The sequence below is a fragment of the Caenorhabditis remanei genome, chromosome II (genome assembly GCF_010183535.1).
Source record: "Caenorhabditis remanei strain PX506 chromosome II, whole genome shotgun sequence".
Taxonomy (NCBI): domain Eukaryota; kingdom Metazoa; phylum Nematoda; class Chromadorea; order Rhabditida; family Rhabditidae; genus Caenorhabditis; species Caenorhabditis remanei.
The window spans coordinates 18,228,976-18,294,695 of NC_071329.1; the positions used below are offsets into that span (position 1 = coordinate 18,228,976).

General features: G+C 39.4%; 9 protein-coding genes across 9 annotated transcripts in view; 4 read left to right on the plus strand and 5 right to left on the minus strand.

Moving 5' to 3' along the window:
- Positions 1-5,481: 5,481 nt before the first annotated feature.
- GCK72_007810 (uncharacterized protein) lies at positions 5,482-8,237 on the plus strand (the record flags this gene model as incomplete). The annotated part of the gene is made up of 2 exons (XM_053726465.1): positions 5,482-5,604; positions 7,905-8,237. 2 exons carry the CDS (start codon positions 5,482-5,484, stop codon positions 8,235-8,237), a joined length of 456 nt encoding a protein of 151 aa, XP_053590659.1.
- A 3,918-nt stretch (positions 8,238-12,155) lies between these two features.
- Positions 12,156-15,306, plus strand: GCK72_007811 (uncharacterized protein; the record flags this gene model as incomplete). The annotated part of the gene is made up of 4 exons (XM_053726466.1): positions 12,156-12,251; positions 14,181-14,353; positions 14,396-14,537; positions 15,061-15,306. The coding sequence occupies 4 exons, from the start codon at positions 12,156-12,158 to the stop codon at positions 15,304-15,306; spliced, it is 657 nt and encodes a 218-aa protein (XP_053590660.1).
- Positions 15,307-30,443: 15,137 nt separating this feature from the next.
- GCK72_007812 (uncharacterized protein) lies at positions 30,444-32,641 on the minus strand (the record flags this gene model as incomplete). The annotated part of the gene is made up of 4 exons (XM_003092760.2): positions 30,444-30,502; positions 30,560-30,836; positions 31,752-32,030; positions 32,438-32,641. The coding sequence occupies 4 exons, from the start codon at positions 32,639-32,641 to the stop codon at positions 30,444-30,446; spliced, it is 819 nt and encodes a 272-aa protein (XP_003092808.2).
- Positions 32,642-32,845: 204 nt separating this feature from the next.
- On the minus strand, positions 32,846-35,324 carry GCK72_007813 (uncharacterized protein; the record flags this gene model as incomplete). Its single annotated transcript, XM_053726467.1, has 4 exons — positions 32,846-32,976; positions 33,475-33,769; positions 34,345-34,680; positions 35,148-35,324. The coding sequence occupies 4 exons, from the start codon at positions 35,322-35,324 to the stop codon at positions 32,846-32,848; spliced, it is 939 nt and encodes a 312-aa protein (XP_053590661.1).
- Positions 35,325-36,601: 1,277 nt separating this feature from the next.
- On the minus strand, positions 36,602-38,019 carry GCK72_007814 (uncharacterized protein; the record flags this gene model as incomplete). Its single annotated transcript, XM_003092749.2, has 4 exons — positions 36,602-36,732; positions 36,780-37,062; positions 37,109-37,462; positions 37,834-38,019. The coding sequence occupies 4 exons, from the start codon at positions 38,017-38,019 to the stop codon at positions 36,602-36,604; spliced, it is 954 nt and encodes a 317-aa protein (XP_003092797.2).
- Positions 38,020-38,324: 305 nt separating this feature from the next.
- Positions 38,325-41,911, minus strand: GCK72_007815 (uncharacterized protein; the record flags this gene model as incomplete). The annotated part of the gene is made up of 6 exons (XM_053726468.1): positions 38,325-38,401; positions 38,454-39,111; positions 40,095-40,389; positions 40,992-41,036; positions 41,099-41,700; positions 41,750-41,911. 6 exons carry the CDS (start codon positions 41,909-41,911, stop codon positions 38,325-38,327), a joined length of 1,839 nt encoding a protein of 612 aa, XP_053590662.1.
- An 875-nt stretch (positions 41,912-42,786) lies between these two features.
- On the minus strand, positions 42,787-44,529 carry GCK72_007816 (uncharacterized protein; the record flags this gene model as incomplete). Its single annotated transcript, XM_003092751.2, has 4 exons — positions 42,787-42,863; positions 43,295-43,559; positions 43,606-43,926; positions 44,347-44,529. The coding sequence occupies 4 exons, from the start codon at positions 44,527-44,529 to the stop codon at positions 42,787-42,789; spliced, it is 846 nt and encodes a 281-aa protein (XP_003092799.2).
- Positions 44,530-55,749: 11,220 nt separating this feature from the next.
- GCK72_007817 (uncharacterized protein) lies at positions 55,750-58,915 on the plus strand (the record flags this gene model as incomplete). Its single annotated transcript, XM_053726469.1, has 6 exons — positions 55,750-55,811; positions 56,361-56,568; positions 57,190-57,309; positions 57,360-57,425; positions 58,250-58,330; positions 58,745-58,915. 6 exons carry the CDS (start codon positions 55,750-55,752, stop codon positions 58,913-58,915), a joined length of 708 nt encoding a protein of 235 aa, XP_053590663.1.
- A 4,888-nt stretch (positions 58,916-63,803) lies between these two features.
- GCK72_007818 (uncharacterized protein) overlaps positions 63,804-65,720 on the plus strand; it is a gene marked incomplete at both ends in the record, with an annotated part of 2,874 nt that continues 957 nt past the window's right edge. Inside the window, 2 exons of the mRNA XM_003092756.2 lie at positions 63,804-63,866; positions 65,085-65,303. Of these exons, the coding sequence (XP_003092804.2) occupies positions 63,804-63,866; positions 65,085-65,303 (282 nt within the window). The remainder of the gene's footprint in view (positions 63,867-65,084; positions 65,304-65,720) is intronic.

Below are 65,720 nucleotides of genomic sequence, written 5' to 3' on the forward strand. Positions count from 1 at the left end.
TTTTTTTGCAGTCAAAAATACTGATTTACCGGGCATCCGGATGCACAAACAGACAGGCAGACAGACTTATCGATTTACAAAAATCACAGCTTTTTTTTCATGGAAAATCGTCTAAATTTCAGATTTTTCACTCTGAAATCCCAAATTTTTGAAAATTTGCAGCTATCGGACATCCGGACATCCGGACAGACAGACAGACGCTTTTGACGCTTTTTTCTTGCCCGAAATCGCGAAAAATGGAGGCTGGGGCACCTCTGACGCGTTTCTAAGTGCAATTTCCGGAATTTGAAGGTCTGGGGCGCCTTTGACGCGTCTCTGAACTCTAGACGGTCTGTCTGAATGTCCGGATGTCCGATAGCTTCAAATTTTTTGGAAAAATCCGGGTTTTTAGACGTTTTAAGAACGAAAAATTTCCATTTTTGGCTTCAAAACGCTGATTTTTCATAAAAATTGAGTTATTTTAGACCAAAAATACTTTTTCGGTAGAAATAGGGCATTTTGAGCGAAAATTTGACATTTCAGAACTGTAAATGCGATTTTTCAAGACAAAATTCAATTTCTGAACGTTTTCATCTTAATAATCTGATTTTTGATAAAAATTGGGTCATTTTAGATCAAAAAATCTGAAATTTAGACCATTTTTCAAGAAAAAATTATACAAGTTTGTCTGTGTGTCTCTCCGATTAGTAGCGATACCTAAGTATCCATGTCAAGTATATTTACCACCAAACTCAAGATTTCATCCCGGATTACTATAATTTTCATTAATTATCTCTTAATTACCCTGAATAATTAGGCCAGGTATATAAAGATGATGATTGACCACCATATCCCCCTCGTGTTTTCATTGCTTTTCCTTCTTCTTTTTCATCGTTTTTCTGGATTCGAAGAAATGAAATTCAGATTCATCTCATAGATTTCTCTCCAGATGTATACAACAAAGTTATCTTTACGATGAATCTCATTTCGTTTTGAAAATTGAAATAAGGGGCGAATAGAACAGTGTCGTAGTCGAATCTGGATTACGACAGCGCTTAGCCGGGGCGGCCGACCGACGACGGTGTGTTTGTTTCGGGAAAAAAGGGAAAAGGGGGGGGGGTAGGAGGAGGTGGCTGAGAGAGGCTAGTTAGCATTCGATTTCGAAATTTTAGGTTGGGTTACTGTAGGTTACTACAGTTAAGAATCGCATTTTTTAGGTGAAAAACCCAAAAAACTCTAAATTTATAGGTTATTTGACATGTAGAACCCGAAAAAAACAAGCAAAAAAAATTCAAAAAGTTTCGACCACCACCGGGGATCGAACCCCCGACCTGTTGAACGATAGTGCCATTCTACCTTAACCACTCGGCCAGATCCAAAAATTTTCAAAAACCGCATTTTTTTAATTTAAAAAGCTCAAAAACTTCAGATTTAGAGGTTATTTGACATGTAGAACCCGAAAAAAACAAGCAAAAAGAGATTCAAAAAGTTTCGACCACCATGGGGATCGAACCCCTGACCTGTTGAACGATAGAGGCATTCTACCTTAACCACTCGGCCAGATCCAAAAATTTTCGGAAAATTACGATTTTTGGAGTAAAAACCCAAAAAAATGAAAGAAATTCAATGATTTTTTGAATTCTAATTCGTTTTTGGCTTGATTCGACAATGTTAGATTTGGGTTACTGTAGGAAAGGAGGGGTACTGTAGGTTATTACAGTTAAGAAGGGCTACTGTGGATATGAAGGGAAAATTTGCCATTTTTGCACTAAAACACTGTTTTTTGTAAGTTTTGAAGCTGAAAAACGTTAAAAAACACTATTTTCCGGTCCAGAAACCCTATTTTTTCTATTTTTTTTAACTCAACATTTGTGGAATTCAATGTTTTAATGCTAGATCTTGTTGGACTGCCGAGAAAGAGCGGTTCCGACTGGATATTGAGAATTTTTGGCTGAAAATGTCAATATTTGAGCGTTTTTAGGCTAAAAAAACGCTGGAAAGAGCAATTTTTACTCCAGAAAGATCAATTTTCTGACATTTCGATCAAAATTTTGAAAAAAATTGAAAAAATTCCAGTTTTTTACTGCTCAAAATAGTGTTTCCAGACTATTTTTGACAAATTAACTTATATTATTTTTGTTGATCAAACTTAGGTCTAGATTTTTTTAATTGACAACTTTTTAATAGCTCCGCCCACTTTCGAGATATGCGCCTTTAAACACAGCCTCCCCAGAAGGAAGGGCGCGACAGTATTTTAAAGGCGCATATCTCAAAAGTGGGCGGAGCTATTAAAAAGTTGTCAACTACAAAAATGAAGAACTAGTTTTGATCTACAAACTGGTATAAAATTTTTATATGAAACATTTGATCTACACGTGACATTGTCTCTTGGTCACTTCCTTCCTTCTGACGGTGTTAAAACAAACAACTAAACTTGTATACACCAATAGTTTTGCGGAGAAATCTCAAAAGTTCAGATAAAAATCTTTGAGCTTTGATCAGTCAGTCAGTTGTTTGTTTCTTGTTGCAAACATGAATGAAGGGAGATGTTTGTCATACAAGACAACAGGAACGGTTCATCATTTTTTTTAAATTTGTTTTTAAAGTTTTAGTCTAGTCTTTGCTCAGTTGGGAGGTGGTCAGGATTATGAAGATCGAAGGAAAAATCTGTATTTCAGAAACCAATTTTTCAGCTTCGGTCTCTTTTCTATGGAAATCCGGACAGACAGACAGACAGACACACTTTCAGCTTTTTTTTTCTCGGAAAATGTCTAAATTTGATGGATTTCGCTCAAAAACCGCAAAAAAAACCAGGATTTTAAAAATTTTCAGTTTCCGGACATTCGGACAGACAGATAGACAGACAGATAGACAGACAGACAGACAGAGCCATCGATTTCCAGAAATCACTGCTTTTTTTTCTCGAAAAGTGGTCTAAATTTGAGATGTTTTGCTTTTAAAAACCGCTAATAACCCGGAATTTGAAAATTTTGCAGCTATCGGACATCCGGACAGACAGACAGACGCTTTTAAGGCTTTTTTTTCGCTCAAAACGCCAAGAAATCGAATCAGGGGCACCTCCGACGCGTTTCTAAGTGCAATATCCGGAGTTTGAACGCCTGGGGCGCCTTTGACGCGTCTCTAAACTTTAGACTGTCTGTCTGTCTGTCTGTCTGTCCGAATGTCCGGAAATTGCAAAATTTTTTGAAAAATTCGGGTTTTTTGTGAAAAAATTCAATTTTTTGTGAAAAATCGGCCATTTTGAGCGAAAATTTGACTTTTAAACACTGAAAATGCAATTTTTTAAGACAAAATGAGCTTCAATCATAAAAATTCGATTTTTCATAAAAATTTGGTTATTTTAGAACAAAAAATGCGATGGAAGGCTAGAGGGATAGAGGACAGCGATTTTTAGAGCGAAAAATCTGAAATTTATATCATTTTTCGAGTCCAGATGTCCGGATGTCCAATAATTGCCAAGAATCCTTGGGAAGACATAAAACTACGTGCGTCGCGACTAAGATTCTAATCCCATTTCCAATTTTCTTCGATTTCCAATTCAAAAACTCCAGAAATCTCTTATATCATCCGTCCGCCTCTCTTCCTTATTAGCCATCCTGAAAAGATACGGATCCCCCCCCCCCCTCTATCCATGCTAGATACATATCCGGTGTCCCCCCAATAGGTTTCAGGAGAAATCTTACTGATTCTTATCTGAAATTCTCATCCCCCATCCCGTTTTCTTTCTCCCCATCCATCCATCCCCCCCATCGGTTGTTTGTTAGTGAAAAGGGGGAGGAGCCGCGGCTCCGCCCACCCTTTTCTTCTTTTTTATAGATTCCGATCGTTACGGATGGATTTAAAGGCGCCCCCCGATTGCCACCGCCGACACACAGTCTGCTTGCTTGCCATTGCAATCTTTTGTTTTTCGTTTTTTTTTTCAAAAAATTGTTTTTGGAGCATTTTTTGTCATTTTTTTAAGATTTGGAGCCTACATGTAGCCACTGACGTTTTGCGAATGGTTGCAAACACAGCTCCAAACATGACAAAAAACGATTAGAATTCAAAAAATTATTTAAAATCTCTCATTTTTAATACTTTTCCCCCAAAAATCGAAATTTTTAGAAAATTTTTGGATCTGGCCGAGTGGTTAAGGTAGAATGCCTGTATCGTTCAACAGGTCGCGGGTTCGATCCCCGTGGTGGTCGAAACTTTTGGAATCTTTTTTTGCTTGTTTTTTTCGGGTTCTACATGTCAAATAACCTCTAAATCTGGAGTTTTTGAGTTTTTCATACAAAGTGTCCCAGTTTTCAGAACGTTCCCAGTTTCAAAACGTGCCGGTTTTGAAATGTTCTCTCAATTTTGTCTTTTTCGTTAAATTTTCTCAAAAATCACTTTTTTTCATTTTTCTCGCGCTTTCTCAACATTGCAAACGCTCATTCTGCAACTGGGGACGTTTCGCAACCACATGGTTAAAAAAAAATGTTTCTTCTTTTTTTAAATCGCTTTTTTTCTCCAGACAAACTTTAGATTTAGAGGTTAATTGACATGTAGAACCCGAAAAAAACAAGCAAAAAGAGATTGAAAAAGTTTTGACCACCACGGGAATCGAGCCCTCGACCTGTTGAGTGATAGGCATTCTACCTTAACCACTAGGCCAGAACCAAAAATTTTCGAAAAATTACGATTTTTGGGTTAAAAACTCAAAAACTCCAGATTTAGAGGTGATTTGACGTGTAGAACCCGAAAAAAACAAGAAAAAAGAGATTCAAAAAGTTTCGACCACCATGGGGATCGAACCCCCGACCTTTTGAACGATAGAGGCATTCTACCTTTACTACTCGGCCAGATCCAAAAAGTTTCGAAAATTTTCGATTTTTGGGGGAAAAATATTAAAAATGACAGATTTGAAGTGATTTTTTGAACTCTAATCGTTTGGGAAGTGTCATTTCTTAGTATTTTTACCCAAAAAATCGCAATTTTTCGAAAAATTTTGATTCCGGCCGAGTGGTGCAGGTAGAATGCCTATCGTTCAACAGGTCGGGGGTTCGATCCCCGCGGTGGTCGAAACTTTTTGAATCTCTTTTTTCTTGTTTTTTTCGGTTTCTACATGTCAAACAACCTCTAAATCTTGAGTTTTTGAGATTTTCACCCAAAAAATTAGGTACCCCGGTTCCGAAACGTCCCATGTATCAAACTATATGTAACTAGTAGCTTCTTTTCCCTTTTCTATCGGATCCTGATTTTTTATTTCCTCTTTTTCCTCAAGGATGTTTCTTTTCACTTGCATATACAAATAGTGAAATATGTACAAAATAAACATCTGGGTCACCTCCATCCCCTCTCTAATCCGTCTTTAACTATATATATTGAATTGTAATCCCCCTTCTTTTCCCTACCGATTTAACCCTCTACAAACGACTGAACATTTCCTTTTTTCTTTATTTCAAAAAAAAATCAAAAAATTTCAGATTATCAATTTCAATTTGAATTCTTTTCAAAATGCAAATCTGGCACATGGAACCATTCCCATGCGGTGACCGTCGTCTCCCACACCATGTGTTCCCACCGAAGAAGATCACCACCACTCAATTGGGACAACTCGCCGGTGTACAGTATTATAAGGTAAGGAATACTGTAGGTGATATCGATGATATCAATAATATCGGCTCCAAACATGCCAAAAAACGAATAGAATTTAAAAAATCATTAAAAATCGGACATTTTTAAGTATATTTTTCCCAAAAAATGCGATTTTTTGAAAATTTTTAGATCTGGCCGAGTGGTTCAGGTAGAATGCCACTATCGTTCAACAGGTCGGGGGTTCGATCCCCGCGGTGGTCGAAACTTTTGGAATTTCTTTTTTCTTGTTTTTTTCGGGTTCTACATGTGAAATAATCTCTAAATCTGGAGTTTTTTTGTATTTTTCCCCCAAAAATCGAAAACTTTCGGATCTGGCCGAGTGGTTAAGGTAGACTGCCTATCACTCAACAGGTCGGGGGTTCGATCCCCGTGGTGGTCGAAACTTTTGAAACATTTTTTTGCTTGTTTTTTTCTGGTTCTACATGCCAAATAACCTAAAAATCCGTAATTTCTTAGTATTTTTACCCCAAAAATCGTAATTTTCGAAAATTTTTGGATCTGGCCGAGTGGTTAAGGTAGAATACCTCTATCGTTCAACAGGTCGGGGGTTTGATCCCCGCGGTGGTCAAAACTTTTGGAATCTCTTTTTGCTTGTTTTTTTCGGGTTCTACATGTCAAATAACCTAAAATCCGTCATTTTTCAGTATTTTTCCCCCAAAAATGAAATTTTTCGAGAATTTTTGATTCTGGCCGAGTGGTTAAGGTAGAATGCCTCTATCGTTCAACAGGTCGGGGTTCGATCCCCGCGGTGGTCGAAACTTTTAAAATCTTTTTTTGCTTGTTTTTTTCGGGTTCTACATGTCGAATAACCTCTGAATTTAGAGTTTTTGAGGCCAAAAAATGCGATTTTTCATTTTCATCGATATCATCAATATCACTGATATCGAAACACGTATTTTTCTCTATAAACAACGATTTTTGCACGCTTTTTAAAACTTCCCGCGCTTTTTTTGTTCTTTATTTGTTCTTTAGTCTTCTTAACACCTCAATTTGATTATTTTTACTTTCAGTCCCTCCAGACATTCCTCAAATTCAATTTTCGTCTTAAAATCGAAAAAATAAAAAACCAGAAATGTTCAAACACCAAAAATGTTGTTATTGTGGTCTTCGTCATTCTACATACGATTCGCAACACACCGGCTAATTGTTTTGTACGGAAACGAGGGAGGCCATCATCCCCCACTCACTTTTTTCTCACTTTTTTTTTGAAAACCAGATTTCAAGAGAAATGGAAAACGGTCTCCTGTGGGGGGCTGTGGAAGCTACAATGCTAGAAATATAATATAAGAATGTGATTGTGTTTTGCGTGGGGAGACAGATAGCTATGAGTCAAAAAAAATAATGAAATGAACTTTGGTAAGAGAGGGAAATTGTTTTGTTTTGAGTGCTAGATGGGGACGGAAGGAGACTAGAAGGCTAGAAATCGAATGGTTTCGTTTTTGAAAAAAAAAAATCGAACAAGAGGAATGTCTGAAAGGGGGTCTGAAGTTTTGAAAAATGTGCAAAAATCGTTATCAATGATATCTATTGATATAGTTTCAAAACCAGGACGCTTCAAAACTGCGACACTTTGGAACCAAGGAGTGTTGCTTGGTTTTGAAACGTCCCTGAGGAAGACGTTTGAAAACTGAGGCGCGGAGCAAAGTTTTATCAAAAAATCGCATTGAAAAACTCAAAAACCCCAGATTCAGAGGTTATTTGACATGTAGAACCCGAAAAAAACAAGTAAAAAAAGATTCAAAAAGTTTCGACACCACCGGGGATCGAACCCCCGACCTGTTGAACGATGGGCATTCTACCTGAACCACTCGGCCAGATCAAAAATTTTCGAAAAATACAAAAAATTGATGGATTTTTAGGTTATTCGACATGTAGAACCCGAAAAGATTAAGCAAAAAAAGATTCAAAAAGTTTCAACCACCACGGGAATCGAACCCCCGACCTGTTGAACGATAGAGGCATTCTACCTTAACCACTCGGCCAGATCCGAAAATTTTCGAAAAATCGCATTTTTTGTATAAAAATACTAAGAAATGACGGAATTTTAGGTTATTTGACATGCAGAACCCGAAAAAAACAAGCAAAAAAAGATTCAAAAAGTTTCGACCATTTCGGGGATCGAACCCCCGACCTTTTGAACGATGGGCATTCCACCTGAACCACTCGGCCCGATCCAAAATTTTTCGAAAATTTCGATTTTTTGGGGGAAAAATACTAAAAAATGACAGATTTTTAATGATTTTTTGAATTATAATCACCGCTATCATCTCTATCATTTCCAGGTCGATCTCGACGACACCGCCTCAATGAAGAAGCGTCTCTCCGCAGTGAAGACGGAGAAGAACGTCACATTCACCGACGTGTTCACCGTCAGCCAGACAATGCTCGACTTCGATGACAAGATGGAGCAATTCTACGAGCCACAGACACAGAAGGAGGACGTCATCAGTCTGGTCGTCGAGGGCACATGCTATTATGATGTGGAGCCAGAGGACGACTCGTGGATTCGTGTTCAGTTGGAGAAGGGAGACTTGATTGTCATTCCAAAAGGGTTGTCCCATCGATTCACTACTACTCCACAGGTACGACGCGTCACAGGCGCGCCAGCTTCATAGAGTTTCTTTGAGATCGGTTGAGATCGGTTGAGATCGACTAACTGACTTTGAGATCCCGTCACGGTTTTATGGGTTACTGTAGAATATTTTATGTAACATGGTTGTGTAGATCAAATCTAAGGCTACATTTTTGATGTTGACCTCTTTTTGATAGCTCCGCCCACTTTTGAGATATGCGCCTTTAAAGTAGTCATTTTCAACGAAAAAATGTGATTTTTACATCAAAATGACCGGATAGTTCCATTTCTGACGGTAAAAACTATACAAAACCTAGTTTTCCACGTCGGAAACCATATTTTTAGCAAAAATTTGGCCGAGAAGATTTTGGTCAAGGTGCACCAATGGGTACTAGGGTTCGATCCCGCATGCGATCAATTTTTTGAGATTTCGATTTTTTCGTTTTTTGTTTATATTTTCTTGTAGATCAAATCTAGGACTACATTTTTGTAGTTGGCAGTTTTCAGGTAGCTCCACCCACTTTTGAGATATGCGCCGTTAAAGACGCTTGCTCAGAGCCTTCACTCTCATAGGCTATCTTTAAAGGCGCATATCTTAAAAGTGGGCGGAGCTATCAAAAAGTTGTCAACTATGAAAATGAAGCCCTATTTTTGATCTACATAACCATGTTACAATAATATTTCTACAGTAACCCAGAAAGTCGTGACGGGATCTCAACCGTTCTCAACCCCCTCCAATTTTCAAATTAAACTGTTTTTTTTTGCAGAACTTTGTCAAAATCCAACGTTTCTTCTCTCGCAAGGTCGAGGGAACTCAAGGATAAGCGTCTTTTCACCTCTCGAAACACCTCCATCATCATTCATAAAATTCTATGGTTCCACCCCGAGACCCGTCTTCTTCCTTTTCTTCTTCTTCTATTATTTACATATACTTGTCTTCATTCTTTTTTCCGCCCCCACCCATTCAACTTATTAGTAATAATCAAAACAAGTTTAACCGCGTTTTCTGTATTTTCATTTTCGCTTTTCATATCGATTTTTCTGTAAATTTTAGTTCATTCTTGCTTCAATAAATTTGGTTTTTTCTGGAAAGATTTCATCCGGATATTTGGATGAACAGACAGACATTCAGACAGACAGTCTAGAGTTTAGAGACGCGTCAAAGGCGCCCCAGCCGTTCAAATTCCGCAGATTGCACTTGGAATAGCGTAGGAGGTGCCCCTGATTCGATTTTTTGGCGTTTTGGGCAAGAAAAAATGCCTCAAAAGCGCCCCAACTCCCATTTTTAGATTCAGTATTACATTTCTGTCCATCTGTCTGTCTGTCTGTCTGTCCGGATGTCCGGTAGCTGCAAATTTTTAAATATCCGTGTTTTTAGCAGTTTTTTAAACTGAAAAATCTCAAATTTAGACAATTTTTCGAGAAAATCCCTGATTTTTAGAAATGGTTGAAAATTTTTTGAGATATTTTACTTTTAAAAACCGCGAAAATGACGGATTTATAAAAATTTGCAGGACATCCGGACAGACAGACAGAAATGTAATATTGCATCTAAAAATAGGGATTGGGGGCGCTTTTGACGCTTTTTTTGCCCAAAACGCCAAAAATGGAAGCTGGGGCGCCACTGACACGTTTCTAAGTGCAATTTGCGGAATTTGAAGGTCTGGGGCGCCTTTGACGCGTCTCTAGACTGTCTGTCTGTCTGAATGTCCGATAGCTGCGATTTTTTAAAAATTTGGGTTTTTAGGGGTTTTTAAGATCAAAAATTACCATTTTTTAATTCCAAAAACATTGATTTCCAAAAATTATTGCTATTTTTTTCAAAAAATAGTCTTAATTTGAGATTTTTCGCTCTAAAAACCGCTAAAAACCCGGGTTTTTCAAAAATAACAAATCGCATGCTACCGGACATCCGGACAGATCGAAAGACAGACGGACAGACAGACGGACAGACAGGTCATCATCAGCACAAACTACAGTACTGCTACATCTATAGACACATCTCACCTGATATTTGGAAACCGGTTTATCAATAAGATGAAGAAAAAATTGAATGTAGAAAAAATATCTTTTTTCTTTCTTTTTTTGTACATTCTTTTATCTCTCGTTGTCAAGTTTTTTGGGCTAATTTTAGATTTTTCATTCAAAATTCCAAAAGCAAAAACTCACTAAAAATTTAGCAATTTTCAAGTTTTGAGGTTTCTGAACTGAAAAATTTCAGAAAAATCATGAGCCATTGAGTCTGGCGCATCATTGACGCGTTAAAAAAAGATTTTGGCCAAATTTTGGAGACATGGTTTGTTTCACGGATCTGGCGCACGTCTGGGATGTGTTTTTTCCTAATTTGAGCGTCTGGATTTCGGAAAAACGCGTCGAAGGTACGCCAGCGTCTCTCTAAAATGCGCTACAGACGCGCCAGACAGTTTAAATGATGAATCTGGCGCTCCGTTGACGCGATCTATATAAAACGTGAAGCGCGTCAAAGATGCGGCAGGCCTTGAATTTCCAAAAATTACCTGATTCAATTAAGACTGGCGTGTTTTTGACGCGTTTTCTTCGTTTTCTTCTGAATCGCTCTGAAAGACGTGTATATATAAGTGGAATGGGGTTTTTGTCTATTTTTGGGTTTTTGGCACTTTGTCCCAGCCTTAACAAATAGTCATCTTTTTTGTATTATATCAAAGACATAGAACTCGCCGAGATCTACATTTAGAAATATTTTTCATTTTATAATATTGAGCTTTGAGCGAGTTACGTGGGAATTGGTGAAAACAGTTGGAATTCAATGATTTTGGATAATTTCAGCATGGAAAATTGAATTTTCATAGTCAGAATAGTCGAAAATCGGCAAAATTCAGCGAAAATTGCCTTTTAGGCAAGTTGGTCCGTCGGATTGACTAGTTTCCAGACGTCAGTCGGTTTCAAATTGTCTTGTATCGAAATCTCAAAAGATACAGTACCGGACAAAGAGGTATCAACTTTGGCTGTTTTCAGTTGAAAAGGTCCGATTTTGAGAGTGTGTCATGGTTGTACTTATTGCCCCATCAAGTAGATTTTTAATGGATCGAACAGACCAAAAATAGAGGTTCATTTTTGTAGTTGACAACTTTTTTGTGCGGACACTCCCTAGAGAGTTGTGGTCATTTGAAGGGGACAGCAAAAAATCGCACTATTTTGCACTGAAAAGAGTCGATTTGAGGAAAAAATTACTTTGTCGATATGTGACTCTCTAAGGAGTGTCCCTACAAAAAAGTTGTCAACTACAAAAATGGAGTTCTACGTTCAATCTATATGATCCATTAAAAATTTTCATGGTGTGACATTCAGAATTACTATGGCACACTCTCAAAATTGGTCATTTTCCACCGAAAACAACCAAAGTTGATACCTTTTTGTCCGGTTCTGTATGTACATATCAAAAAACCTAAAGTTTTCTTTTGAAAATCAAAAAAAGAGAAAAGAAAACCAGTTCAATCTCTCTGCGAAAAGTTAACCTTTAGCCATATCACGAAAAAAAGAAAAAAGGTTTCATTCTTCGAAAATCTAAACTTGGAAACACATCTCTCTCTTTTCTCAATTCATTAATGATCGAATGATATAAGATCCGGTCTTTTCTTTTTCTTTTTTCGTCTTCCCATCCATCACCACCACCAAAAAACTTTCCCCTTTTTCTCCCGTTTTGCTTCTCTCTCAAAAAGAAGAAGTCGGGTGATGATTCCTTGTGTTGCGTAATTGATATATACATCATTTATACTTTTTTCTATTTTGTACCTTCTTTTTGATTTTTAAAGGTTTCATTAGCTCGGCACAGTTCTTACATCTGCGCTCCACCGATATGCCCTTGAAAAATGTCTCGTTATCTCTGAGTCTCTCAATTTCGCACACTATTTTCGTTGGTTTCGGTAGAGCGCGGTTGTAAGAAGAGTGTCGTGCCAAGAATTGAATTTTGTGATTTCCAGAGATGCGGCGGTTACTACTAGTTTCGTTTTTTGTGTTGATGATGGTTGGAGAAGTGGTTGGAAGGGAGACGAGAGAGGTGGAAAAGAAACAGGACACGGTGAGTATCAAAAATGATTTAATTTGAATTATTTTTATAGTATAATGTAATCCATACCTAGACCTCCATTTTTATAATTGACAACTTTTTGTTAGCTCCGCCCACTTTTGAGATATGCACCTTTAATGAAGCTATCGAGTTTTTCAAGGGGCATACCTCAAAAGTGGGCGGAGTTAGCGTTGAAGTTTCGATTACAAAAATAGAAAGGTACATTTGGTCTGCCTGAGCAATATATTAATGAAATTATAAACTTTGAAATTAAACGAAAATCGAGCAAAAGTTTGACAGTGATATTTTAATAATAAGTTATTTTTCAAATTGCTAGTCTAAGTATAGAATAAATAAAAAGCTTTTGGAAAATGAATCGGATTGACAGCTCTCCACATTGAGCAACAGGTGAGCTCTGCGTCTCGTAAGCTCATGCACTCTCTCTGACGCGATGGGTGGTCCAAAAATGGTTGGAGTGGGGAAGGAGACAGAAGGCGGATGGATAGAAATAAAGAGATCCATATCAACTTCTATTCACATTTTTGCAATCTGAGCTGACCTCTGTCTGTGAAGAGCTAAAATTGCAGTGCTTTGATCGTTTACCTATTATCCCGTTGTCGTTAATTACGTTATGTAATTAATCCACCAGGCAACAATTAGTGCGGGGCGGGACCTCTCATTTGCCCTTTTTTATCTACTGGGTGGTCCGAAAGGGGGGGGGGGCAGAAGGTTCTACGCGGCTAGAATTCTAAGACCTTATGTATACCAATTGTCCGCTATTTCTTAAAAATAAGCTATTCCCTGTATAATAATGGTGTGGCTATGGCTATCAGGGTCCGGTAACAGAGAGTATTCATCAATGGTAACGATAAAGCAGGACCGTTTCATAACATATCTTATCAGATTGCCATTGTCGATATATAGTTACAGTAAAAAGGGGTCAATACTGGTAAGACGTCTGATACCACAAAATACCCTAAAACTACCTCAAAAATACCCCGAAATAGCCCAAAAATACCCCCAAAAAGCGGTGGGTAGTCCCTAATACAGGGAAAAATAGTCCATAAACGGGCGGTACATGATTCAAAAACGCTTTGTGAGGTGACATACATATAGAAGGACTGACACCAGTTTAAAAAATCAGAATTGAAAAGCGCTCCCAGAAAAGGTCCCCCCTTTTTCAGCTGCCGTAGGCCAGGGGAAGAGTGTGCTCTCTCGTTATGCGGCTCTGATTCTGATTGGGGGACGGATAAGGTATACGGTGGGACAGAGAGATATGGAGAGTGAAGAGAGGGTGTGGGGTGGAGAAAGAAATGCGGAGCCATTTTTGGACCACCCAGTGCGTCAGTGAGAGAGTGCACGAACTTAAGAGACGCAGAGTTCACCTGTTCCTCAGCTTCAGGTCATTTTATTTATATTTAAAGTGAAAAATGGAGGTCCGGCGCGTTTTTCTGATAAAAAAGTGTCTAAAAACGGATTTTCCAATTTTCCGAGACTCACTGAAAGTCTGGCGCACCTGGGACGCATTCAGCTCGTTTTTTAGTGAAAAACTACTCAAAGACATCCGGATACCTAGACACACGAGCTTACGAGAGACAGAATCCACCTGTTACTGATAATAGGGGACAGAGTTGCGCGGAAGTGGTTTTTTCTAAAACGGAAGTCGGAAGTAAAATTTCTAATCCGAAAGTCGGAAGCCGGAAGCCGGAAGTAAAACTTTCAAAACGGAAGTCGGAATTCCGCGCAACTCTGATAGGGGATATCGACTTAGTTTTGGTTGAGAGATAAGCTTCTGGAGCGTTAAAAGAAACATGGTTTCCGCTATTTTCGCTATCACCATTGCTATTCCTATCCCTATCGCTATCTAGAATGCAGGAATTCTCACTGTTTTCGTTTCAAAAAACTCATTTTAAGGAATTCTAATCCAAATTTCTCTTCCAGGTCGCGTGTGGAGAACTCCGAGAAGAGTACGTACGCGTGTGCACCGGTCAGAACACAAAACGACGGGAACAAAAGGACAAAGACTTTTGTAACGCGTTCGAGAACATTTGCTTTTCGATTTCAGAGGGAGAGCCGGATAAGGAAAAGGAAAAGCCACAGGATTCAGAAACCCAGTAGGTTTTATCTGAAAATCTTCGAAAGATTTTTTTTTGTAGCAATCATCGAACCGCAGCGATATCTCCGGAGGCAGCTGCTGGGCCCCAGAACCACAAAAAGAAAAATTTTGCGAGATTCTGCAAGGAATTCAAAAATCGATATCTCTACGTGTGCCCGGACCCGTTCCGGTTTGGAGAGAAGGTACGGTGGACATCCGGGCACACAGACAGACAGACCGATCCGAGAAGATTGTGAATCTGTTTTCAGAATTTTAAAAATATCAAAATTGACTGATTTACAGTGATTTTTAGTCTGAAAGTTGCAATTTTTAGGTGAAAATCGCTAAATTTTCACATTTTTCAAATTCTGAGCCCAGATTCAGAATCCTCACGTCTTCAGCTTTCTTTTCAAGGACATCCGGACATTCTGGACATACAGACAGACAGATCTCAAGGTCTCCCGGTGTAAAATTGTCTGTCTGTGTGTCCAAACTGTCCGGATGTCCTGGAATTTGATATGAGTGGTGAACTAAAAACGTGAGGATTCTGAATCAGTTTTCAGAATTTGAAAAGTATCGAAATTGACCGATTTACAGTGATTTTTAGTCTGAAAATTGCAATTTTTAGGTGAAAATCGCTAAATTTTTATATTTTCCAAATTCTGAAAACAGATTCAGAATTCTCACGGCTTCAGGATTCTGAATCTGACTCCGCCCCCTTTACAGGCTATCGTCTTCTGCCCGGTATACTCTGAAAAGTGTCAAGTGCCCCTCCCGGATAAACCAGTGGTCCCACAACGAAAGTCATCTCGAAAGCGTAATGGAGGAGGCGCTGTCAACCAGTTGTGCAGGAGTTATCAGGGATTCGCAATGAATTACTGTAATAATCCGTTGCTCACCGCTCAGGGACAGTACCGCGCGGCGTGTGATAAGTACTGGAGGTATTGTGGAAAGTTTCATCAGCAGGGATAATTATTTTTTAGATTTGTTTTGATAATTATGTGAATAAATGATCGGTCTGAGTAGTTTTTCACTAAAAAACGCGCTGAACGCGTCCCAGATGCTCCAGAAGTTCAGTGAGTCTCTTTATTTTAGAAAAACGCGCCAGACCCCCATTTTTACTCCTATTTTCACTTTAAATATGAATAAAATGACCTGAAGCTGAGCAACAGGTGGATTCTGCGTCTCGTAAGCTCGTGCACTCTCTCCGACGCACTGGGTGGTCCAAAAATGGTTGGATGGGGGGGAAGGAGACAAAAGGCGGATGGATAGAGGATACGCAGGGTACACAAGCCTCTGTCTCAGGTTTTGAGTTGTTTGAACTGAAAAATTCTTGGAAAATCGAGATCTATTGAGTCTGGCGCATCCTTGACTCGATTTTGGTGCTGCTTCACAAATCTGGGGCGCGCATGGGACGCGTTTTTTTCCAAAATTGAGCGTCAGCGTCTCTATTTGCCTCTACCTTCTTATCCTCTTATGATGATAATGTCTTCTTCAAAAAATGACTATATTTCAAAAATTATTTTTTTTCTAAACAAAACCCCCGCATTGCAATACCCCCAAGTCGATATTCTAGACCCGTCTCCATCCAACACACCCTCTTCACTCTCCATTTCTCTCTAATCCACCGTATACCTTATCCGCCCAATCAGAGAGCCGCATAACGAGAGAGCACACTCTTCCACTGCCCCCTGGCCACCCAAGAAGAAAATGTAGAGAGCATGGAGCGAGGGGAGAGTCGCTTTTCGCGGTCTCAGACTCTTATCAGAACGCATAAAGGAGGGCTGTTAATTATGGAAGGACCATTGAAGAGTCCTTATGTGCATTTTACTGTAACTACATACATCTGACTTATTGATGTAGATTTCCTTACCCTGCTAACCATAGCCAGACTATTATAATATAATGAATTTCATATTTAAGAAATAACAGACAATTTGTTTGCATTAGGTCTTTGAATTCCAGTCGCGTAGAAGACTAGACCCCTTTTAGTATTGCTCTTCGAAAATAAGTACGGGACCACCCAGTAGATAAAAAGAGGCAAATGAGAGGGCCCCCTGGCCACCCAAGAAGAAAATGTAGATAGCAGGCGGCTCGTGGAGAGGGGAGAATCTTTTCCAGTGAGCTCTTATCGATTCTGAACTTTTTTGGGTATTTTGGGGGTGATTAGGGGTATTTTTGGAGTATTTTTGGAGTATTTTTGGTATGAACACGGTTTTTGTACGTATAGTTAGGAACAGAGGTTCAAAAGACAAAATGATCCTGACGAAGATCAAAACTTTGTGACTTTTGGACAATGTACGACTATACACTTTACATCTTCGTGTCATCGTTATCATCGATATCTTCTTTATCATCGATTTCATCTTCTTTACAGGGAAATTATGTATCTGGTCTAATTTTTTGTGTGCCAACATTCCTGAGCTCTCCTTATTCTAGCACTTTCCTGCTCGCTATCGCTATCATCGGTTCATTTAGCTCCAAATTTGGGGAAAATGAGCTCAAGAGGTGAGTTCTGCGTCTCGTAAGCTCGTGAACTCTCTCTGCCCACTGGGTGGTCCAAAAATGGTTGGAGTGGGGGGGGAAGGAGACAGAAGGTGAATGTATAGACGCCTCAAAAATGTAGCCCCTGATACTTTCGAGTGTGTAGATTCCGAATCTGAAATTAAATTCTGACAAATCCTTCTGCGCGCCGAGTTATGACACGTCAAACGTTTCCTATGGATGAGTTTTACTTTACACCACTAATGGTTAGACATTTCGGCCAAAAATACCTCAAAAACGCCCCAAATATACCCCAAATATTCCAAAATACCCCAAAAATACAAAGCGCTCATGTTAAGCTTAATTATAGGAAAAGTTTGAAAGCAAATAACTCGATTCACAGAAGGATTTATCAGAATTTTATTTCAGATTCGGAATCTACGGACTCGAAAGTATCAGGAACCAAATTCTTGAGGCGTTTGAAAGATTTCACTGAAGCTTAGGCTTAAATGTTTCTTAGACCGTTTGTCTCAAAAAACGAGCAACCTTTTTAAGATGTACAAAACGCTTTGAGGTCCCCACATCTGGGCTTTATTGGCCTCGATAGATACCCCTTCTAGAGAGTTTTTTTCTTGTATTACCATATTTTTCTCAAAATCCCCAACACCCCCAAGTCGATATTCTAGACCCGCATTTCTTTCTCCATCCAACACCCTCTTCACTCCATCTTTCTGCCCACCGTATACCTTATCCGCCCAATCAGAGAGCCGCATAACGACAGAGCACACTCTTTCACAGAAAATTTCCTAGAACTCTGTTCAGTATTCCCCCTTTTGCTCCAACCTTTTTCGGACCACCCAGTAGATAAAAGAAGGAAAATTAGAGATCCCGCTTAAGAAGAAGAGATGTTTCAAGACAAAAAGATAATCAAATATTTGTGATCTTTGTACTTTCCAACCACAACATTCCTGGGCTTACCTTCTTTTCATCGGTTCATTTTTCTTCAAATTTAAATAAAATGAGCGCGACAGGTGGATTCTGCGTCTCGTAAGCTCGTGCACTCTCTCCGACGCACTGGGTGGTCCAAAAATGGTTGGAGTGGGGGGAAGGAGACAGAAGGCCTCAGGAGTTCGGCCCATGTTACTTTCTAGATTCCGAATCTGAAATAAAATTCTGACAAATCCTTCTGTGAGGCGAGTTATGGCTCGTCAAACTTTTTATGTGGTTAAAAAAACGTTTCGTATATGGTTTTTTGCTTTTACACCACCGTCGATTGGACATTTCGGCCAGAAAACCCCCAAAAATACCACAAATATCCAAAATACTTTAAAAACACCCAGCGCTGATGTTAAGCATAACCATAGGGTCAGTTTGACGTGCCATAACTCGGCTAACAGAGGAATTTATTGAAATTTTATGTCAGATTCTGAGCTTAATTGGCCTCGATATTACCATATTTTTCTCAAAATCAAAACCCCTAAGTCAATATTCTAGCCCCGCATTTCTTTCTCCACCCAACATCCTCTTCACTCTCCATATATCTGCCCACCGTATACCTTATCCGCCCAATCAGAGAGCCGCATAACGAGAGAGCACACTCTTTGAAAATACAGAGAAATTTCTAGAACTCTGTTTAGTATTCCCCCTTTTGCTCCAACTTTTTGGAGATGTTTCAAGACAAAAAGATAATAAAATATTTGTGACCTTTGTACTTTCCAACCACAACATTCCTGGGCTTACCTTATTTTCATCGGTTCATTTTTCTTCAAATTGAAATAAAATGAGCTCAACAGGTGAGTTCTGCGTCTCTTAAGCTCGTGCACTCTCTCCGACGCACTGGGTGGTCCAAAAATGGTTGGAGTGAGGGGAGACATGTATAGAAAACGCCAAATGCCTCAGGAATTTGGCTCATGTTACTTTCGAGCGCGTAGATTCCGAATCTCAAATGAAATTCTGCTAAAAACAAGTCAAATTTTTTATATGGTTTTGCTTTTACACCACCGTCGGTTAGACATTTCGGCTAGAAATTCCCCAAAAATACCACAAATACTCCAAATACACCATAAATACCCAGCGCTGATGTTAAGCATAACCATAGGGTCAGTTTGAGGTGCCATAACTCGGTTAACAGAAGGATTTAGCAGGAATTTTATGCCACATTCGGAATTTACGGACTCGAAAGTGTCAGGGGCCGAATTCTTGAGGCGTTTGAGAGAAGATACTGGGGCTTAGGCTTAAATGTTTCTTTGCGTCAAAAAGATGAGCAACCTTTTTAAGATGTTGTGAACACTTTGAGGTCCCCACATTCAACCAGGTATCTGGCTTAAATGTTCCTTAATTCTAAGCCGCGAGCTAATTGGGCTCGGATCTATAGATCGTGATTGACACCATTCTCCTCAAAATTCCCAAAACCCCCATGTCGATATTCTAGACCCGTCTCCATCCAACACCCTCTTCACTCCATCTCTCTGCCCACCGTATACCTTATCCGTCCCCCAATCAGAGAGCCGCATAACGAGAGAGCACACTCTTCCACTGGCCTAGCCCCCTGGCCACCCACGAAGAAAATGTAGAGAGCGGGCAGCGAGTGGAGGGGGGAGAATCTTTTCCAGTGAGCGCTTATCGATTCTGAACTTTTTTGAACAAGTGTCGCACTTCTTCTTTATGATATTGATATGTATGTCACCACCAGGCTTGGTCGAGGTCGGGAAATCGGGATACTCGATTTCCCGATTTTCCCGACTTTTTTCGGGAAAATTTCCCGACGGGAAATTTCCCGAAATAATATTCGGGAATTTTTTCCCGACGGGAAATTTCCCGAAAAAAAAAGTCGGGAATTTTTTCCCGACGAGAAATTTCCCGAAATATTCCGGGAAAATCGGGAACAATTTTTTTTATCGCTTGTTGCTAAAATTTTCAGCATTTCTGTCCCTTTCCCGTATTTATCATGAGTATTTGAGCTCTCCAGCAACGAATTCAGAAGCAGAACGTTTGTTCTCGTCCCCAAAAACTGTTTTGATGATAGAAAGTTATTGAGAGCTGAGAGATGTTTCTTCAGCGAAACGGGAAATTGATGGGGTTCCAACCTCAACAAACGAACTTTTTGTTATTGAATAAGTTTTTATTGCTAGTATTGATGATGAAAATAAAAAATGTGGAAAAATACGCATTTTTGAGTCATTAAATGTTCGTTTTCAAAAATTCTCGAATTTCTCGAAAAATTCCCGATTTTCCCGAAAAAAAAAGTCGGGAAAAAAACCGGGAACCCGATTTCCCGAAAATATTTTTCGGGAAATTTTTCGGGTTCCCGATTTCCCGAACTAAAAGTGTTTTTGGACCATGTACCGCCCATTTATAGACTATTTTCCGTAGTATTTGGACCACCTAGTAGCCTTTTTCTCTTGCTTCAGCTCGAATCGTTTTTGGACCATCCAGTGGGCCAGAAAGAGAGTGATTGAGCTCAAGAAACGCAGAATCAACTTTTTGAGTTCATCGGCCATCCCGTTTTTTTCTCACGCCGGCCAAGACGGTGCTCTGATTATTTGTAGTCTGACAGCTCTTGAATATTAACAAAATAAAAAGGTTCCGACATTTTTTGCGAAAAACAATGTCGGAACTTTTTTACTTCGACAATACAGTATCCAGATCATACGGTAGCTCAGATCAAAGACCTCCAAAATCAGCACAGCCAGTTTTAGGGACTATAAACATGTCCTTCTTTGAAGTTTGACAATTTTTCGTTGTGAGACCCATATCTTTAGAACTATCGAATATCTCTGAAGTCCATTTTGTATTGAGACCCATGAAACTTATATTCTAAGAATCAGTGAGGCAAGACGGCATTATTAGTGTCCAACTTTTTTCTCATTTCAAAAGTTTCCATCTTATGAGGAATGATCGCACACAAGCTACTGGTATCGTAACTCTTTTTGTTACCTTTCGTTATCTTTCTTAGTGAATTTTTAACTGCTTTTTGGATAAATCCCATTTTTGTTTTCGTGGTTTTTGTAATTTTCCATATGGTAAAAGACTATCCAGTTACGAACTGCATCATTTTTTATCCTTGAGTGCAACCTGCCCTCCTGATCCCCTCTCCATGTACACGTGTACATATTCCTACTGTAGAAAATGCTCGTGAGCTCAAGTTCTTCTGGCTCCACCCTTGAGTCTAGCCAGACAAAGTGAGGCATGTCTAGAAACTTCTACCGTACTCCATTGCATTGCTCTGCAGAGCCCGCTATGTTTTTGTCGGAACTATGCTATCTCCATTTTTGTCTGATTCTCTGTCTCTATACTCTCCAAGTCCGTCATGGTTCTCATTCTCCCTGACAACAGAAACCGCAGGTTAAAAATGGTTGCTATACACGATCGCTATCTTCCCCTGTCCAACTCACAGGCGGCTCTCAGCCTTATCTAACCGCATCGGCTCTCCATAAGAAGCCTTCAACTCGTTGTTATTCAAAAAATGTGTACCTTGGGCGTGAAATATATGGGCAGGGAAGAATCTCACCTGCTTTTGTTCAGCCCATACCAAATTTCAGTTGAGCATAAACTAAATCAGTGCAGAGGTGTGTTCAGACGTCCTGTGCCCTATGGGACCGACCCTAAGACTATGTCAGCTCCCAAACCAACACATCTGACTCAACTCGGATTCCAATATAGCATACTTGCAAACCGGGCCGGCCCGTAACTCGCTTAAAACTCAATATTATGAGCTCAAAAATATACCAAAATGTAGATCTCAGCGAGTTCTATGTCCGTGACCTACTACGGACCGGATGGCTATTTGTTAATGTGCCGCGGGCCGGGCTAGAATAGCTTTTTTGGCCATTTTCGCGTTTTTTGGCACTTTTTCCCGGCCCGCTGCACATTTACGAATAGCCATCCGGTCCGTAGTAGGTCACGGACATAGAACTCGCTGAGATCTACATTTTGGTATATTTTTGAGCTCATAATATTGAGTTGAACGCAAGTTACGCACCGGCCCGTGCCGGCCTGTGTCGGCCCGGTTTGCAAATATGCAATATAGACCAAAGAGAGTCTGATATAGCATATACCAGAATTCCTCAAATACAACTTTTCCTTGGATCATGATAATTCCCTAACCACCAAAAAACACTTAGTTATCATCTTTATTTTAGAAACTGCTCCAATTCTTAAAAGAGAGTTAAATGCGTTACCGTAGCCCCCCTCCCCCTTTAATTCGTTATCAAGCTGACATAGCATACTAGAGGGGATTTTCTACCGTAGTCTGATTCTCAATGATTAGCGCGCGCTGAGTTCAGAGCCAGCCCCCTTTTTGTTTTTGAACTTGTCTGACCGATTTTCTAATTATTCCATTCTCTTCCCCTTGCCTGCTTTTATAAGATTCTTTTTCATTTTTTTAGTAGACAATTTCATTTTCAGATTTGTAGGGTCTCGTGAGGGACATTATCAGACCTCCGCTCAATTTTCTGTACAACTAAATTGAAGAGTGCTAGAATCAGGGTAATACAAGTTTTTCGCATACTTGTCAAGGGCCGGGCCCCGCTTTTTTTTCAAAACTTCAGGCCCGTCTTTTTGGAGAGAGTTAAAAAAAAATTTTCCAATTTTTTTTCCAAATTTGATTAAAGGTGTACTAAGATGAATTCAGAACGCCAGATTCATATATAAACTGTGTCTGGCGCACCTGTGGCGCATTTCGTTCACCAGATTTTGTCTTTTGTGTGAACAAAAACTTTAATCATACCTGAATACCTGGAAAAAGTGCCCAGTTTTAAGCTAGCGCGTTTTTGAGAATCCGAAACGCGCCCAAGACGCGCCAGACTTGTTACCGTAGCCTCCTTCCCTCTATAATTTCTTTGAGAAAGAGTGACTCGAACTAGACAAGCTGAAATTGCATGCTAGATGAGGAGAGACACATTTTTCAGTTGGGCGGAATTTTGCTACCGTAGTCCGATGCTCATTGATTTTCGCGTGCTGGGTGCTAGAGCCCCCGGAGCTCCCCCCGAGCTCAACACACCTCATTTAAAAAAACTTTTTTAAAGAAAGCGCGTCAAACGCGCGCCTGACTCAGAGCACTGAGTGGGCGCGTCTAGGGTGCGTTCCAAACATTTAAAATTTTCAAAAACGCGCCAGACGCACGCCAGTCTTGCCTGAAGACCTGGCGCACCTTTGACGCGTTTCATGTGTTATAAAGATTGCGTCAATGGAGTGCCAGATTCATAGTGTCTGGTGCACCTGTGGCGCATTCATTAGTCTATAAAAGCGTCCAAAGGCACGCCAGACAATTTTTGTTTTTTTAAACCGGAAAACGCGCCGGAAGTGCGCCAGACAGGTTTTTGGGGTTCATTTTCAGTCAATTTTGTCATTTTCAGTTCTTTCCTGTCTGAAAATTCCGATTTTTATTATCAATTTGTGTTTATTCTGACAGTATGACACCCACCATGCCCGTATCCTTCTCAAAATCAGACTTTCCCTCTTTTTTATCCAATTTTTCACTAAAAATACCGTAACCCCTGTTCAAATTAACCTGTTACACAACTAATAGGTCCTTTATATCGGTAATTAGTGGCCCTCCACCCGTCGGCGAGTGAAAAAGAGAGAGAGACGATCCGCTTGTCGGCAAATATTGCGGGGAGGGCTCATCCATTTAGCAGCAACAGCCGGCTAATACGGTAATTATCTTCATTTTTTAAATGGTTATAGAAGATTCGAGAAGAATTGCGTAAATTCTGCACATTTTCCACTAAAAATCAACGAGATACCTCTAAAAATGACAAAGTTACAGATTTTCGAAACTTTTCGAAAATATGGTTTTCACAAAAAGTACTGTAACTTGGTCAGTTTTTATCAAACCGAAATAAAAGTTGAATTTTTGAAATCAGCGCTTTCAGACGGTTCAAATGAGTATAATCAAGCCATGGTTCTGAAAATTTTTAATAATTTCAGTTTTTGGAGTTTTCTGGCTATGCGCCTTTAAATTTGGTCGTTTCTCAATTTAGACATAAAATAGTCTTGATTATACTCTTTCAAACCGTCTGGAAGCGCTGATTTCAAAAATATTAATTTCATCGCGATGACATCAAATCCGACAAAGTTACAGTACCTTTTATAAAAACCAGATTTTCGAAATGTTTCGAAAATCTGTAACTTTGTCATTTTCAGAGGTATCTGGTTGGTTTTTGGTGGAATATATAGGAAATTGATGGAATTTTCTAGAAAAAACAATAGTTGCTTATTGTTTTACTGTTAGAACTGCTATTTCTGGCGCTAATTTACAATTCATATCAAACCGAAATGAAAATTGAAATTTTGAAATCAGCAAAGTTAGACGATCCGAATATGTAATGTTGGTTAATTTTTTGGCTATGCACCAGAGTTGCGCGGAATTCCGACTTCCGACTTCCGTCTTCCGGGCTTTTTTTCACTTCCGACTTCCGTCTTCCGACTTCCATTTTGAAAACGTTTACTTCCGACTTCCGACTTCCGACTTCCGTTTTTAGATGTTTACTTCCGACTTCCGTCATTCCATAATTGTGGAATTTCCGAAAAGTAAATTTCGCAGAAATACATGGAAAAATGGTCTAAAAGGACAGAAAATAGACTTTTCTTCAGCCAAAAACTAATTTTACACTGATTTTCGCGAATTTTATGAACTTTTTCTAAGAGTTTTTGAATCTTTGCGAAAAAATCTACTTCCGACTTCCGACTTCCGGGCGTTTTTTCACATCCGACTTCCGGCTTCCGACTTCCATTTTCAAAATTTTACTTCCGGCTTCCGACTTCCGACTTCCGGATTAGAAATTTTACTTCCGACTTCCGACTTCCGTTTTGAAAATTTTACTTCCGACTTCCGTTTTAGAAAAAACCACTTCCGCACAACTCTGCTATGCACCTTTGTTTCCATTTCAATATTTCGCAAGCTCTAGATTTGTTCTTGATTATGTCCCATGTGTCTTACCATATCCATCCAGATCTCAGAATTCGAAAACACGACCACGCTGCTTTTTTGTCAAAATAATCTCTTGGCCCCGCCTCTTTATTGACTTTACCCCATTCTGCTTCATTTTAAACAACTAGTCTCTCGAACTGCAATCTATAAACCGCTGTCTGTGTGTCTGTCATACCGGATGTCCAAAAATTACTATTTCTTTATCTTTTATCTTTATCTTTATCTTAAGGCCCCAATTTTTTTTGTATTTTTTCTTACTTTTCTAGATTTTTACGTCAAAATCCCACTTATTTTTCAATGATTATTTTGTCAATAGTCAACTACAGTATTCACGGTACCTCTGTTAGTTGGAAATCTGAAAAATTGTGTATTACCGTATAGCTTATCTCATTTCCGTGAGAACTCTTCTTCACCTTCTTTCCAGTCTTGTATTGATTTCAGCCGTTCTCGTCATATCCAATTTTTTGCTATCCAGTTGTTGAATTCATTTTGATTTTAAGCGTTTTGCTTCCAGATACCGGATCGCCCCCTAACGACACGCAGAATCTATCAGTCAGCGAAAATTTTAGTGCCCCTTTGAAAACGAAAGGTGAGTCATCCTCCCCCCCCGTAGCCAAATGTTTCGTCTATTTTTGCATTTTTGACACTTTTTGTTGCCGGCCCTATCACTTTAATTTCTTCTGGGCTCTCATTTGACATCATACTTGCAACGGGCCGGGCCGTGACGAGAATTTCCACGGCCCGGCCCTGTCCGAAGGCCCGGCTGAAAAATGTGAACAGAAATTTTGAACAAAAATTTGAATTTTTTGAATTTTTTCCCAAAAATGTCGAATTTTCGACTATACTTCAGAATTCAATCAAACGATAGTTATGCATCAAAAAATTGAAATTTTTAAAGTAAAATTTCGAAAAAAATTCAAAAAATTTGGTAAAAAATAGGTACCTTTTTTTGAAGCCGGGGCCTTCGAGCCGGGCCTTGAAAATTCTCTACCGGCCCGGGCCGTAAATTTGCAAGTATGTTTGACACTTAACCACAGTAGTCTACAGTAGTCATTTATGTTTGGAATTTTAGGAATCGTAGAGCTGCAACTTGGTCCAGTTTTGACCTATCGAAAAATTTTGTCACATTTTCCCGGCCCGCGGCACATTTTTTTAAAAATTTAATTTATTTATTGACTAGAATATAAATCATTAACTCAGAATAACTCGGAAAAAGTCGCAAAAAACCCGAAATTGGCAAATTAACGAACAGCCACCGGCCAGTATTATATCACAGAAATAGAACTCGCTGAGATCTACATTTTGGTTAATTTTTCAGCTCATAATATTGAGTTTCAAGCGAGTTCGCACGCATGATAGTTATAGATTGATGAGACCCAGCTCGATGGAAAGTATGAAAAAGTGGTAAACTACAAAAATGGAGGTCTATTTCTGATCTTTCTAAAGAGGTCTTGCCAGGCGTCCAGGTCCAAACATTGACCTCATTTTTCTCGAATACCAGACGTCGAGACTAAAAACTGAATATATATTCGAAATCAGCGTAATTTCAGTTTTCCAATGATATAAGTTTATTTCCCATTATCACTGGCCTTCACCGTTTTAAGACCATTTTAAGACATCCTTAGCTCACCGCTACCGTATACCCCTTTTCCTTCCTTGAGCTGCCGCCTCCTACCTAAGCTCAGAATCCCCGTAGTTTCGTCCTAAAAACCTTCCAAAAGGTCCTTTCAAGAAATAGTACTCGTCGAGCTCTACATTTTGGTATATTTTTCAGCTCATAATAATCAGTTTCAAGCGAGTTGCGCGGTTCGGAAGCATGATAGTTATAGATTGATGAGACCCAGCTCGACGGAAAGTATGAAAAAGTGGTAAACTATAAAAATGGAGCTCTATGTTTCCACTATCATAAGCCTTCTCCTTTCAAAAACGTTCTAAGACATCTTTTACTCACCACTACCGTATACCCTATTCATTCCCTTGTGCGCTATACTCCGCTCTTGCTAATCTAATCCCCCCCGCTTCTGATCTGATGTTACACCAAAATGTCTTCGTGATTCTTCAACATTTTCCAAGTAATTGAATCATGTGAATGAGCAAATAATATTTTCTCTTTTCATCTTCCCATATTCCATAAATACCAGAAAAAGATGTTGTTGTTGATTGACAAAGGAATTGTTTATTGGAAGAGCCTCCGTTGGAGAGGAGACAACAGGTACCGGGTTTTTATTTATTTGGAATAGCTGTAGCTTTTATATATTCTTCATATTATGATGGCTACTATAGCTTATTCCAGTCCCCCCTCCTGTTCTAAGCCATTTGAATCCCCCTCTTTTGGACTGATAGATTATGAGCTCTTGCTGTGTCCTGTCTGAGCACTTTCTTTGTGCTCCAAAAGTTCTTGTGGACTATTACGCACAGAGAAATCAATTCTTGCAACTCATTGTAAAATATATAATTATTTAGAAGTCAATTTCGGAAATTAGTGGTTTGACCATTTCAAATGTCAAGATTTCAAAATTCGATACTTTTCAAGTTGAAATTTGTTAAGATTTCGGTTTTTTAATTCCGGAATGTTATATAACTAGAAATCTGAGGCCACGCGGATTCTGAATACGTTTTCAGTTGTGGTGTAGGTTGAACATGAAGCGAGCTGTCTGTGTCCAGACGTTCCAAAGCCCAAACTCTCTGGAACAGACGTAAGCGATTTAGAATCCTTACAATTTCAGATTTTGAGCAATTAACAATGAGACTCCATGCTCCCTGGCCACTAAACGAATGAAGTTAGAGCTTTAGAAATTTGTATGACTATAAAGTTAGGATTTTCAGAATTCTGAAACAATTTTTAAATGTTTGGTAGGTCAACACTGGCGCAAGTTACGACGTTCTGATTCCTGACATCGTTAGAAAACGAAAAATGTTGTAACTTCGCCAGTAGATTGAAATTAAAAACGGATTCAGAGTTCCATTACGTCAAACAACCAAACCACTAAACGAATCACAAGATCGCACATGACACCGCAAGTTGCGTAAAGATTTCCGCCCACTCACCATGTTTTCTCGAGGTACTCGAAATAATAATAAACTTTATATGTCAGGCAGAGGTTATAAGCACTTCTGAATTTTTATAACCGTACGTTTTAAGCCATACAAGTTTCAAGTCAGCCGCTGTACGCACAGTAAAAATGAGTATAGAATCGAGTAGGGGTCACAGAGATCTACAATTTGACCGGTTGATCGACTCTTAATTATCATTTTGAAGCAAGTTATCTCAAGGCCCGGATCCGGCCCAACTATGTACAGTCCACAGTTCCAAGACCATTCTAAGAAGGTTATGACTTCCAAGTCCAAACTTTGACCTCATTTTTCTCGAATACCAGACGTCGAGACTAAAAACTGAGTATATATTAAAAATCAGCGTGATTTCAGCTTTCCAACGATATTAGTTCATTTCCCATCCCACACCGTTTCAAGACCATTTTAAGACATCCTCACCTCACCGCTACCGTATACCCCCATTTCCTTCCTTGAGCTGCCGTCCCCCTAGCTCAGAATCCCCGTATTTTCGTCCTAAAAACCTTCCAAAAGGCCCTTTCAAAAGGTAGTAAGTACCACATGATCCATCCCCCTCTCCGACCAGCTCTAAATGTTTTCCTCGAGCTCTTTCCCTCATTTCCATAATAAGAGAGAAAGTGCAAAAGAAAGGTGGTGGGGAGGGGGGCGGAGTCTCGACGGAGTAGTCTTTTGAATAATTATAGATACAGCAGATGTCTTAAGAGCTCTTTGTTTTCTGAGAAAGAGAAATTGTACTTTTCATGCACTTTTTGCCTTAATGAACACTCTTTTTTTCAGCCAAAGTATCAAATCATGTCTTGGCTCAACGTCTTGGCTTCTGGTCATCAGATTCAGAATTTTCAAGAACTTTGGATGACGGGGACCGAAAAAAAGTTCTCGAATTCTTGGTAAGTACACAGAGAATTCAGACATTGAGACACCCTTACCCCCAGAATGTTCCAGATTTGCCTGAAAAACTTAAAACTACCGTACCACCAGGAGACACAGAAATACAGAGGATACCTACAGTAACCCAGGTTAGTTTCTTCCTTCTTTTTTCTTCCAAAGATCATAAATGGCTTACTGTAGTAGATTGGGGGTTACGGTAAGTTCTGTGACTAAAGAAAGGGTTACTGTAGTTCTTGTCTGGCGCGCCTTCCGCGCGTTTCTTATGCTGATCATCATCACTATCACTATGTTAATACTATGGATTTTATGAATAGTTTCGTCTGGCGTGCCGTTGGTGCGTTCACGATTATGCCAATTTTTCGATAAATAACAATCTGGCGCGCTTTTGACGCCTTTCTCTCTTGTTGATCAGCATATCTTGTTGATCAGCATACCCATCACTATTTAAATACGCGGTGTCTGAACAAACTTTCTGGCTGGCGTGTCGTTGACGCGGTTTTCGTATTTCCCCAGTTTTTTTGCCCTTCTCTCAACCGTCTCTATCCCTTTTTCTCAGCCTTCAATAGCAAAGAACGATATCATTATCAGTGTCAATTACATCGTTCCCATCGTTATCTTCTTCATCATTTCCCTTCTCTCCGTCTCATTTCGTCGATCTTTTATCAATCACACTGTGTGTGTGACCGACTTATTCGTTCATTCTTCCCTTCTCTCTATTTCTATTTTGTTCCGATACAGTAGCGAGCATAAGTGAGTATAGAATTAGTTTTTTCATGTGCTACTCTACTGAATCGTGTCCGTTTTGCATAAACTTTTTTTGACAGGTACCTGAAACATTCAGCAATAATTCTGTTGCTGATTTTCTCGATAATTGTTTCTTCCTGATCCTGATTTGAAAATTCGAAAAAATACTTTTTATTTTTCTCTTGGAGTCATTAAGTTTGTCATAATTTGGAGCTATTTTTGATGAGTTATGAAGATGTTTAGCAATCACAACAGTGTTTTCCAACATTTTGAAACAAAAAGTAATTCCATAAAGCGTTTTTTTTTTCAAATTTTCAAATCACGAGCAGGAGTTGTTTCAAAAAACAGATTTTCTTATCGCTGAATATTTCAGCTACCCGTCGAAAAAAAGTTTATTCAAAATGGACACGATTCAGCAGAATTACACAAGAAAGTATAAAAGAGTACTCACTTATTAGCTTGGCACAGTTCTTACAACTGCGCTCCACCGAAATGTCTCTTTTTCTCTGACTCTCTCAATTTTGCACACTATTTTCTCCGGTTTCGGTAGAGCGCGGTTGTAAGAAGTGTTTCGTGCTAATATATTTGCAATTGAATATCTTTTCTAGTTTCTAGTACTATTATGATTCCACTCCTGATGCTCCTGCTCCTCCCAATAATATCCATGGCTCAACCATCATCTCAAGTCAGCGACGCGTTCCCCGCCAGCGACATCATCGAACTCCCAGTCGGCAGGTGTGAGTCTTATTATTATGGACCGGACTCGTGGGGAGGGCGGGGCTATAATTAATACGTTACCTTTGCGTGTGGTGCACCAGGCTACACACCCATTTTGTTTACCGGATGTGTGCTCTCCAGAATTTTCTTCTCATGTTTATTTCGGGAAAAAATTGGGAAAAGGGGGTGTAGATTATTTAGAAAAAATAGTATTTCGAAGTGATAGAGAAGATATTATTTATCTAGACAGGCTGGGGTGCCTTTGAAGGGTTTAGAAGCGGCTTTCTCGATTTTCCCCAATTGGCCGACCATTGTAAATTGGGCGGGATGCTGAAAAAGCAATTAAATATATAAATAATTATATAAATATCTCATTGACACCCTTACCTTCTTTATAAGCCAGTACTCCTAGCCAACCGACCATCAGGATTACTGTAGCCTGACTGGAATAAGTCAGGTAATAATTCCAGATGATAGTGGTCGAGGGTTTTCCGAAATAAACGGCGAGAAGTGGGAGGTAGAAGAATGAGGAGATCACGACTTCTCCGAGTTTCCCATAGCAGCGATATTTGATGTATTGGGTGTCGGATTTGATCAGGGTCCGATTGGCTTGTAGTTTGGCGGAGATACGGTAGAATGGGATGCAGGTGAGGAAGAGGGAGGTCTTAAAGAATACTATTAATTTTTTAAAAACAAATTTTGTTTTTGAGGTGACTGGGGTGCCTTCACCGAGTTCAAGATTGGTGCTATTTCTGGGGAATCTGGGGTGCCTCGGACGCGTTTTGAGCCAAGTTTTCGGCTTTTCGGTGTGGCTGGGGTGCCTTTAGCGCGTTCAAAAGTTATGAGAACACTTGTCCGAGAGGAGTACACGGTTTTTAGCAAATTTTTCATAAATTTTGAGCATTTTCATAGCGATTTAACAATTTAGATACTAAAACACCAAAATTTCAGAAATTGTCATTTTTTTGAGATTTGGTACTCCTCGTGGACAAGATCGATTTTTTCCTGATTTTTACCACTTTCCGTTATTTTCTACTTATCTAATACTAAAATATGGGAAATTTCAAAAATTTTCCACCTTTTCTTGATATTGTATGTAGTCCTCGCGGAGAAGTTTGATTTTTTTGGGTTTTGACCATTTCTAACTGTTTTTTTTTTTTTAATTTCGAGCATTTTAAGCGATTCTCAACAATTTAGATACTATATAAACCAAAATTTCATCATTTTCCACCTTTTCGAGTTTCCGTGCATTCCTCATGGACAAGACCGAATTTTTTTCTGATTTTCACCATTTTTAACCGATTTTTACCAAATTTTGAGCATTTTTGAGCCATTTTTGACAATTTACATACTATAAAAACCGTCCCTGTTCTTTTGACTCAAAATGAGCTTAGGTCGGAGCAAAAATCTTGTCCGAAAGGACTACACAGTCGCGCGCTGAAAAATGCTTCCACCAAAGCTCATTTTGAGTCAGAAGAACGGTTTTTAAATTGCTAGCATATTCGTCAATTATAAAAGTTTCCTAGAATTTCCCAAAGTTTCGAAATTGTTTAAATTAGTAAATAATTAAATTCTGTACCTCCACAAGAGCCAGAAGAATCATTGGCACGATGTCTGCGGCAATAAATAGGAAATTGACGGCACACAGTAGAATATGGATCACAACCATTATCACCCGAATTCTTGAAGTGCTCAACAAATTGAATCGCCAAAGCATTTTCATCAAAATCGCGCTGGCGTTTTCCAAGAGAAACATCTGGTAACTGATTTTGATCCATTTCATAGAACCATCTGGTAGGAAGACAGCCTTCGAGTTGTCGACAGTTACAGTAATCCGGTCTTGTTCCAATTGGTATTCCTGAAATTTTATTAGTTTGCTATAGAAAAAAGAAACGTTTTAGAACTGGATAAGTCGCAACGGAGACACAAAATGGCGCGCCTACGGCGCGTTTCTCAGAGTTTTTTGTGAATGCGGTAGGGTAAGGATGTCTATGAAAAACCTGGTGCGCCTTCGACGCGTTTTTGTCATTTTTATACCTGTGTACTGATTGCTATAACGATTGCTTGAAAATTCTCAATTTTCCCGTCTTTGACGCGATTCTACTGATGTTCTCTGTGATATTCCACTCATATTTTGTAACTGAGTCTGGCTGGCGTGCCTTTGGCGCATTTAGAAGCGGTAGGCCTATTTTTTAGTTTATAATAACTTTTTTGAAGCTATTTTTGGCATTTTTTTTTGGAAAAAATAGTATTGATTCAACTAACCGGAGCCATCAAACCAACTAGATGGGCCAATACAAGTCCACGAACCATCACGCCAGGCATCAGATTTTCGACCAGTTTATGTTTTCGATACCTCAATAGGACGAGAGCGGCGAAGAGGATGACCAATGTGACGAGACCGGCTAGAGCTCTGGGGAGAAATGGGCTGTGCTCCTTGAGCCATTCCATCAGTTTGGCGGAGTTCATTTTGTTACCTGAAAATTATTTATTTAATTAATTGTATTAATTAGATAATTACGAGAGATTAAAAAACGAAAAGAGAGAGCGAAAGAGAGCGAGAGAGTTAGAGAACGGTGAGAGAGAGAGAGAGCGGGACGTTTTGAAACCGGTACGGACAGTTGGAAACCGAAAACGGGAAAAAATATTTTAAAAAAATCTCCAAAAAAGAAGTCATCCTCGATGAATATACACATGCCGACGTGCCATCATAGTGGTTATTATAAAACCAATCACTTTCTTGAACCATCCATTTTCTCCTTCCTCTCTTTCCCCAATTATGGTGACTTTGGCGATATTTGATCCTGAAAATAACTACATGATTGAAAAGTTGAGATTCTGAGGATTCAGGATCCGTTTGAAATTTTGATCTACCATCAATACTACCCGAGTTACAACGATTTGAAGCTAGACACCCTAAATTATGTGGTCTGTCTGTGTGTCCTTGTACCCGGATGTCCAAATTATATATTTTTGAAAAGCTGAGATAATGAGGATTCCAAAACTATTTTCAACATTTCTTTAAATCAAAAATGAGCCGAGTTACATAGATTTTTGTCTGAAAATCAGCAATTTTTACCTTTAATCCTTCTAACTCCCTTCATTATTGACCTACTTTAAATCTAAAACTTGATTAATATATAATCGGAATATCCGGACACACAGACACCCGGACAATCACACAGAATTTAAACTTTCCAATTGAAATCGGTGTAACTCGGCAAATTTTGATGGAAAATAGTTTTTCTAAACGGTTTTCGAATCTCCGTGACGTCAGCTTTCTGAAAAACACCCTGACTCACTGCTATCCTTCCGTCCAATCCACATAACCACTATCTCCTCGAAAAGCGGTGCTAAAACCACCGAAAATGTCATCAATGACTTGAGATTCTCCGTGTAATTATTTCCATCCAAGTTAAATGCATGCAGCACACCTGGGATTCCAAGTGACACACATACTGATAGAGTTGTAATATAGTTTTGCCACTTGAGAGCATTGAAATAGGCGTTGAGGGTCGCCACTTCAGAAGGTTGTATGTTTTGACGGTAGGTTGAGTCAATGGGGGAATCCAAGAGAGAAATGGAGAGGTGGACGATCTGCAAATGGACGTTTTTAAACCGGACACCCGATTTCCTTATCCTTTTCCTTAACCATGTCAGACATGGTCTCTTAAGACATGTGTATGATATTTAGGTGCTAACCATACTTGTCAACCGGGCCAAAACGGGCCGACACGGGCCGGCTCGTAACTCGCGTCAAAATGAATATTATGAGCTGAAAAATATACCAAATTGTAGATATCAACGAGTTCTATGTCCGTGACCTACTACAGGCCGGATGTCTATTCGTTAATGTGCCGCGGGCCGGGAAAAAGTGCCAAAAAACGCGAAAATGGGCAAAAAAACCATTCTAGCCCTGTCCGCGGCATATTAACGACTAGACATCCGGCTCGTAGTGGGTCACGGACATAGAACTCGTCGAGATCTATATTTTGGTATATTTTTCAGCTCATAATATTCATTTTGACGCGAGTTACGAGCCGGCCCGTGTCGGCCCGGTTGACAAGTATGGTGCTAACAATAGTCATTTCGTAACCAGGATTTTTTTAAACTAGGACATTTTGAAACTAGACAGTTTTAGATCCTTATCCTTATCCCCTCTAACGACTTACCATCGCTACGACCGTCAAAAAGATCTGGATCCCTTCCGCCACTTTAATTTTCGCCACCGAGATCACTCCAGACTCTTCATAATCCCAATCAGCATAAGCAATCCCCGCTTGAGTCAAAAGTATTCCAGTCATTAGCGAAATTTCGATCAGTGTCCACAAAAACTTGGCATCATGGTGTTTTTTGTGCTTTAAATAGTTGACGAGATTTGTGACTGGACGGATAGCAATGATAGCGAAATAGGTGCACAGTAGAAGATGGAGGAGTTGAGGAGGCATAGGGATCCAAGTGTTGGGGGAGGAGGTGATGGAGAAGTGGAAGACGGAGAAGTATATTTGCTGAAATTGGGGCGTTACAGAACAGAGACATTTCAAAACTTGATAGTTTCAAAACCAGCTGTTTTAGAACCGGGACGTTTCACTAAGATTGCCATTACCATTTTCATTACCATTACCACTATCGCTATTACTATTACTATCACTATCACCAGGCCTATTACCAAGACCATACTGAACCACATCTCATGAGATTTCCAAATTTTTGTTTGTTTTCTAGACGCTTCATAACCAAGATATTTTGAAATTAGGCAGTTTTATAACTGCAGATTTCATCAAAACTATACATAAAAACTTAAAAGTCTAGGTCCGGACACTTTAGAAACTCTCACAGAATGTTAGAGACCGCGGAACACTGTATTAGCAAGTTTTCTTAGTTTTGAACCGTTCTAGTTGCCCAGAGTCTTAGTTTCCAAGCGTCTCGGTTTCAAAACGTCCTCGCTGGTTCCCAACCGTCCCGGCAAACTCACCGGTCGCAAGAGGAGCCCCAACGTGAACTGAACTCCATTATGAACCGCATTTCGGATTACCAAACTCCTCAGTGGCTCTCTCAGCGCGTATTTTTTATGGATTCGGAATTGAATCCCTTTTAGGGCCACGTAGATACAGATTGCAACCACATTGATGATGAGCACAACAGTGTCCATATCTGGAATTTGGAATAAGGATTTCAGTTTTTTTTTGGTATACTGTAACTGGGAAGCGGAAACTATAGCGGAAGTGAGAAATACGTGAGAGATAAGAGGGAGCAGGTAGTCAAAGAAAAGTCTCAAAGAACAAAATTATATTATAATTAGAGGTTTAGAAGAAGAAAAGGAGGAGAGCGAGGGAAGGGAGTGATATTAGAGAGCAGTGGCATTTGGACATTTCGAATCCGGGGGGATTGGTGGAAAATGGGGAGATACTTAACGACAAAATATTCAAAGAGGGGATGGGCAGGATTTTTGGATATGTATTGAAGATAGAACGTTAAAACATAGAGAAAAAAAGAGAAAAATTGTTGTCGTCATCGATCTTTTCCAACTTGTTATTGTGAAATTCTCTCTTACTGATTGGTACATATTATTTAAAGGCGTATTGTGATGTTTTCATATCATAATGTATGCACTTGGGCGATTTCATTTTCATACTTCATGAGTTTTTTAATTCGGAGCACAATCCGCTGAGAAATGGGGACCGTGGCCTAGAAATTCGACTTCATCGCGTTGATTTTTTGAATTTTGACGGTATTTTCGATTACCGTAAATACTGTATTATAACAGCATGCTGTTATATTTTTCAACTGCCCCCGAGAGAAATTTTGTAAAAATTGAACGAAAAAACTTTTTTGGACGTTCAATGGACGCCCATTCAGCCGCCCTATTCGTAAGAACATCGGAAAAAAATTTACGTTGATTTACGCCCGTAAATCCACACTGAAATCGGTTTTTACGAGTATTGACGAGTATAGGTGCCGTTCTATTACATAGTACAGTATTTTCGGTATCGTTGTTGTATTTCTTCAATAAATTCGATAGAATACGGCAAATATTGATAGAAAAACACTAAAAACTATCGAAAATAACGGCAGAAATAGCAGAATACTGAAAAACAAACGGAAAATTTGGTCAGCGTTCTAGAAATTTCACTTCGGTAAAGTTGTTCTCCTATTTCTGCCGTTATTTTCAATAGTTTTTAGTGTTTTTCTATCAATATTTGCCGTTTTCTATCGAAATTATTGAAGAAATACCGCCAAACTTTAAAACATCAACGCGGCCGAAGTGGAATTTCACGGCCTCCAGTTGTGCACCGAATTAAAAAAATCTTGAAGTATGAAAATGAGCCCGCCGAAACTCATACATTATGATATGAAAACATCACAACAGACCTCTTTAAATTATCATATTCATTTTGGACGAAAACAGAAATATCTCCAAAAAATAAATTATCGTTCGCGATGAGTATATATATGTCGACGACCCAATAGAGTATTAACTATAAAACGAATCACTTTTTTAAACCATCCTCTTGATTCTTCCTCTCTTCCAATTACCGAGACTCTTGCTATGCTTCTTCCTGCAAAAATTCATATTTTAAACGATTTTTTTTCACAAATGACCCACCTTTCTGTTTTTTGAGAAAATAGATAAGAGGAATCGACTCGACCACCGTAGCACCACCGATTGAATAGTTTAAATAAAAGCTTCCCATTTCCTCGTGTCCCAGACCAAGCATAGCGAGGATATAGACGCCTATAATTGGCAGATACCCGAAAATAACGGCGACAATCATTTCAGCAATTATTGATCGATAATAGACAGCTTTTGTTGAGCTCGGAATGAAGCCGGCGAATTCTTTATTGATTTTCGCCAGGCGAAGGCGATATAATTCGTATGGAAGGAATGCCTGTTAATTTAATTGGTTTTTAATTAACTTGGAAAGACACAATTACCATAGTAATCACGATTGGTGTCAGGGGAAGCATTGTAGTCCAGTTTTGAGATGTGTTGATTGCTCCAATAGTACCCGCAATATCGGTTTTCGCCGGCTGCCAGAAACACGAAGCAAATATTCCGTTGATAATAAGAGTTAGGGCGGTGAGTACTCCGAAGATAATGAAAAGTCGATATCCTTTAGGAGACATAGTGATCAAAATCTCTAGGGCGATAATTTTGAGGAGCAGAATAGTGAATTTGGTGGAGACTAGGGACCAATGTTGGATAGTGAAGAATGTGGGGATGCTATCGGTCGGGAGAAGAATTGATGAGAAGCTGATAAAGAAGGCATTGCCCTTGATATGATAACTCTGAAAATGATAGATACAGTAACCTATGTAGTCGTTATAATGTTTTATCCATACTTGTCAACCGGGCCGAGCTCAAAAATATACCAAAATGTAGATCTCGACGAGTTCTATGTCCGTGAGCTACTACGCGCCAGATGTCTATTCGTTAATATGTCGCGGGCCGGGCTAGAATGGCTTTTTTCGCCATTTTCGCGTTTTTGGCACTTTTTCCCGGCCCGTGGCACGTTTAACTCGTCGAGATCTACATTTTGGTATATTTTTGAGCTCATAATATTCATTTTGACGCGAGTTACGAGTCGGTTGACAAGTATGGTTTTATCGATATCGCCATCACTATCACTATCACAACCACCTTCCCCCTTTCGACTTACCGGGCTCAACACGAAAGTTTCCATCATCAGAAATAGATTGTAGGCAGTGGTCAGGTGCATTATGATCTTGTATTGAGGTATAGTCTTGGGCTTCTCAGAGTTGAACAGGATCCACCAAATGACTAAGTAGCCAACTATTCCTGCAGAGCATGCCAATGAAGGGATAATGGTTGCCAGGTCGAACATGATCTGAAATTTTATTTATTTATTATTACTATTATTTTTTAATAAGATATAAAAAGAGATTACGATAACGAGAGAACAGAAGAGAGTTGGGTGAATAGGGGATAATCAGGGGGTAATTAGATGGTGGTAAAGCAAAAAATTGAAAAAAAAAGAAAAAGTCCAGTCGGGGTAGTGTAGGTTCGTACGGAGTATTTTTGTTGTAGCACATCCCATTTCCTGAAAAAAGTAATGACTTCAGCCTGTTATTCAAAAAGTGCTTCATATCCACTTTACCATTATCTCCTCTAGAAAAACCACCAATCAGTCTACAACACAGTTTCGCTCCACCGCGAAGATGGCGTTGCCCACATTTCCATTTGTGGATTGACCTGACCTTTTTTTTCTGGAAATTACATTTTGTTGACGAGTGTCCCCTCCCTTGCTATGAAACTTACTTAAAACCTTCCACACCACCAAAAACGATCCAACTGCCTCCAAGGCACTTATCACAACAATCCAAACACCAAAAGCCTCTCTGATCTTGATTTCCATACCAGAATAGACGGATAGCGGGACCAACACCACGACTGGAGCCAAAACGGTGATCCCATGAAAGACAATCTCGAAGAGCCCACCGGCGATGAGGGCTTGCCGTGACTTCTTCGGACTTTCCTTATGGGTTGCCAAGGTATAGAGCACTTTGGTATATCCGAGACTCAATAGCAAGCTCCATCCCATTAGAACAATCGACACGATGTTGTATTCCCCATACGCAAAGCCCACAATAGGGAAGGCATCGATGGCCTGGTTGCGTTCAGCAGCGATAGAGAGGCGGTTGGCGTCCAGGAGTTGGACGCCGTTGGAGATCCAGAAGGTTCCGAAGGAGGAAGTGATAAGAAGAGCACTTGAAGCCAGGACACTCCCTGTGAGAAGTTGATCCTTCCGATTCCATTGGTTGATTGAATGCCGGTGCTCTGCCATTCTCCATAGGCAGATGAGTGGCTTGAGGGAGGGGTAGAGGAGGATGGTGATGAGGAGGAGTTGAGTGAAGCGATGGTGGAAGATGGTGCTGGGTGCCAGGAGGAAGAAACTGTGGTTTTGGAAGAATGCGGTCTGGAAGAAGGGGGCTTTCAGCTTAAGATCGTTTTAGATCCTCTAAGATTGCTTAATATCACAGAAGACTGTCTAAAATTGCCAAATATCAATTGGGACCGGCCAAAATTGGCTCAGTTTGTCAAAGATTAATTAAGATAAGCTAAGATCGTCTAAGATCGCCTAAAATGGGTTTACATCGTCTAAAATTGGCTGAAATTGGCTAAAATTGCCTAAGATCAATTGGAATCGGCGAAAAATTTGCTGAAATCGGCTAAGGTCGTCTAAGGTAGCCTAAGAAAGTCTAAGATTGGCTAGAAGTGACCAAAATTGACAAACATCTCTAAAAAATCGGTTGAGATTGGCTGAAAGTTCTTAAGAACGGCTTAGATTGTCTAAAATCGTCTAAGATCGGTTGGGATTGGCCAAAATGGTCAAAAATCGTCTAAAATTGCCTAATATCGTCTAAAACTGTTTAAAATCATCTGAGATCGGCCAAAATTGACCAAGATCGCTCAAAACCGGTTGAGATTGGCTGAAGATAGTTTTAGATCCTTTAAGATTGCTAAATATCACATAAGCCTGTCTAAAATCGTCAAATATCGATTGGGACCGGCCAAAATTGGCTCAGTTTGTCAAAGATTACTGGTCGTCTAAGATTGCTTAAAATTGGCCAAAATTGACTATAATTGCTTAAAATAGGTTAAAATAGGTTAATATCGGCTTAGATTGCTTAAGATTGTCTGAAGTCGACTAAAATCGCCAATACCGATACCGATAAGGATTCAGTAAGGTAATGACTTGGTACAAACTTTTACCTAATTTTTCTCGAATACCAGGGCTCGAGAGCGAAAACTGATTATATATTTGGAATCACCGTGATCTCAGTTTTCCAATGATATAGGTCTAGTAGTGAGGTCCCCTGGCTACCGGATCTGTGGGATTCCTATGAAGGCGCTTTGGGACTAGAGACTATCAGGGACCCTTCCCCTTCCATTACTCACCGGCTGTACCAGCCAAATCAGTCCCACATATCCCAAAGTGGCAAGATTTGGGATTGCGTTGGTCACCAATGCATCCTGTTTTGGTAGGCGTGGTGTTTTTCCTTTTTTCGCAATCGTCAGATAAACGAAGTAGGTGACGGAGACCACCATGAAGACAATAGTGGCTGTGGATTGGATGACCGATTCCATCTGGAATGGGCGGGGCTTACAGATACCGTAAGCAGAGGAAGCGATAGACCGTTGAGGATACTGTAGCCGATACTGAGTACAGTAAACCGGATACTGTAGCACAGAGCTGAAATGATTTTGGTATAGTTTTGAGGAATGGGGGAGTTGAGAAACGGGAGATAAGAGAGGTACAAATAGAACATTTGAGAAATTTCAAAAAAAAAATGCATAGATAATGAATATAGTGAATAAATATAGGCACCGAGGGAATTGATGTAGAGACCAATCTGAAAGAAACCGACTGCTTCATTAAGGGGGAATACGGTACTTATCTTTTTTGACATGTTCTTGTATTAATAGCAATGCATATAGTAGGTTATGCTGAAAACCATCTGCGAGTGTTCTAAGGAAAAATACGGGCGGTACTTATCTTTTTCGGCATACTGTAGTTGAATAGCATTGTAATTTAAATATCATCAGAGTTGCATAGATATAGATATAGATCTGAAAATCGTTTTGACATCATTTAACTTTTGTTCTCACCTGGGAGGGAATCTTATATAAGGCACAATAGTTAGATAGATAGAGATATAAGGATATAAACCATCCATGAACCAGATAATTATAACCTAAACTTTTTGTGCAAAACACCAGAGTTAAAAAAAGAAGTTTATATAATGAATTAGAAATTATGGTTAACAAGGCTAAGTGTTTAATTAAATAATTAACTTTAGAGAGACACCACCCCATTTTGCAATGCATCCACCGAGCTTTCTGTAAAATTAAAAAATTCCCCATTGATCCGCAGCTCATACCCCAAAAACTCACTTCCCAACCCAAAAATGATGGCAAAACTGCCAATGGCCTCGACAATCGGGGACATCCCATGGATCACTGTGAAATAGAGCCCGAGCCAGTCACTCGACACATTGAATAGCGTGGTGAGCAGAAGGCAGATGGTGAAAGGGATATAGAAAGTGCTCATTGTGAGCCAAAGCTCGAAAAGGCTCGAGTAGAGAAGGGAGGTTCGGAGGTTTTTGTTTTTGAGTACATCCTTCAAAGTGAGGTATATATAAATGGTATATGAGATAGCGATAACAATAACTATGAAGAGCAAGAGTACCATAAGCCAGGCTGGCCAGGAGTTTGACATGGTGATGGCTCCGGGACCGAGGCCTGAGTCAGAGATCGAAAAACCGCTTGCACCTCCGAAAAAGAGACCGGCAAGCACTGGGCATGCCGAGTAAAGCGATCGAATGTACCAACTATTCAAGTTTTTGTACTCCGCCATCACATTAACATGCTCCGAAGTTTTCATAATGATAGCGATGGATTTGGCACCGATTAGAGACATCTCGACGATCGGGTGCGATTGGGGGAATGGGATAGCAGTGGCATCGGTGGAGAGGGAGACGGTGGAGTTGGTGAAGTGGAAGGACTAAAACAGAGCAAACTACAGTGCCCAAAAAAAGGTACAGTATACTCACCGGTTGAAGCGTGGCGAGACACACGGCTAGGAGTAGATTTGGGAAGAGGGATAGTTGAAGAGTGGTAAGGTGATGGGGCTTCAAGCCGCGACGCTTCCAGAGGAAACTCCATGAAACGATATGGAGGATAGCGGAGACACCGCTTGAGATCCAGGAGAACATGGTTGGGGTACTGTAGATGGGTACAGTATGCGGATACTGTAGCACAGAGCTGAAATGATTTTGACATAGTTTTGAGGAATGGGGAAGTAGAGAAAGATAAGAGAGGTACAAATAGAATCTTTTAAAAATTTCGAAAAATGCATAGATAATGAATATAGTGAATAAATATAGGCACCGAGGGAATTGATATAGTGACCAATCTGAAAGAAACCGACTGCTTCATAAAGGGGGGAATACGGTACTTCTCTTTTTTGTCATTTTTTTGTATTAATAGCAATGTATATAGTAGGTTATGCTGAAAACCATCTTCGACTGTTCTAAGGAAGAATACGGGCGGTACTTATCTTTTTTGGCATACTGTAGTTGAATACCATTGTGGATATCCCTTGTATCTCGCACCATTTTTGACATATATAAAATCTGTAAACAGATTCAGAATTCTTGTGACGTCAGCTTTCCATCGGTATATTGATTGGTATGTATATATACGGAAGGAAATTTCCAATCTGGAACTAGCATTTAAATTATCTGTAGGTTATCCCTGTTCTCACCTCGGGTGTATAACTTTTGCATATATAATGGATAGGTATGTAGATAGGTATAAATATAATTATAACGATATTAGCCATTGAGCCAGATATCACTAAGCTAGACCTAAACTTTGGGGCCACATTTTTTGAAAAAAAAAACTTTTATATTTTCCAAATATAAAATAGTTATAATTAACAACTAAGGAAACCCGTAATCAAAGATTATAAATATATTTGTATCTAATTAACTACTAACTAAGGAAACCCGTAATTAAATATTATATCAGTAAGTAGACCAGGTGCTCAATAGATCGAGCTTAGAAGTAGCAAAAAACCCGAATACATCTAAAAATTGTATTCCTCCATTTGAGTGGACTGAGAGCTGGGAGCCACTTCCTCTGGCACGATTTTTGATAGTTTTTCTGAAATTATTATAGTAGTCAGATTTATCTTATAAGGTATCAAGTCATGACGTGACCTATACCATTGAAAAGCTGGAATTCCGCTGATTTAAAATATATATTCAGTTTTTGGCCTCGCGCCGAAGGCGCACCAGACGATCTCAACCGATCTTAAAACGCGTCGAAGGCGCACCAGATGATCTCAACCGATCTGAAAACGCGTCGAAGGCGCACCAAACGATCTCAACCGATCTTTAAACGCGCCGAAGGCGCACCAGACGATCTTAGCAGATCTTAAAACGCGCCGAAGGCGCACCAGACGATCTCAACCGATCTTAAAACGCGCCCAGACCTTGGGGGCAGGAATTGAATATATATATTTAGAATCAGCGTTTTTTCTGCTTTCCAATGATACTGGTCACGTTTCATAACTCCAAACTGAGCATACTTACTCGCAGTCCTCCACACCCAATAACAACTCGGTCCATATATAACAATAGGAATTCCAGCATAGAATACTGTCAGATAGGTCCCAAATTTCTGACATTGAAAACAAGTTTCGGATGCCAAGGGGAGCAGAAATAGGACTAAATAGATTCCAGCTTCGATTAAACTGAGCTCTAGGAGTTTTTTTCGGAGCTCTCTGTTCATATTTATATTTTGATGCTCCTCGTGTCTAAAGAACATGTAGTCATCGAAAGCGTACATCATAAGTACCTAAAAAACAGAAATAAATAGGATCCATCGATAGCTAAATTCTCACCGCCAACGGCAACAAAATTGCAAGAAATGCTGGGTTGTTCACCGGGACAGACTCGAAAATTATATAATTGCCAAAGCTATAGAACACAAAGAAACCTAAGAATGGACTGGCTCCCATCGCTATCTTCACTGCTAGATATTTTGATAGCCAATGATTTTTGAGAAATAGCAAATGGTCCTGTATCTTTATAAATTGAGCTACGCTATTGCTCATGATATACGCCACAAATAGATCTTCAATAAGATCTTCATATCCTGCTAGTCCTTGCCATGGATTGTTAATTACAATAAATTGAGAGGATATTTCGGAGAAGTGGAAGCTCTGGAATATGTACGTACAGTAACCCCCAAGCAACTTTTAATCATACTTGTCAACCGGGCCGAAACGGGCCGGCGCGTAACTTGCGTTAAACTCAATACTATGAGCTGAAAAATATACCAAAATGTAGATCTCGGCGAGTTCTATCTCCGTGACCCACCACGGGCCGGATGGCTATTTGTTAATGTGCCGCGGGCCGGGAAAAAGTGCCAAAAACCGCGAAAATAGCCAAAAAACCCATCTTAGCCCGGCCCGCGGCACATTAACAAATAGCCATCTGGCCCGTAGTGGGTCAAGGACATAGAACTCGTCGAGATCTACATTTTGGTATATTTTTCAGCTCATAAAATTCAGTTTGACGCGAGTTACAAGCCGGCCCGTTTCTGCCCGGTTTGCAAGTATGTTTTTAATATCCTGACTAACCGGACAGGCAACTCCGAATGACACCGCCCAAAATAGTACTGAGTAGGATGTCAGAAAAGTGGAGAGAAGGTGCTCGCGGGTGTAGAGTTTTTGGAAATATAGGAAAATGGAGAATCCGATGAAAACGAGAAGGATGATGGCTGCGTAAACGATGGCAGTGATGGTGAGAGCGAGTGAGAGCATTTTCGGAGTCTGAATTTCGGACTACTGTAGTTAGAAATAGGGGGGGGAGCGATAAGAACACGAGGAATAAATATTGGACTACTGTAGTTGGAGAAGAGAATTGAGAATTTGAGATAACGAGAAATAGGACAGTTCGCAACCCGGGGTCGTTTTGCAACCTTTTTCATTAACACAAATAGTTTTTAGTTGTAAAACGAAACCGGGTTTGAAGCGTGTAATTAAGAATAAGAGAAGAACGAAAAAACATGAAAAAGGTGGTTAGCAAGTATCAATTAACCAGGAGCTCAAAAAACTCAAAAAAAAAAGAATAGGGAAAAGATGTGTCGAATTTTTGAATAAGATCAGAATGAGCCGAGAATAGAAAATGAGAGATTATGGATAATTGGAGAGTATGCATAAAATGGCATTTCGTAACTTTGACGTTTTGCAACCCCGACGTTTCGCAACCAAACCGCATATTTAGGTCAATTAGGGCCTGGGAACACATATTTTTAAGGAGATAATGAGGCATAGAATTATGCTGAGTGAGTAGGCAGAAGGTTTTGAGAAATTGGGAAAAAGAGAAGCACGTAGAGCAGAAAAACGGAGCAAAAAGAGAAAAAACTTGATTTAGATAATTATATAATTTGGTCTTACCCTGTGACGTCTTCTTAAGATTCTGATACCCGATACCTCATTTCTTACCATATGAAAGTTTTTTTTCGTTTTTTCACCACGATCATCTGTCGATTGTTCTAGATTATCGAGATTTGCAGCCCGTACTTTAAGACCTCCATCTGACTCATTAGCAAAGTATAAGAATCCCCATGAGATTCCATCAGAATCGTCAACAAGTGTATACCAATCTTAGGTTCTTATGTAAGTTCTGAACTTTTCCATAGCATTACAAAATGAAGCTCGAAAAAGTAGTTACATAAATGTCTTGTCATCAGGCAATACCTCATTAAGTGTGATGAAAATCAAAACAACATAAACCCAACTTCCCTATTTCCCTTATAACCGATGTCCCATTATTCCCCGTAGAGTACACATTAGTTAAAACGAGCAAAAAGTACAAAGAATATATGTCGATGAAATTTTTGCATTCCGTTTTCCGCCATTTTAAAAACCTTTTTGAACATCCTGAACTTGTTCAAAAATTCAAAAATTCAAAAACCACAAGAATAAAAGAAAAAGAAGAAATGGAATGTATGTGCACCTAAATTATAGAACTCCTTCTCAAATGCCACCGTAATCTAGATGAAGGCTACTATTAACTGGAGGGAGTGGTGTTTCTTCTACATTCTTTTTGGGAAATTGAACGTATGAAAGCTCTAACGATCAAGATACACATATGCTAATTAATAGATAATTTAACTTTTTAACTAATTAACGTTGTCTAATTGCCGTGAGTGATAAGTGGATACGGATGTTGTTGAGAATGGTAGTGATTTGGTAGATTCCGCGCCTTCTGTGCCATCCGTATTTTCCGCGCTTTCCATACTTATCGTACTTACCGTACCTTCTGCGCCTTCCGCCAACCTGTAAGACCCCCATCAAACTAACTTGTCATCCCTCTGATAACCAATAATGTCATATTGCTGCTGTCCAGTCCCTGTCAAACTTGACATTCTCATTTGTAGTTCATTCTGGCACTGATGAGTGGTTTGAAATTGTCTTTTGCTGAAACTAATAGTATCCATAGCGCAAACCAACTAGTGATAACTAACATGCTATATCTCTAAGCAGTGTTGAAGATAAATTGAGAAAAACGCGTCTTGTTGCTGTCCATAAGATGCTAAAAACTTTGGTTTGTAGTTGGTGAGCGCCGCCATCCTGCAAATAAAAAACATGTGGGTGTCTATCAATCTAGGAGTCGGTCGAGCAATAAGAATTAACATTACGGTAGACAGTAACAAGAAATAATACCAGACTCTATATATTCTGTAATTATAGCACGTCTGAGCACCTGTTTTGTCAAACAGACCCTTCTGATTCATGTTTACACAACTAGAATCAGAAAATACATTGATAATTAGATTAGCTTTTGCAGCTTCAGTTACTAAGCATTACATTCAGATAAAAAGAACTTTTGTTAATTTATATTCTAAGATTCTCAATCCATCAAAATAGAATGAGATTCAAAAAATTATATTAAAAGTTGTAACATCACACTTAGAACCGTGACGACATACCGTTTTATTTTTCTTTTTCTATTTCGAATTCTATTTAGATACCTCAGGGAAATCAGCTACTAATTGGAGATTATGCATAAGTTAAGCTAGAAGTCCTGTTACGATGAGCAAAATAAACGTAAACTCGAGTACTCATAAATCTTAATTGCTTACGCAGACATGCAAGGAAAATGATGTTTCCCTTTTTCATGTGAGATATGTATGAGCCTAGGAATAAGGTTACAAACTATGTATGTGTAGCTGAAAAGGGTTTGGGTCCTAGAACATCCTAAATCAGAATTTGAGATTGATAGGTGTGGAATATGTACCAAAATGATGGATGTTTCCGTGCAGGCTACCCTGTAGAAGGCGGAGGTCCGTGGAGCAAGAAAATAAGCGGCTCTTCACTATGTTTCTGAATTTCCATATCCTCTGTTTGTCAAAGTGGTCTGAAACCTCATATGTGATTCTCTCAGCTAATTAGCATCCTCCTGAGACTCTTGTCACTGTTTTCGAAATGGTTTTAAACAAGTTATAATTCCAGTGGTCATTAGTCGTTTTCTATGAAGTTGATGAATCAGGACATTCAGTTGATTGCTAATAGCATCCCGAACGACACCCAACAGCTTATTTTCATGATTCTCGAGTTTAGTAATGATCATCAAAACATAGGTAGGACCTCCGCCTATTATAGGTTAGCTTGATTATCTGAAGAGACACGTCATTTTGTTCTGATTGGTACTTATTTTACGAACATGCAAACCCATTCATGCCACAATTCTGGATCTTACTAGGGAAGGTCATGGACTCGGTCTGGAGTTATGGGTCGTGACCTATATCATTGGAAAGCTGAGAAAACGCTGATTCTAAATATATATTCAGTTTTTGCCCCACGAGGCCTGGTGTTCGAGAAAAATGGGGTCAAAGTTTGGAAAATGACAATTTATTGCCTTTCTGACACGCGAAAATTTTTATTGAAATTTTTATGCGATTTTTGTCATTTTTTCGAACTTTGACCGTGTTTTTCTTGAATACCAGGCCTCGAGGGCAAAAACTAAATATATATTTTGAATCAGCATTTTCTCAGCTTTCCAATGATAAAGGTAACGACCCATAACTCCAGACCGAGTCCATAACCTTCCCTAGTTAGCTTCTATTTCAGAATTATAGTGTTCAACAGAAATAGGATCTCACTTTCTAAAAATAGGAGAATCCTTTATTAGACATAGTAATAGTGTCTGGTCTATGTTGAGAACAGAAGAAAATGAGTAATTACGAGAACATCTATACCCCACAGATGTTGTTTGCTGCTGTTCGAATCGAAATTATGTCTAAACTTTGCAATATCGTAGTTGCCTATTAGTAAGAAGGTGTCTGGACATCAACACCTCGATTTCTTACAACATGCCTGCAAAGAAAATGTCAGAAGTCAGAAGCTACTTATAATTACTGTTTCTCATGAAGCAAGTTGTGTTTTGCCCCTCACACATGATTTTCTGATTCAACTACTAAAATAGAAGCGGTTATCTCGGAATGATGAATCATAGAATTATAAGACATATTGGTGTTTGATTGGTAGTAGTGTCTTATGGAAGGACGGCTAAGGAGTAACATAGTAAAAGATAAGAATGATTTGTATGAAGTAAATCTTTAGGTAGATTTGACTGAACACTAGAAGTTTTCGAATATGTAGGCTGTAGCATAGACTGGTTTTATGACATAGAGCTAGCACTTTATATGAAGAATGATATCTAGGAATTATGCACGATGTAGACTCTTAAAAATCAATCTCCACCCTCTCACAATCACAAGTTCTGACCCAAAACATGAGGCTTCTGACTCAGCAACTTTATAGAAAACGACTGATGGGCACTAGAATTTTAACGTGTTTAAAAACATTACGAAAACAGTGACAGCGTCTTAGGAAAATGCTAATCAGTTGAAAAAAATCACATAATAAGATGTTTGGTGCCAGACTACGTGAATCCTTTTGACCAGCAGAGGATAGGAAAATTGAGAAACATAGTGAATAGAGTTTGGTAATGCTCATCAAAATATATGTAGGACCTCCCTATAGGTTATCTTGTTGGTACATATTCCACAAAAGAAAACGCAAAAATTTCTGCCAAATTTCTGGATAGTGCTGACACCTGTCTATCTTGGATTCTGTTTTAATATGTTCTAGCATCTTAATAATAGGAGTATCCTAAGTTAGGCACCATTATCCGCCAGGAAAAAAAGAGTGTTTCTACCTCACACATGTTGTTTGTTGCAGTTCTTACCGAAATTATGTATAAACTTTGCAATATGTAGTTGCTAATTAGTAATAAGGTGGGTGGACATGAAGTTCTAACTTGATGCCATGGGCGATACAACATATCTGCAAAGAATTTGTCAGAAGTCAGAAGCTACTTATAATTACTGATTCTTATGGAGCAAGTTGTGCGACTAAAATAGAAGCGGTTAGCTCGGAATGATGAATCAAATAATTATAGGATGTGGTGGTGTTTGATTCTCATGAGAAGTAACATGTGTAGTGACGGTGTAAATAGTGATAATTCGTTTAAAAAGTGACATCCGAGAAAGTCAGAGTAATATGAGTTGTGTGCAGAACACCTCCAACAACCTTTTATGTGATGTAGTGTTTTGAGCTATCGAATCGCATCACTTTTGGTTTTTTTTCTTGAAATTAGCTTCACTTGGGCTTATAGCTTAGAAATTGAAAAAACCATATGCCAATATCTTCATGCAACTTTATTCGCATGCCTATCTCTTACCTTCATTTTCATGTCGTTGCACAATTGGAAAGATAATGTGTGGCTTCTGCAGTCTTCATGTGTTTAATTCGAGCTGAAAAGAAAATTAATAGTTGAGATTGTTTTACTGTTGAAAAACATGGTTCTGAAACAGAATCCAAGATCGGTGTCATCACTATCAGCAACACCAGTAGTTTATAGAAGTATAGGTGGATCTCAACCGATCTTTAAGGGCGCCAAAGGCGCACCAGACGATCCTAACCAATATTAAAACGCGCCGAAGTCATACCCGACGATCTCAACCGATCTTAGAACGCGCCGGAGGCGCACTAGCCGTTCTCAGATAAGAGCTCGATAGCAGTGTCTGAGATCGGCTAGTGCGCCTCCGGCGCGTTTTAAGATCGGTTGAGATCGTCGGGTATGACTTCGGCGCGTTTTAAAGATAGGTTGAGATCGTCTGGTGCGCCTTCGGCGCGTTTTTAAGACCGAGTGAGATAGTGTAACAGGGCGTTTTTAAGATCAGTTGAAATTGGCTGGTGCGCCTACGGCGCGTTTTAAGATCGGTTGAAATCGGCTGGTGCGCCTCCGGCGCGTTTTAAGATCGGCTGAAATTGGCTGGTGCGCCTTTGACGCGTTTTGAGATCGGCTGAGATCGGCTGGTGCGCTATCTCAACCGATCTCAAGCGATCTTAAAACGCGCCGGCGGCGCACCAGCCGATCTCAACCGATGTTAAAAACGGTCGCTATTTTTAAACATATTTTTAATATATTTTGTATATTACCTTCCATGCCGCCCCCTCGTCCTCCCCGCTATCCGAAATGGTGCAATTATTGACCATCACACAAAACAAGTAGTTCTTGTGGTCCCCGTGATAGTTGCAGTTCCACGAGTGGAATATCTCATCTCCAATGTTCACTTTTCGAGTCACCAACTCGCCGTGCTTAGAGGAGCCGTGGTGGACACTGTAGTGACACTCGGGCTCGGGGAATCTGAAAGAATAGCGAGGGTTACATTGATATTGGATTGATAGGGGAGTCTTGTGGAATAACGGCACAAAAGAAGTAACATGCAAAAGATAATTGATAATTGATTTTTGAGGTAAATCTCTAGGTTGATTTTGACTAAAATGTTGGAGCTAGAAATTTTGGAACATGTAGGCTGCTCATGTTTGATTTGTGTGATAGACTCTATATGAAGAATGAGATTCAGGAATAATGAGTTCCGACGAGCAACTCGAGATTCTGACTCAGCAACTTTATAGAAACCGACTAATGAACACTAGAATTTTAACGTGTTTAAAAACATTTCAAAAACAGTGACAAAAATCTCAGGAGGATGCTAATCAGTTGAGAAAATCACATAATAAGATGTTAGGTTACATTCGGAGCAACACCAGAATTTTGGCATGGAATAATTTTAGTGCTTGAACATTAGCTTCATATAAAGATGATGTGCTATCTTAACTGACAGACATCAGAATTTTTCATAATCTTCAATTAGTCGCTGATTTCCCTGAGGTATCTAAATGGCATTTTAGATAGCAGAGTGAGTAAGTATGATATATACTTCACAGATGTTGTTTGTTGCTGTTCAAACCGAAATTATGTCTAAACTTTGCAATATGTAGTTGCTTATTAGTCTGGACATCAAAATCTCGATTCCTTAAGCGATACAACATGTATGCAAAGAATATGTCAGGTCAGAAGCCAGGCTGTGAAAAAGACCGTAGAGCAATTTTTATGCGGCCTTGTATAAAACCAGAAAATTAGTGTCGATGTCCAAAAATTCTGAAGCTACTTTACACTTATAATTACTGCCTTGGAAAAAGTTGCTCTGATTCAACTACTAAAATAGAAGCGGTTAGCTCGAAACGATGAATCATAGAATTATAGGACATCGGGGTGCTGTTTGATTGGTAGGGGTGTCCTGTGGAACATAATGGTGATGTATTATATAATATATGAAAGTCTCATGAGAAATAACACGCAAACGTGTAGATGTGGTAAATAGTGATATTTTGTTTTAAAAAGTAAGATTAAGCGATGTAGGACCAACAGAGTTGTGTGCAATTAGCTCTCTTGGCTTTGGCTTTCAAAATTGAAAAAAACAACATCCACGAGCAACAAGCAAATACATTGTTATCATTTTGCACGCAGTCGAATCTCTTACTTTAATTTTTATATCGAGGACGCTGTTGTCTGAAGCATAACATCTTTTGCAGTCGTTAGTTCGAACTGAAAAGAAAAATGGTTAGACACAATAAGTGATGAAAATAGAAGTTTGTGCATTGTTAACCGCCTGGTACACCAAGAGATCTACCTAGAGATTTACCTTCTTCCACAGGACACCCCTTACCAATCAAACACCACCACATCCTATAATTCTATGATTCATCATTCCGAGCTAACCGCTTCTATTTTAGTCGGAGCATCATGTTTGAGTGTGCTTAGCACAACTTGCACCACGAGAAGCAGTAATTATAAGTAGCTTCTGACTTTTGACATATTCTTTGCAGACATGTCGTATCGCGTAAGTAACCAAGGTGTTGATGTCCAGACACCTTATTACTAATAAGCAACTACGATATTGCAAAGTTTAGACATAATTTCGGTTCGAACAGCAATAAACAACATCTGTGAGGTAGAAATATTATTTTTTTCCTGGTCCTAACATAGGATTCTCCTATTTTTGAGATTCTAGAACATCATGATTCAAAAGCAGAATCCATTATAGACATGTGTCATCACTATCCAGAAATTTTGGCATGAATGCGTTTTTTTGTTGAAAAGGAACTAAGAAGATGACGTGTTTGTGCAACATGCTAAGCGGCGAGGATCCTAAACTCGAGGAGCAAGAAAATAAACAACTCTTCCCTTCCTATATTTCTGAATTTTCTTATTCTCTGTTTGTCCAAAGTAGTCTGAAACCTCACATGTGATTCTCTCAACTGATTAGAATCCTCCTGAGACTCTTCTCACTGTTTTCGAAATGTTTTTAAACAATTTAATATTCTAGTGCTCATTAGTCGTTTTCTATAAACTTGTTGAGTCAGAAACCTTATGCTTCGTGTCGGAACTCTTGCCATACAAAGTTCAGATCAAATCAACATTCTTGTAAAAGATTGTTTACTTTGTAAATCTGTGTCTGGACAACTTGCAATTAGTAAGGAGCGATCAGTTATGTGTACACGAAGTAGCAGAGCAAAAAATAATTTGACTTTTCCATTCTTTGGATCCGATGGTAACATAGTGTAGTTATTCAAATTTAAAATAAATTTTTTATGAGTTCCTTAGCAAGACAGTCTACATGGAAAAACTTCGATCGCTTTGACATCTAAGCTAGGATTTCCAGAATTTTCAGACCACTCTACAAATTCTGACAATGCCATTTAATTGAGCATATTCGAAAGTATATGTGTGCTAACTAGGGAATGGCGAGGAGATCTGGGATGCGATTTATATCATCGGAAAACTTTTTGCCCTTGAGTTCTAGTCTTCGAGAAAAAAGAAGTCAAAGTTTGGGCCCCTGGCGAGTCGTTACGTTAAAAAAAAAGATTTCGAAAAAAAGAATCCAACTCGTCCTAAACTATATAAAAGTTGATTTATAAAGCAGAAGTGAGAGTAAGCTAATCCCTCGTACTCCTGATTAATAACCATTTCAACTTTTCGAAAAACAAGGAAAAAAATCGGAAAGTGCACGTCTGGAAAGGTCCCTGTTGGGGAATTTAAGGTCTATAGCTTGCTATCTACGTGAATAGCTGGCGTGTCTTAAGCGCATTGGGGAGTTTGAGCTCAGAGCCCAATGAGGCACCCCCTAATCAATCGAAATCAAGAAAAGTGTTTTCTGGGGCGTCTTGGGCGCGTTCTAGCTTTTGCCGACAATGTGTCAAGGAAGTAGGGAACAGGTGGTGTTTGAGCCCAATCTGAGCCCTCTGAGGTAATAATTAAGAAAAATGTCACGCGAGGTTCCAGAAAATGGGAAAACTATTAACAAAAACTATATTTGCTGACGACAATAGACACTTGTTACTAACTTATAATACTTCCGTGATGCTCAGCAGCCTTCAAAATGAGCTCAAAATGAAAATATCGATAATTATACATATGGGGCCCAATTAGTGTGATTCATGGTTAATGTGGGTGGCGAGGGGAACAAAGCTTGGGGAAAAAACAAGAAGCGACTTACCTTGTAGATCAACAACAAAACATGTTTAGAGAATTAAAGCGTCCGGGAGTAGAATAGTAGAAATGAATGCGTTCTGACTATGTGAGGCGGAGAGGGGCGGAGTCTGCGAGTCGTCGTGGAAGAGCAAGGAGTGGAGGGGTTTCGAAATTATAGAGGCAGGAGAATTTTAGTTCGAGAAGTCCAAAAAATGAAAGAGAGAGAGGAGAGAGAGAGGAGAGACAAAACTTGAGAAAGTGGTGAAGGAGATCTGGTGTAGATCAAAATTGTATGACATGGGCGGTGTGAATAGAAAATTGCTTATCCGTCTTACTGTACCGCTTGTAAGTTCCACTGTACCATGGTGTGTCACTAGGTCTTACTGTAACATACTGTATCATATTCGTTGATAAGTAGCTGCTTAGTGGGTGCCTAAGACACCACCACCGAAGATAAAACAGCCGAAGACGGACGACAGAGCATAATGAATGAACCCCGAGTCGGCGACGACGACACTCATGATGTTTGTGCCAAGTGGGATCCCAAGAGGAACGAATGTGTCAGAGAAGGGCTCTCTCTTCTCTTTTTTTGTTATTATGGCTGTTATGGCAAAACAATATTGATGAAGTAAAGGGAAGAAGTAGTTAGACACTGGGGTGATGTGCTGATATCTTTGGGAGACTTAGTTGGGAGAGTGGAGAGGAGGTGCGCCAGAGTCTCAAAAATGGAATGATCTTTGATAATTCAGTGCCCCTAAGCAGCTTGGTTATGATAATATAATTAAAGCATTACATTAATTAATAATCATGACTAGCGTCCCGAGCCTAACGGCTCGCTCCGCCAGACTCGGCTGCGCCTCGAGCCCAGTGCTTAGCAAGTTTTACATTCAAAAGTTGGTTTTTAATAAGTTGCAACTGACGACGACTTGAATTTATAAGCAAGAAATCAAGTTTTTGAGTTTGAAACAATGAATACCCGCAGAATCCGCAATGTGTTAGATCAAAAAAACCCGACATTTTTATTCGATTCTTTTAACAATGTTATAGAATTTTTCACTCATAGAAAAAAAGAGAGAAAACAGTGAGTATCCGAACCATAACCGCACCGACTCTCACCCCCTACCAGGCCAGGAGAGGGAATAAATCCATCATGATCGAAAACCACAAAATTCGGTTTACTGAAAGTTTTTTGGCTCAATAGGCAAAGAATGGTCCCACCCGCAAAGAACGGTCCCAACCGCAAAGAATGGTTCCAAAATTTTGGGTGACCCAAATTTCCGAATTACATGGTCCCAACCGCTAAGAATGGTCCCAACCGCAAAGAATGGTCCCAAAATTTTGGGTGACACGAATTTCAGAATTGAATGGTCCCTACCGCAAAGAATGGTCCCTCGAAATTGATACGAAAAACTTTTCACCATTCTCTTAGGCTTATGTTTCTTAGAAATTGGAGAAAAAATTGACAAATATGATTAATAACCGGTTTTGTCAATTTTTTCCCAATTTCTAAGAAACATAAGCCTAAGAGAATGGTGAAAAGTTTTTCGTATTAATTTTGAGGGACCATTCTTTACGGTAGGGACCATTCAATTCTGAAATTCGTGTCACCCAAAACTTTGGGACCATTCTTTGCGGTAGGGACCATGTAATTCTTTGGGACCGTTCTTTGCCAATTGAGCCAGTTTTTTTAAGTGCTTTCAATTTTACATGGTGTGATAGAGATATTTTTCTACGCATATACTTTATTTCGGATCCAAAAATTTTTCAAAACTGAGTGAGTTACAGTCGGCTAATGATTTGGAAAAAAAAATTCTGTAAATCCGAAAGTTATGAGGTGGGCGATTTCGGTGGGCGGAGCTTTGCCGTGTGAGCTCAACATTTTTCTTGATTTTTTAAACTTTCTTTTCGATTATCTGGTTGCGCTTTAGATTCACGGACCATTCTGCATAAATAAATTAGGAAATGAAAAAATAATTTAAGAAATGGTTTTTGAAAAAGTAAAAAAAAACCTTGAGATTTAAACTTTTATTATCTATTACGTCACGTAATTTTTACGTAATTTTAACATTTGCTCATTTTTTGAGGTTATTTGAGTGTAACTCGAAGCAATTAGATCGGATTTGAAATCTGATTTTTTAGCCATCTTCCCCATGCCAAGTTACATAACTGTACCAAATTCCAAAGTTCTCGGTTCAGTACAACTGGAGATATCGTGAGGAAAGTGAAAAATTCGAGAAAAAAAGTTGAGCTCACACTTTTATGGCTGTAAATCTCATTTTTCTAGATATCCAAATAATTTTTACATGTCTCGATAGCCAGATTTTCAGAGATCTTAAGTCCAGAATATCCCACTGATGTATTCAAAGCTGGTGCCGTAAGAAGTAGAAAACGGCAAAAATAGTGAATTTCTCAAGCCATTTATTTTAGAGGAAAAAGTTGCTCTCGGTTTTGCGCTCATAACTTTGCTCCGAATATTTTGAACCTACCCCCTTCAAGTCGCCACATCCGTATTAAGTTTTCAAAAACTAACGAAAAAGAACTTTTTGGAAAACTCTAAAACAAAAAGAGTTATTCAAAAAATGACTGCGGAACAAAATTTTTGACAGAATTATCGACACTTTTGGCGAAGCTCCGCCTACCGAAATCGGCATCCTCATACCAACGTGATTTAAAGAGAGGGGGTGATAATTGTGTATGTGTCGAGCTTGAAAATTAACCTCAGCTGAGGCTAGCAGATCACTAATTTTCCCTATTCTTTCAGATTCCCCGAGCCCGAATGCCACTACAGTGTCCACCACGGCTCCTCGAAGCACGGCGAGTTGGTAACTCGAAAAGTGAACATTGGAGATGAGATATTCCACTCGTGGAACTGCAACTATCACGGGGACCACAAGAACTACCTGTTTTGTGTGATGGTCAATAATTGTACCATTTCGGATAGCGGGGAGGACGAGGGGGCGGCCAGGAAGGTAATATACAAAATTAAAAAAAAAATATTTTTTCAAAATATCGACCGTTTTTAAAGTCGAATGAGGTTGTCTGGTGCGCCTTCACCGTGCTTTTAAGATTGATTGAGATTGGCTGGTGCGCCTTCGGCGCGTTTTAAGATCGGTTGAGATCAGCTGGTGCGCCTTCAGCGTGTTTTTAAGATCGCTTGAGATCGTCTGGTGCGCCTTCGGCGCTTTTTAAGATCGGCTGAGATCGGCTGGTGTGCCATCGCCGTGTTTTTAAGATCGGCTGAGATTGGCTGGTGCGCCTTCGACGCGTTTTTAACATCGGTTGAGATCGGTTGAGATAGCGCACCTGACGATCTCAACCGATCTTAAAACGCTTCCAAGGCGCACCAGCCAATCTTAACCGATGTTAAAAACGCGCCGAAGACGCACCAGACGATCTCAACCGATCTTAAAAACGCGCCGAAGGCGCACCAGACGATCTCAACCGATCTTAAAAACGCGCCTAAGGCGCACCAGACGATCTCAACCGATCTTAAAACGCGTCGAAGACGATCTTAGTTATTGCTATCGAGCTCTTTTGCTTGGTTGATATCGAAAAACTCAAAAAATCTGTAATTTTTCGAAAATTTCCAGATCCAAATAATCGACGAGGACGGGTGTTCGGTGTTCCCCAACATTCTACCCGATATCTCCTACCACGGCGACCTGTCAGCCGGTATCAAAGTACACGCGTTCGCTTTGGATGTGGATACGGTACGTTTTGGAACTCAGGGACGTTTTGAAACTAATTTTTTTTGTTTCAGACCGCCGTCCACTTCACCTGCAACATCAAAATGTTATTCAAAGAGCACGACGTGTGCCAGCGCCCGGTCTGTCATCAGCGTCACCGATTTTCTAGATTTGTTGTCTAATTTTTTTGATTTCTGGTGTTATTAAACCTTTTTTCCAACTTTTTGGTGATAATTATAGTCTAGAAACGAGTCTAATAGTCAGTTGGGGACGACGTGAGATTCTGAGAAAAGAATTTTGTTCAAAAGTTCTTAGAAAAATAGAAAAAGAAAAAGAGAATAAAAATGAGGGAGAGAGTGGTGATCCTTGGGGACCGTCCAAGTGATAGCGATAGCGACAGAAAGATAGAGAGGGATAGAAAAAGAGAGAGCTGGACCCGGTGCCTGGTACCGGCCGGTTCCACGACGGCTTTACTCCACGACGACGTGAGCCGAGCGAATGGGAAGAACACACACACACACGAGGTATGTGGAGAGAATAGGGGGCGAATTTCTTGCTGGAAATGGGTGAGCTGGGGGTTTTTGAGGATGGAGAATCTGAATATGATAATGGTTTTGTGAAAACATGACTAGAAATCTGGTATAAATGGGTTAAAGAGTCCGAGCTGGGAGGTGATGACAGAGCATTTTGTGTCTGAGTGGTAGGCAACCTCTTCTTGTTAAAAATTAGCTAATGTAGGTTAATGAAGACGTTGAATTTGAATATGGTAATGGTTTTATCCAGAAATTACTGGGAATTCTGAAAAAGAGACTTTCTAAAGATGCGGATGAGACGGGTGGTGATGATGTCAAAACGAACTCCATGTTTTGTCATCCGGGTGGTAGTTTACTATGTTTTTGATGAAAATTGACACATGTAGGTTAATAAGGGCCCTGAATCTGAATATGACTATGGTTTTGTCCAGGAATTACTGGAAATTCTGAAAAAAAGACTCTCTAAAGATGCTGATGAGACGGGTGGTGATGACGTTGACGATGACTCCGAGGTTTTTTGTGTCTTCTGGGTGGTCCCACTGCTGAAAATTGGCACATGTAGGTTAATGAAGACGCTGAATCTGAAAATCGTAATGATTATGTCAAAAAAATGACTAAAAATCTGAAATAAATGGGTTGAAGGCTCCGAGCTGGGAGGTGATGACGTTGAAGCTGGCAGAATACCCTACTTTTCATGATTGTGTGTGTTCCTGGGAGGTCGTTTTTCGAAAATTGGCCCCCGGGGGCTTTTGAGGATGGAGAATCTCAATATGGTAATGATTTTGTCTAAAAATAACAAAACATTTTGAAAAAGAGACCCTCTAAAGATGCTGATGAGACGGGTGGTGATGATGTCAGAACGAACTCCATGTTTTTGTCATCCCGGTGGTATTAATCTATGATTTGCAAAAATCTGGCACTTGTAGGTTGATAAGGACGCTGAATTGGAATTTGGTAATGGTTTTGTGAAAAAATTACTGGAAATTCTGAAAAAGAGACTCTCTAAAGATGCTGATGGGACGGGTGGTGATGACGTTGACGATGACAAGGTTTTTTTGTGTCTGGGTGGTTCCACTGCTGAAAATTGGCACATGTAGGTAAATGAAGACGCTGAATTTGAATATGATAATGGTTTTGTCCAAAAAATTAATAGGAATCTGTAATAAATGATGCTGAGACGGGCGGTGATGACGTTGTCTTTGACAGAACTCCCAGTTTTGGTCATCCGGGTGGTCCTTAACTACGTTTTTGTTGAAAATTAACACATCTAGGTTAATAAGGGCCCTGAATCTGAATATGACTATGGTTTTGTGCAGAAATGTCTGAAACTTCTGAAAAAGAAACTCTTTAAAGGTGCGAAGACGGGTGGTGATGGCATTAATGATGACAATAACTCCCGGTTTTTGTCATCCGGGTGGTAAGAAACCTCGTTTTGTTTAAAATAAGCGACTGTAGGTTTATGAAGACCCTGAATCTGAATATGATAATGGATTTTGAGTGAAAATGACAAAAATCCAGAAAACAGCAACCGCAATCTCGTTGAAGCAGACGAAAGACCCTGTTGTTGATCGTTTTCCTAAAATTGGCTCCCGGTGGGTAATTGAGAACGCTGAATTTGGATATATGTAATGATAGTTTTTTCTCAAATATGTACAAATTACAAATGTTTGATATTTAAATATGACAGGACAACCTCTAAACGTCTGCATATTACTTCTAAAGAGATTTCTATATATACATCAACATTACTAATTGTTTTCTGTCGTGGTCAATAATTGCACTATTTCGGATAGTGGGGAGGACGAGGGGCGGCCATCACGATTCTGAAACAGAGTTCAAGATAGACATGTGTCCAGAATTGTGGCATGAATGCGTTATTTTTTTCTGTGGAATATGTACCAACAAGAAGACGTGTCTGTGCAAGATAATCAGAAGAAAGAAGTTTTATCTACGTTTCAAAATTTTTTTCTCGTTTGTTCATCCAAAAGAATGCACGTAGTCTGAACATTCGCTCCTACCATAGAATATTGTTATTCGCTCAACTGATTCGTATTCTCCAGAGGCGCTAAATGCCAAAAGATTGTTCATTACTTTGGTATTACACGAGTTCCGACACAAAGCATGAGGCTTCTGACTCAGCAACTTTATAGAAACCGACTAATGAAGACTAGAATTTTAACGTGTTTGAAAACATTTCGAAAACAGTGACAAGAAAGGGTGGCATTTAGCGCCCTCAGGAGAATGCTAATCAGTTGAGAGAATAACAGAAGTAATCTGATCTTATTGCTGGCAGAGGTACTCATTATAAGCAATCCCTTTTCACTTCCAGATATTTCCCATGAAAAAGTGAAAAAGCAACAAAAAACTCATAATCGTAATCTTTTGCATTGCATGTTGGCGTAATCAATTAACAGGAGCATTCGAGTTTAGTTTTCTTGAAACATATGACGTTGTTCAGCGTAACAGGTCTTCTTACGCATAACGACTTTTTCATAATCTCCAATTAGTCGCTGATTTCCCTGAGGTATCTAATGTCATAAATACTTGAAAATATATATTTTGTTTGTTTTTTCTTGTCAACCTTGGCGAAAGAGGCAATTTCAATGCGCGTTCCTATGAGTATATGCATTTATAAGGCATTTGGTAAATAGAAAATAGTTAAGCAATTTAATTTTTATTACACTCACCAAAATATACACAAAAATGGTTCAAAAAAACACTGAAAACATCATACAATACCGGACAAAATGGTATTTTTTATGATCAGCTGAGATCGGCTGGTGCGCCTTCGGCGCGTTTTAAGATCGGTTGAAATCGGCTGGTGCGCCTCCGGCGCGTTTTAAGATCGGCTGAAATCGGCTGGTGCGCCTTTGACGCGTTTTGAGATCGGCTGAGATCGGCTGGTGCGCTATCTCAACCGATCTCAAGCGATCTTAAAACGCGCCGGCGGCGCACCAGCCGATCTCAACCGATGTTAAAAACGGTCGCTATTTTTAAACATATTTTTAATATATTTTGTATATTACCTTCCATGCCGCCCCCTCGTCCTCCCCGCTATCCGAAATGGTGCAATTGTTGACCATCATTCTTCATTTTCAGAATTGACCATTTTTCGATAGCTCCGCCCACTTTTGAGATATGCTCCTTTAACTACTGTACGAATGATAAGATCGGCTGACTAGGGAAGGTCATGGACTCGGTCTGGAGTTATGGGTCGTGACCTATATCATTTGAAAGCTGAGAAAACACTGATTCCAAATATATATTCAGTTTTTGCCCTCGAGGCCTGGTATTCGAGAAAAACGAGGTCAAAGTTTGGAAAAATGACAAATTATGGCCTTTTTAACACGCGAAAATCGCTAGAAAGTTTCAAAACATTTTTCGCGTGTTAAAAAGGCCATAATTTGTCATTTTTCCAAACTTTGACCTCGTTTTTCTCGAATACCAGGCCTCGAGGGCAAAAACTGAATATATATTTGGAATCAGCATTTTCTCAGCTTTCAAATGATATAGGTCACAACCCATAACTCCAGACCGAGTCCATGACCTTCCCTAGTGAGATTGTTTTCAGTGAAAAATAATCAACTTTGAGCGTGTTCCATAGTAATTCTGAATCATATAGATTGAACGTAGGGCTCCATTTTTGTAGTTGGCAACTTTTTTGTACGGACACTCCTTATAGTCATTTTAAGACAGTTTGCACAATTTGCACTGAAATTGGTCGATTTGAGGGAGAAATTACTTTTTCGATATGTAACTTGCTAGGGAGTGCCCGTACAAAAAAGTTGTCAACTACAAGAATAAAGTTCTACCCTTGATCTGTATGATCCATTAAAAGTTTTCATGGTGTGACAATCAGAATTACTATAACACACTTTCAAAGTTGGCCATTATCCACTGAAAACAGCCAAAGTTGATACCTTTTTGTCCGGTACTGTAGGTTCCAATTGAGTTTGACACGTGTTGCATTGCTAGAATGTTGTACCGCCCGTCTATTGGTTTCTCGTTGGAAAACCCATTTCGAAAATTATGTAATTCTGATGCTGTAGATTTTTTTAGCTAAATTTCCCAATCTCCCCATGTACAACATAATTATCTCCCCCCTCTTCCACCACCTCCCAATGACTATTTGTCTAACAAGAGCGGAAGCTCCTCTCCTCAACCACTAGTCACAGACCGGTCATCTCTTGCTCTCGGAGCAAATGTTCTTCTCGCCCCCCACTAAACATGCTCACTTCTCGCGCGTCATTGGCAACAAAAAATCATATTCTGAGTGAGCTGATAGAGTCTAAAAAAGTTTCTTAGCTGAAGATGCTCATATTATGAGTTCCCTGTTTGCTAATATGATTAATGCCATCAGGTTATATGATATGATATATGTACTCATGGAATTGCTGGAAAAATGGAGAAAATGAGTCAGAAAAAGGGCGGCACAACTAGTTCTCGCCGCCGAGTTTGGAACAGTGGATAAACAAATAGAGAGGGCGGAGGTCATGACTGGTTTATTAGAACAAAAAAACTATTGAAATCGAATTGTGACAATAGAAATGTCTAGACGATGATCAAGAACCAAAATGTAACAGGAAATTTTCTGGAAAAATCGAGAAAAATCTGTGAAAAATTGAATGAAATCGCGAAAAAATCCGACTAAAATGTCGTGTCCGGGTGTCCGAGAGCTCATTTTCCGCCATTTTGAGCCAAAAATTCGAATTTCGGTGTGTCTGTGTACCCAGATATCTGTCTGTCACAAATTCTGTGTGACTGGATGTCCGTAGCGCCGAGTGATCATCCGGACAAGCATTTTTAATGGGCTTTTGACCGATGTTGATCAAATTTTTTGCGATTTTCAATTTTCATTCGGTTTTCATGCTCGCCTGAAAACTTCCATGACTGTTCCGGTTTGAAACTATGGCATTTGGCAACTGGGACATTTGGAAACTAAGACGTACTGTAACGAAAAATGTTATATAATCTTGTAGATTAAAACTAGACCTCTATTTTTGTAGTGAACAACTTTTTGATAGCTTTGCCCACTTTTGAGATATGCGCCTTTAAAGTTGGAAATTTGAAAAAATTGTAGAAAACAGTCTAAATTAGGCATTTTTAACGCGCAAATTCACAAAAATTGAGTAAAAAGTAATTTTCACCGCCAAAATCTGAGTTTTACATCAAAATAACTGGAAAATCCTATTTCTGACGTTAAAAACTATACGAAACCTTGTTTTCCATGTTGGAAACCACATTTTTAGCAAAAATTTGGCCGCCGAGAAGATTTTGGTCTAGGTACACCACTATGAGAATGGGAACCAGGGTTTGATCTCGCTTGGGGTCAATTTTTTGTAATTTTTTTGTTGTTTTTTATTTGATTATTTTGTAGATCATGAGTAGCACTACATTTTTGTAGTTGACAACTTTTCTATAGCTCCACCCCTTTTTAAATATACGCCTTTAAAGGTTGGTTACTGTAGTCGCGTCGGCTCTGGAGGCTACCATCATTTAAAGACGCGTATCACAAAAGTGGGCGGAGTTATCAAAAAAGTGTCAACTACAAAAATAAAGGTCTAGATTTGATCTACACAACTATGTAACATTAAAATTTTTACAGTAACCCAGAAAGCCGTGACGGGATCTCAAAGTTAGCCGATCTCAACCTATCTCAACCGATCTCAACCGATCTCAACCATTCCCTCATTTTTGATATTTCCAACTTTCTGAATGCTAAATAAATAACAAAATAACAACATGTCAATACATACAACCACATTCTCCCCCTTCCCCTCTCATGCTCACTAAATGAGCACACACTTGCTCTTTTCCCCCCTCTCTCCTCAATAATCTACACGCAAAAACTCGCGGAGCAAGAGGCATCCCTCCACGGAATAAGAACCGGAATAAAGGAGGGAGGGCAGAAAATGTTTAACTGATTGGGCAGAGGAGAGGTATATAAGTGAGTAATCGCGGCGGAATAGAGGCATCATTTTGACAATGAACACCAAGTATACTATTCTTGCACTTTTGGCACTTTCAGCTGTCGCTGCTGATGATGTGGTAAGCATTAATTATCTTAATTTGAGCCACTTTATAATTAGAAATTAGGAAGATCGGTTGAGATCGGTTGAGATCGGTTGAGATAGGCTATCTTTGAGATCCCGTCACAACTTTCTGGATTACTGTAGATTTATTTATGTTAAATAATTGTATACATCTAATCTAGTGCTTTAACTTTGCAGTTGACAACTTTTTGATAGCTCCGCCCACTTTTGAGATAAGCGTCTTTAAAAATGGGTTGAAAAGCGTCCGACACACCAACCTCTATCAACTACCTATCTTTAAAGGCGCATATCTCAAAAGTGGGCGGAGCTATCAAAAAGTTGTCAACTTCAAAAATGTAGTGGTACTCATGATCTACAAAATAAATCAAATAAAAAACAGAAAAATCAAAAATTCAAAGAATTTACCTCAAGCGGGATCGAACCCTGGTACCCATTCTCATAGTGGTGTACCTAGACCAAAATCTTCTCGGCGGCCAAATTTTTGCTAAAAATGTGGTTTCCGACATGGAAAAATAGGTTTTGAATAGTTTTTAACGTCAGAAATAGGGTTTTCCGGTTGTTTTGATGTAAAACTCAGATTTTGGCGTTGAAAATTATTTTTTACTCAATTTTTGTGAATTTCCAACTTTAAAGGCGCGTACCTCAAAAGTGGGCGGAGCTATCAAAAAGTTGTCAACTATAAAAATAGAGATCTAGATTTGATATACAAGATTATTATAAAACATTCTATAAAGCAGTTTTTTTTTTGAAAAAAAAAAGAGAAAAAAAGTTTTGGTCTGAAATTTTTTTTCGAATTTTTGACATGCATTGCTGGTAATTACCAGAAATTTATCTCAGTTTTTAATATAATTATTTCTTAACATTTCAAAACTAGCCAGTTCACAACCAAGACGTTTTGCAACCTTTAAATTCTCATATCTTCCAATTAGAGTGACATTAAGTGGGTCCTAGAGGCTACCAACATTTAAACGCGCATATCTCAAAAGTGGGCGGAGTTATCGAAAAGTTGTCAACTACAAAAATGGAGGTTTAGGTTTGATCTACACAAACATGTAACAATAAAATTACTACAGTAACCCAGAAAGTCGTGACGGGATCTCAAAGTTAGCCGATCTCAACCGATCTCAACCGATTTCAAAAAACCTCATGACTAGATTCAGGGAGCATCGATCCAATTAACTCAGTAATCAGTCCTTAATCACCCCAGTTTCAGTTCCTCCGCGCTCGCCGTCAATCCTCCTGCGGCTGTGCAATTCCAGCGGCCCCCTCCTGCAACTGCCAACCGGCTCAATCCAACTCAGTGCAGCAGTCGTGCTCATGTGCTCAAGCTCAACAACCATCGACATGCGGATGTGCTCAACAATACCAGCAACAACAGTGCGCACCGACTTGTCAAAGCTCTTGCGAGCAGAGTTGTGTTGCTCAGCAACAGGTGGGTAGTAGTTTTTTGAAAAAATTGTGCATTTCGTCGTGAGATATGGTGCATCTACAGTAGCCCAGAGTGGAGTTTTGAGATTTTCAGCGTACTTTGATAGATTTGAAATAATTCCACTGTGAAAATCTAGTTTTCTGAGATTTTTTGGGTCTATTTAGAAACAAACATGTTTTATGAGTTTTTAGAAAATTTGTAAAAAATTTTGTCACGCATCTACAGTAACCCTTGTCCAGATCTTGTCCACGAGGAGTACACGGACTGGTCAACAGTTTCTGACTTGAAAAACTGAGAAAATAGCATAAAACCATCCAATATACTCAAAAAACAACGGCGGAAAATTTGTAAATTTTCGAATTCCCCAAGCTAGCATTTTTCTTTAATTAGAACGTCTGGCGCGCCTCCGGCGCGTTTTTT